The sequence below is a fragment of the Girardinichthys multiradiatus genome, chromosome 15, assembly GCF_021462225.1.
Source record: "Girardinichthys multiradiatus isolate DD_20200921_A chromosome 15, DD_fGirMul_XY1, whole genome shotgun sequence".
NCBI classification, from domain to species: domain Eukaryota; kingdom Metazoa; phylum Chordata; class Actinopteri; order Cyprinodontiformes; family Goodeidae; genus Girardinichthys; species Girardinichthys multiradiatus.
In genome coordinates this window covers 32,111,079-32,183,167 of record NC_061808.1, presented here as the reverse complement: position 1 = coordinate 32,183,167, position 72,089 = coordinate 32,111,079, and the positions used below count along the sequence as shown (strand labels likewise).

Genomic DNA, 72,089 nt, shown 5'->3' with positions numbered 1-72,089 from the left:
GAAAGACGTTTTTGGAATAGGAAGGCCAGAAATTTCACTTTACCGATCGAAGGCATGAGTTTAACACGTAACAAAAGAAAAAACCACACGGAGGTTTCAAGGAGACGGAATTGCCATCCTTGTTTTTGTTCAAGTCGACTGTTGACGGTCCGTCATATTGTTCCTTTTTGCCAAGGAGGCCAGAGGACGAAACTGACCGCTCTCCTGAGTTATCCACGGACGCTTGGAAACTTTTCCCCCTTCTTCTCTCCCTCTGCTCAGAGGAGACAGCTTTATTACCCTTTGTCTCACTGAGTTCCAACAAACAAGAAGTACTAGTAACGTGCAATAAAAAAATACAATAAATAAAGCAATAAATAAGTAAAATAAATAAGCAAATAAAGTGTCAAAAATTTGGCTTAGGGCAGCACACAACTTCCTCAGCCTTCTCTGGAAGTAGAATCGGGCTTTCTTGACTACAGTGTCTACATGTAATGTCCAAGATAAGTCCTCAGTGATACAAACACAGAGGAACTTGAAGCTGCTGACCAGCTCCACCTCAGTGTGATCATTTTGATCTTCCATTTTTCATAACAACCAGTTTTTCTGTTTTGAGACGACGCCACTGAGTGACCCAAAGATTCCTTTTCAGGAACCAAAACCAATCTGTTTTTACTTCTGTTTACAGTTTAGGTTATGACATGTTTGACCTTGACATTGTGTTTGTGCTACAGAACAAAATGATGACTTCATCAAAAATGTGAACTTCACATTTACTCATTTAAAACGGATTATAGCCTGAATCTTAAAGAGGGATCAATCTGTCTAGCTCACATGTAGATTTATACCTCAGCTAAAATAATTCCAAATGTGGTGTTTATCCATCCTATGTTATCCCAACATTATGAGTTTACCTTTCACTATAAATCAGATATTTGGTGCACTTCCATGCTTGGTGTGAGTGAGAAATATATCTCAACTTTGGCAACAGCTCTTGAAAATATTTTGACAAAGATTTGACTCCTTTTTCTTCAACAGCCCACAAATAATGAAAGTACAAGCATATTGTTTTGGCACATCCTCATTTCATAACAATTGCTCTGTAGGCCCCTGATAGGTAAAAGATTATAAACAAGATACTATCAGGAAGAAGAGTGTTTACCTAACTGGAGAGCAGGCCAAGTATGTTCAACACTAAACGTCTACATTTTACTGAAGCTGTCAGCTGTAAACACCTATTGTTAGCATGGGACGCTTTAAAGCTGCTGCTGCTGACTAAGATGAGACTGACTTGAATAGATCAAGTGATTCTGGCCTGGTTCACAATAACATGGATATTTTCCCAAACTTTCTGCGGTGTTTGCATCTTTTCTCCACATGAAACTGGACTTTAAGGTGAGAAAAACAGATATTTTGACATATTCAACAATCAAGTAAAATTTTAGAAACTGATTGAAATGTAACCGTGTGGACCAGATATCCTGGGATGATCGGAAGTGATGACTGGAGAGCCACTTCGCTTTTCCAAAAGTGTCACCTTCTGAATGCAGCTGTTTTCAATGTTTTTTCTTCATCTTTTTCACTTGTTGTCCTGATTATTCTTGATTTAAAAAAATAATTAAATGAAGAAGTTCATGGGTAAAAACAAAAGGTAAATACGAGCTGAGATTGTTCTGGAGGAATCTTTATTCTTACACTGCTTTAGCCATGTATCAAGTGTCAGCACACAATGTCAGGCCTCGGTACCAGTGTGTTTTGGATCGGGATCCGAGACCCTGTGCAGATTCAGTTTTCAGATTCAATTAAACATTTAGTTTGCAAGCTAACTATTGAGCACATTTTAAAGCAACATGATTGACAGCAAGAATGTCCTGGATCTAAATTCCTTACAGAGTGGGTTCATCTAGTTTCCTCCCATTGTCCAAAAGTCCTCCATGTTAGGATAACTAGGTACTTCAAACTGGCCTTCAGTGTGTGTGTGTGTGTGTGTGTGTGTGTGTGTGTGTGTGTGTGTGTGTGTGTGTGTGTGTGTGTGAGTGAGTGTGTGTGTGTGTGTGGTGGCATGTCCGGCTAGCATCTCTCACTGTCCACTGCAACTCTGCAAGGGCAAGATTAGTAAAAGAAAATGGATGAATATCTATGAAAAACGATATCACTTGCCCTGTAATGGTTGCTAAAAGTCTTTAGATTTTAGACTCGTATTTACAGTCACAGAGTTACTCCCTCCGATTCCGATGTAGGTTAACTGTTAATTCAATCTGAAAAGACTCACAAGGAAAAGGGATGGCAATTAGAAAAGTTTTAATGATGTGTTATTACATGGTTATTTCTTTGGCGCTCGGACCTGGTAGGAAGACATGAATGCTGGGAATGACATGAGATTAAAATGAACATTTGTAAGGTTTAGATTTAGAGATGTCTTCCCCACAAAATAAGGGCAGAGGCCGAGACGAGGCCTAATTGAGTACTAAAGGGGGCATCTATTAGTAAAGTGGAATGAAATAAGTAAGGAAGAGAGAAGCGAAAGGCGTGGGAAGGATTAAAGCAGAGAAATGAAGTTTGTAAATAGGCTATAAAGCAAGGAAAATGCCTGAAAGGCAATGCACGATCATGGATATGCTGTGAGGGCAATGCATGATGATGTGAATATTCCGCAAAGGTTATACAGATAAAGATATGAAATAAAGCTATCAACAGATCAGCTGAGCATAAGAAATAGATAGATCGGGTATTGAAGGAATAAAGGCAGGAAATGAGAGGGGTAATTAAGGGAAGAAGAAGTTTAAATGAAACGGGAAATAGGATTGCATAAAGAAGGGGGAAATAAAGTGAGATGAAGATATTTCGGAAGAGCTATGGAGTGCTGAAAATGCCGTGAAGGAAATGCAGATGAAGATATGAAATAAAGTTATAATATAGATCTATTAATAAAGGGTTGGAAGATAAATTGAACATGAAGGCAGAAAGGAGGAGGGAGAATAGACATGATCAAATGAGAAGCTTAAGACAACAAGGAAAAATCAGCCTCCGATTAAAGAAGGGCGAAACAAATAGAAAAGTACCTGCAACAGGTGATCTAGAGCAAGGAATAAAGATTAGATACAACTGGTAGGTGCTGAAGGGAAGAGTCCTACAAATAAAATGAAGATTTGAGCAAAATCAATGATGGATAAAGCCAATCACCAGCAGGAATTGAAGGGAGCTTTCATCTGAGAACTGAGAAAACGTTGAGCAGATAGAACAATGTGGAAATCCGGGCAAACATAGGAAGAGAAAGATGAAGAGGACCAGCGCCAATTGCTGGAGAGTGGCTGAGGAGAGACCTTGGGTTGCTGCAGTAGTGGCTGCTCCTCTTCTGAAGGAATGACATGAAAATCGGCTGTGAGGCATGATGCATTGAACTAGGACCTGTTTGAAATGTTTGAGGAACCAAGATGAGGTCATGGATTTTTTTTTTCTGGAGTGAGGAAAAGGGGCATGTTAGGAGGCCCTAGTTTCTGTCTCTTGAGAGCGAACTTGAACATGGCCAGGAATGGGCAAAAAGGACCATTGAGATGGGTGATGGAAATGAAGCAGGGACCTTTTCCTTTGGTATGTTTAGGGAAACGTTTGTAGTGGTCTGGGTAGAACTTTAGATCATAGAAGGATAAGTCCCTAGAAGGATGAAAAAAGTTAGAAGGGGAGGTGAATTCACCATAGAGACCATAGAACGCTAAAAGGAAAGCACTAGAAAGAAGCAATTTAAGATAATCGGAGAGGGGGCCTGAATGGAGAGTTGAAATGAGCACTTTTAGGATTGGAATAGTGTTGGCTGGGTGCAAGGACTTGTTATCACTCATGTAAAAACGTTGTGCTGTAATCCACCTGCAGTCTGCTCTTTGGTATGCAGCTTGTCTCTGAGTGCAGTCCTCCCTCCTGTGTGTGAAATCCCTGTTATCTATTTCCCAAGAGAACCAGCCTCCTACCAGCCACACACACACACACACATACACACATACACCCTGTCTGAACTGTCTGTTGAACTGTGCATATAAATAAAGAGATAGGGTGTCAAAAACGTTGTAGTTGCACTGCAAAGTGGGCTACCCTTGTCACAAGTAAAACTCACTTTGTATTGTTCTTACCTCTGAGTTGACTGAATAATACCTAACAAATAGTGACGGGCCTACGGAAATCGGACTGAGGAGGGCAATGTTTGCTAGTGCTTTTAAGAAAGTGCTTAATAGAATGGTTTGAAAAAAGGCTGGGAGCTGATTCAGGGAGGAACTGTTTAGAAAAGAAATTTATGCCAGCTAAAAGACTCCAAATGTAGGGGAGCTTAAAGCAGCGGTATTCGAAACAGTAGGTTAGAAAAGCTAAAACAGTGGGAATGCAGAGGGGCGTGTTATATGCTAAACAGAATTTAGCGAAGGTTCGCCAAGAGAATGAATAAGATTTGAGAGTAGAAGGGGCTAAACCGGACATACAATGGAATTAAGCAGATTGGAGAAGTGAATGGAGAGATGGATTCAATCCAGCTTCAGGTCTTGGAGAGAAGGAAGGGGCGTGGGATGCAGGTTGGCTGATGGGCAGAGCCTGTGGAAAACCTGCAATTTGGAGCGGGATAAAGCGTCAGCAGCTAGATTAGAAAGACCAGGAAAATGGCGGGCTGAGATGATGAAATTATTTAAAACAGATTGCCAAGTAATACTGCGAAGGTAGGGGATTATGGACTTTGAAGCAGAGCGGCCTTTGTTTAATGCTTCCACTGTTGCCGAATTGTCACACATAGCTGCAATGCGTTTCCGCTTCCAAAGGTGACCCCAAATGCAACATGCTGCTGCTATAGGAATAATTTCATAGAACGCCGAAGATTCATTGTGAGGAAGGGGAGGCGGGCTATGTGCCTGTGAACCATTCCCCTTGAAAAGAAAACCCTAAAACCCACGGACGGGGCTGCATTCGTGAAAAACTGAATTGAATCAGCTGACTGAATGACATCATCGTAAAAGAAGGAAATGCTGTTGCAGTCCCTGAGGAGACGGGACCAGAAACTCAGATCTGAACGGCAACCATCATCTAGAGTCACAGAATCAAGCAGGGAGGGGACAGAGTTGGTGATGTCTAGCAAACGGGAGACAAACGAACAGCCCTGGGGAATAATGCGCATAGCGAAATTGAGGTGGCCTAAGAGAGACAGAAGTTGCCGCTTGGAAGCGACAACGGAGGAAACATGAGACTAGGAGACTTCCCGAATGCGGGACAGCTTATCTTCGGACAAAGAGGCTATCATGGTATCTGAATCCAGCAGAATACCGAGGAACTCGAGCTTTTTTGCTGGGCCCAACGTCTTCTCGGTGGACAGAGAAACGGCAACCTGCTGGAATAACTTAATGAGTCAAGGGAGAGAGGGGCCTGGGGAGATTGAGGGGGGATCGATGACAAGGAAGTCGTCTAAGAGGTGAAGGACAGAGGGGATCCTAACTATATTAAGGAGGATCCAGCAGAGAGCTTTGGATAGCTTGTTGAACAGAGGGGGACTACTCCTGCAACCGACGGTAAGCTTGAGCGCGAAATGAAAACGGCGATCCCATTTAACGCCTAACAGGTATCATTGGGAGGGATGAACCGGGATGATTTTAAAGGCATCTGTAATGTCAGCTTTAGCAACCCAAGCACCAGTGGGGCAGTGGGGCACACTGCCTTAATAAGCGCGATGGCATGATCAACCGTAGCATAATAGAGGGAGAAAGGGGGCTTAGGGATGATAGAATTAATGCTAGACTGCGGGCCGGAGTGGAGGGCTGAGAGATCAATAATGAGTCGTTTCTTTCCTGAATATTTTTGGGTGGCGATTCCCAAGGGGCTAACTCGAAAAGATGAAAACGGGGGGGATTTAAACTGGCCCATCATGTAGCCTTTAGATGTTTCTTTAAGAAGCAGTTGAGCCACGATTTCGGGTTCAAACAGAGCTGATTGAAGGTTATGGCAGACAAGAGTAGGAGTGAAAGAGGGGGAATTGCCTATGAAAAAACCTTGAGAGAGGCCAGAGATGAGGAAATCAGAGAACGAATTATCTGGGTGAGAATTTAAGAGGAGGGCCAATTCTGGGACATTAACAAGTGTCAAGTGGTAACGGGAAATCAATTTTTGAAACCCTGACGGGGTCTGGGAAGAGATGAGCGGCGAAGACAGACGAACTTGGGATGAGCATCCCTGCAGAAACTGCAAATATGAAGAAAATTGCATAAAGCGAACGAGCAAACACCTTCATTACAATTATTGCATATGGGACGGTTGTTAATGAAATTACCTCAATTATTCTTCCTCGGCAGTCCAGGGGCTGGGGGCTGGATGGGAGGAGCGGTTGAGGGCGGGAGGGGACATTGGAGGAGAAGGGAAGAGAAGGGCAGAGGGAGCTCTGATGACCGAGCATGCCACAGGTGAAACAGGTGGAAGCCCGAGTGAGCATGATGAGTATCTTAGTGTCCAGGACGGACCTATCTAGGTGAATACCAGATTGAGCAAGTGTGGACGCAGCTTTAGAGGCGAAGGTTTTATAATACTGGTAGAAGAGAGTGCGGCCTAAGAGAAGTGAAGGTCTATGATGAGGGAAAGATGGTCGTCGAGCTCCTCTCGGCAGTCAGGATAAAAAGAGCAAATAGTGTCCCTGTAAATGCTGAAGGCAGCTACAAACTCGCCGAAGGAAAGATCCTTGGAAAGGCGAGGATCAGCAGATTTAAAAATAGCCGTGAAGCCTTCAGATGAAGCAATTTTATGATCAACCTCTGGGGACGGCATAATCAGGGAAACCAAGTTAATGTATTGCCCCTGAAGAATCTTAGAGCACAGCTGGGGTGACACGTTGGCGTGCTTAGGAACATAAGGTCTGCCTGTATGTGAGAAAGGAGAGAGAACTGTCGCCTAGACAGCTAAAACAAAGGGAGCAGCGAAAAGAAAAAGAAAAATACATCTCACCTATAGATGGTCCGAGCCGGGCTTCGGCCAGAGTGAACACTGGAGGGAGGGGCTGAGGAACACCCTGGGCACCCAGAAGAACAGCAGGGGCAGACGGCGCTGACGTGGCAGCAATGGAGGAGAAGCCTTGGAGATGCTGAATGAGTGAGGAAATTGAGCCCTGAAGAGCGTTAATGGAAGCGAGGAAACCTGGAGGTATCAATTGAGAAGAAGGGGACGTGAGGAAGGCGGAAGGACCCGCTACCGGGGAGAGGGGACCGGGAGTGGCAGCAGGAACCGACAAGGAGGTTGAGCGACCTCGGCGACGTTTGGCTGGAGGATGAGCGGACATCCTGAGATGCTTTCATGAGGAGACGGGAGGCGGTGAAGGTGGAGGTGGAAACGAAGGAGAGCCAGGGCGTGGAAGGAGTGCGGCAAGCTGAGCCAGCTGAATGGCATCCAAGTCAAAACCTGGGCAGATACCAGCCTCTTCGAGCTGTGAGGTAGGAGAAGGAGGAACATGGCAGGAGGCCAAACGAAGACTCCTGCGGGTTGGAGTGGAAGAATGGGGGCAAGGACCCGCATCGGGGAGATGAGCGAGACCAGAAAGAGCGTCGGACTCGTAGTCGGACATCATAACAGCTGATGAGCTCAGCTGACAAGCGAGGATGAACACGGCTGAAGGTTCTATAAAAGCGGGGCGTCTGAAGGTGATTGGATGGAGAGTCAGGCGGACAGGATGCTAATTGGAAGGCAGGAAGATGCACAGAAGAGTCATTGAAAGGTGGAGGCGGTGAAGGTGAGTCTTTCGTTCTGAATTTTCGTCAAAACTCCATATTAACAGGTGACATGTCCAGTGTCTACCTCACTCACCCTGTCCAGACCTAAAACTGGTGATGGAGATAATAAAGATTATTACAAAAATAGATGCTTTTTGTGGTGATCGGGCAGAGCAGTATCTAAACTCTCATCCATCTTGATACAAAGTGAAGGGTACAACTCCAATTATAAAAGCAAAATATGTCAAATTGATTTGGCTAAATAATTTAATTTCCTATTTATATAACAAAATGTAAGGAGAAAGGCTGTCGCCTTGCACTGGACAAAACTCAAAATGTTTTTTTATTTAGAAAGAATTGGGTCAGAATTTGGTCCAACTGAGGCAACATGAAAACTTTGGAGGTTGTAGAATTAAGCCTGGTCTCTATTGTTTTTGGTTAAATCTAATAAATATAGCAGTTGAAAAAGGAAGAAAATAATACTTAAACATAGAATTTAATTACAAATCTGCTAAATCCCAGAAATTCTGTTCTGGAGCCAAAATCAGCTCTGATTAGTTCTTTTTTTTGGAATTTCTCTATTATCATATTACCAGATGTTTTTTGGTAAACCATTAATTTTGCCATGTCCAACATGACTTCACAATTCCTCCCTAGTGATATCAGTCCGTTCAAGGCACAACTCTGATTCTGCTTTCCTTCATTCTCAATACAAAAAAGTCAGAGTTTCCACCTCGTTATCCCCCCCAAATGTTGTTGCTGCCACCCTTGAACCTGGCTGACTGTTTGTGTTCAAATACGCCCATTTTATCAGCGTCCAGCAGAAGCTGTTCCGGAAAGACAAAGGTAAATAGCAAGTCTCTGCTCATATTGTTTTATGTGCCTTTTTACAACCAGAAAATTTGGGGCGTCGTGTAAGAAGTACATGAAACAATCCTGAAGCCACAGTGGATGAAAATGAGCTGGACGTTGAATATACTTTAGACCCTTAGGATTAAAGCAGGTTTCTATACCAGTCTAACTCGAAGTTAGTTGTGATGTGTTAATGTTACTGTCACTTGTTCTTATAGTGAAACAGGAACAGTGATACATCATATTAAATGACATATTAGTTTGCTGTAAGTTAAACATAGAGATTTCTTATGAAAACAAATGAGTGTTAAAAAATACCCTTTTTATAAAAAGTCTTTTTAAAAAGGTTAAATTCTTCTTGTAGGTTCCCCAACAAGACATTTAATAAACCTCTTAACCTTTTGTCCCAGCAAGTCACTTCTTCTACACATAGAAGCTTCATCAATGACTTTTAAACACTTCTCTTTATATTTTCTATACACGGTTTTCAGATTTCATGTCCAAAGGTCCAAAATCTGATTTCTGGATAGGGTCAAAACCAGAACAACAACTGATTAGCATCTCCCTTTTATTAGATTTGCTTAAAACAAACAAGCAAAAGAACTCTTCATGTCAACAACAGTTTTTGATTTTTTTTATCCAAAGCCACTCTAACTGTTGACAGTAAAACATTATGAAAATTCTAACTTCATGAGAATTTTGAATTTGAACACCATCCGCCTCTAGGTTCGATGTGTTGTGCGTTCAGAGATGTTCTTCTAAATGCCTTGGTTGTAACGAGTTGTTATTTGAGTTACTGTTGCCATTCTATCAGCTCAAACCAGCCTGTCCATTCTCCGTTGACCTCTGGCATCAACAAGGCATCTGTGCCCACAGAACTGCCGCTCACTGGATATTTTCTCTTTTTCGGACCATTCTCTGTAAACCCTAGAGATGGTAGTGCGTGAAAATTGCATTAGATCAGCAGTTTCTGAAATACTCAGACCAGCTCGTCTGGCACCAGCAACTATTCCACGTTCAAAGTCACTTAAATCACCTTTTGTTCCCATGTTCTGATGCTCGGTTTGAACTGCAGCAGATCGTCTTGACCATGTCTACATGCCTAAATGCATTGAGCTGCTGCCATGTGATTGGCCAATTATAAATTTGCATTAACGAGCAGTTGGACAGGTGTACCTAATAAAGTGGCCAGTGAGTGTACGTTACTGTTCAGAAGGCAGGACCATCTTGCAGTTTTTGTGCTCTCCACTAGGGGCGTCACCGGTTTGAGAGTAATGTTAAAGATGGAAGCCAATGGGCCTGTATTCACAAAGTATCCTAAAACTAAAACTAGCTCCTAGTGACGTCAATTTGGCCTCAATAGGAAAAAAGTGATTCACAACACCTTAGGCCTTAAGTACGACAGAGTATTAAGGAAAGTGGTAATATTTCCAGAGTTAAATCATAACTTCACGAGAATAAAGTTAAAACAGTCAGTCAGTCATTTCCTACCGCTTATTCCATAGTGGGTTGCGGGGGAGCTGGTGCCTATCTCCAGCAGTCTATGGGCGAGAGGCGGGGTACACCCTGGACAGGTCGCCAGTCCATCGCAGGGCAACACACAAACAACCATGCACACACTCATTCATACACCTAAGGTCAATTTAGAGTGACCAATTAACCTAACAGGCATGTCTTTGGACTGTGGGAGGAAACCGGAGTACCCGGTGAGAACCCACGCATGCACGGGGAGAACATGCAAACTCCATGCAGAAAGACCCCCGGACGGGAATCGAACCCAGGACCTTCTTGCTGCAAGGCAACAGTGTTACCATCTGCGCCACCATGCAGAAAATAATGTTTTAATGTCCAAATGTTCATTAATGCTGCACAGTGGCGCAGTTGGTAGCACTGTTGCCTTGCAGCAAGGAGGTCCTGGGTCTGTATTCATTTAAAGTTAAAACATTACGAGAAAAAAATTTATGAAAGCAATTTCTTGTGTTTCTTTTTTTAAAACCGACAGTCGTTTACACAATCATGTAGATGTTCAACATTCCTCATTGTAACGCATGGAAGACTGTGCTTTTTATTTTTCATAAAAATAACAACTTTATTCTTGTAATATTTCCACTTTATTCTCGTATTCCAAAAATAAAAACATTTCTCTTAGCTTAGCCCTAATACTTTGTTGTACTTAAGAGAGCTCCTAACGTGAGGAAATGTTAAGAGTAGTAGGGAGAGAAACTCTACTGGGGTCAGCCAAGTAGCTGGCTTCCTTGGAGAGTATTTTACCCCCCAGTCACAATTTCAGATTATTCTTAGCTCGACAACATTAATGAGCTTAAAATCTCACTATACCAACTCAGGAAAAGGAGTTACGCTTTTACTATACAAGGGGTGGGGGGTTCACCTTACACAATCATAAGCTATCTAGACATTTACTGTAGTTTCTCTGTGCTTGTTCCTATGTCATCTCAGAGTCTCTAATAACAAAATTAGAAACAAAATTGTAGGGAGCCACTTCACTGAAAACAGTTGCTTGAAGGGTCTGAATACTCACTGCCACTACATAAGGCAAGCGTTTCTGAGATGGCAACACTGATTATCCTGAGTTTAATGTTATAGACTCGGGGAAGAAACCGAACAACTTGGGAAAGCCACGGTGTGGCTCAACTCTATCATGTGAGAATGAGGATTTGCTAGAAACTCATTTCAACCAGGACAAGAACATATGTTTGGATGTGCTGCTTATTGCACTGTGAGGGTCAACCTTTCAAAGGAGTACATGTTCCCACAGAATTATATTCTATAACTATTACTTTAGGGAGTTCCCCTGCGACAGTTCCATACAGAAGGGACATTTTCCATTCAGGAACATCAATTAAGATGTCCTCCCTTACCAAGCTCCTCATTTGTCTCTCTCTATATATAGAGCAAAGCCCCAGAGAGAAAAGTACAGGATATGTGGGAATCTTTCCCTTGACCTCTTGCATTGAACATCTTTAGATTCCTGGCAGTATGGACTTGACATAGATCATATGTAGGCCTTCAGCCCTTAGCTGCACCCCTGTGATTTCCAGTCCTTCCATCCATACATGTAGATGTTTCAGTATGGGAGGAAAGAGTGTAGTCTCCTAAATATAGCTATTGGATAGGGAAGGATGGAAACACTTTCAACAATGTCAAAAGTAAAGAGTTTTGGAAGTGGATCCACAGCCCCAAGAATTACTAAGCGCTCCTGCAAAAACAAGATACACATTGTTTTAAAAAAAGGGTTATTTTTGTTTAAGTCTTTGGATTTATTGTCTTCCTGAATTGCAGACTTCTGCACAAATATTGTCATTCTAATGATATCTATAAAAGAGATAATAATAATTACCTGACATAATGTAGTCAGAGGTGTATAGACTATTGCTCTCCTGGTGTGCAAAACAAATCCAAACTCTAAATGTGTGCAAGACTGTAAAGGGCAAGGAAACCTGGAAAGGAAAAATAAATTAATTAATGTGAGGAAAAGAACTGAGAGCCATTTTTCAAATGTCCAGGAAGCTTATTGTTGTTCCTAAGGTCAGGGGACGTTCAGAAAAGTTGGTTATGCATGCCAAGACGGCCTCCTCTGCGGCAGAGGTTTTTATTACAGCAAGAATAAAAACACAAGTGGTGTTTCTGTCCATTCCATAATGCATTAATATGTCAGTTATCAGCGGCTGTCCAGGTAGAACTGCGAGAACAGAGAGGAAACCTGAGAGGGAAACAGTGTGAATGGGCTTCGTAACAATGAACAGGGGATGCTGAGTTTGTGGTTTTTCAAACACAATTATATTTTCTTTCCTGTAATGGAGCCAAGATGACATCTTTTGGGAGGTCAAGAAAAAGAATCATTGGTACTGTTTTTGTAGCGACAACAATATTAATAAAATAACCTTCTAATGCATTTACAATCATATAATAAAAACCACAGATTTTTACACTTTTAGATCACAATCACATGGGCATCTGAAAGAAAATGTAATGGGTGCAGGCTGTATACCTCTATTAGTGTGTCTATTAGTGTGTCTATTAGTGCATCCATCCATCCATCCATTCTTTCTAGCTTTCAGTGGTGAACCCTGGACATTGTTTTTTTAGTTTTCTTTTTTATGATTTTTTTTTTTAATTTTTTGCTTTAGTTGCCTTAAATTTGGTTTCAGTTTTTTACACATTGGTCCTCATAGGTGCCTACAACAACAAGACGGTTGGATTAGCAAATGAACACGATTCATTTGCCGTCTGGATGAGGAGGATTGACCCCTTTACAGAACTTCATTCTGATATGAACTTGTGGCCACCAATCCTCCTCTTCATGGATTATCCTGTCATTTATAGTTCAGGTAGATCCAGTTAAATTAAATGCTGTGTGTGATTTCAGAGCATGCAACTAGGATTATGGAACCAAAGAGAGGCAGCATTCACCTAAACAATATGCATAAAGTATGTGTGGGGTTATTTTTTTCTTAATTTTCCCTATTTCTATCACACAAGAGTCGCAAAAAGTCATTATTTTGGGCTGAATGCTAAATATTTTTCCTAAAATGAATTTGTTGTTTGAAGGCTCTGGAACATTGGATCATGGTAATAACCTAAAATGTTCATTCAAGTCTATGAATATTTCTTGGGCAGGTTACTTCATAACTTTGATCTTGTTGGTCTGGAACAGGGATGTTGTTTTCATGGTGTTTCTGTGGTCACTGTCTTGTTAACATACCCATTTGAAAGGCATTTCCTCTTCGGCATAAGCTAACATGGCTTCTTTTTTTTTTTACGTGTCCTGTCCGGTTTACACTCAGAATTGTTCACTGAGTGCCAAGAAGAAACCCAGCAGATTTACTTTCACAAGTGGAGCATTACAGCTATCTTTATAATGCTCTGCTTGATATACACACGTGGACAAAATTGTTGGTACCCCTGAAAATAATGTGACCAAAGGGACATGTTAAATCAAGGTGTGTCCATTAATTAGCATCACAGGTGTCTACATTCTTGTAATCAGTCAGTGAGCCTATAAATAGGGCTACAGGTAGCCACTGTGCTGTTTGGTATCACACTCAACATGGACCAGAGGAAGCAAAGGAAAGAGTGTTCTTAGGAGATTAGAAAGAAAATCATAGACAAGCATGTTAAAGGTAAAGGTTATAAGACCATCTCCAAGCAGCTTCATGTTCCTGTGACTACAGTTGCACATATTATTCAGAAAGTTAAGATCCATGGGACTGTAGCCAACCTCCCTGGACGTGGCCGCAGGAGAAAAATTGATGACAAAACAAAGAGACGGATAATACGAACGGTAACAAAAGAGCCCAGAAAAACTTCTAAAGACATTAAAAGTGATCTTCAAGCTCAAGGAATATCAGTGTCAAATCGCACCATCCGACGTTGTTTGAGGAAAACTGGACTTACTGAGAGACGACCAAGGAGAACACCATTGTTGAAAACAAATCATAAAAAGCCAGACTGGAATTTGCCAAACTACATGTTGACAAGCCACAAAGCTTCTGGGAGAATGTCCTATGGACAGATGAGACAAAAATTTAACATTTTGGCAAGGCACATCAGCTCTATGTTTGCAGATAGAAAAATGAAGCATATGAAGAAAAGAACACTGTCCCTACGGTGAAACATGGAGGAGGCTCTGTTATGTTCTGGAGCTGCTTTGCTGCATCTGGCACAGGGTGTCTTGAATCTGTGCAGGGTATAATGAAATCTCAAGACTATCAAGGGATTCTAGAGAGAAATGTGCTGCCCAGTGTCAGAACGCTTGGTCTCAGTCACAGGTCATGGGTCTTGCAACAGGATAATGACCCTAAACACACAGCTACAAACACACAAGAATGACTAAGAGAAAAACATTGGCCTATTCTGAAGTGGCCTTCTATGAGCCCTGACCTAAATCCTATTGAGCATCTGTGGAAGGAGCTGAAACATGCCGTCTGGAAAAGGCATCCTTCAAACCTGAGACAACTGGAGCAGTTTGCTCATGAGGGGTGGGACAAAATACCTGCTGAGAGGAGCAGAAGTCTCATTGACAGTAATAGGAATCGCTTGACTGCAGTGATTGCCTCAAAAGGTTGTGCAACAAAATATTAAGTTAAGGGTACCATCGTTTTTGTCCAGGCCTGTTTCATGAGTTTATTTTTTTTAATAATTCCATTGTGGGTTTTTCATTCATTAACCGAGGGTACCAACAATTTTGTTCACATGTGTATATAACACTATTAAAAATTGCTTTGGGATTATTTAAAATGCAATAGACAAGGAGATGGAAATGAAAAGGAAAAAACAGAAGAATGAAAGTGAGAGAAGTCAGAAAAAGTAAAAAAGGAGAGGAGATAAGAATAAAGGATAGAAAGAAGGATAACCGGAGATAACAGCCTAGAATACTGCTTCTACACCTGCAGAAAGAGAGAAAGAGATATATCTGTGTATCTGTTAACACCTGAATCCAAACACCTGTAGGTGCATCTGTGAGTGAGCTTGTGTATACAAGGTATATAAGGCCTGAATTTCAATGTGTGAATGTCATCTCAAAGACACTTTCTGCAGCCTCCAGGTACGAAAAAAACTTATCATCTGTTTTATCAGGTCAGAAAATGTTACACAATTTCTTTTTTGGCTTGTGAATGTGTTCCTTGGCAAATCATAACACATTCAGCCCATGTGGTTTTTAACAAAAGGAAATTGCAAGGGTTTCTTGATGATAACTTGGCTTGAAATAGGCATCTTCAAATTGTTACAGTACTCAAAAGTTAACTGTAGACAATCTTTGATCACACTGGAGCTGTTCATAGGTGGATTATTTCCTATTTTTACTATTGTTTAATACACTGAAATGGTAGTTTTCCATGTCTTTTCTACATCTTTCTGGTTTTGATTTCCATTTTAAAGCATTTGAGATCAACTGAACATTTTTAGCACTTCTTTGTATGTTTTCCCTTCTCCAAACAACTTTTTACTCAAAGTAGGCTGTTCTCCAGAACAATATCTTAATAATGGCAGTTTTTACTTTGATTTCCAAAGAGTAATGCTCTATAAGCAGCATGTACACGTTTTGCTGCATTTTTGCACCTGTTTGATACCTCTTTTTTCACTGAATTGATGACCAGATTGACCAAACTCCACACCGCTAAAGGTTTGAACACCCCTGCCCCACTCAATTTCAATTAGTGATTTAGTTACACAGAATCACGTGTACCATGACTGTTGGATCTTTTAGCTTTCTAGTACACTGCTACATCTATTAATTAACTATGTGATGCAAAGGACTATGATTTCACCAAAACCAGTGATTGATGTCAGTGATGGTTGATTGCTATTTTTTCTTTAAAGGGCCATGAAAAGCAAGGTCACGTCAGGCCACGAGTGCAGGTTTGTTGTGTTGTGTGGGTGTTGTGTGGGTGCACCAGGATGCGACAGGCAGGTGCAGCCACACAGATGTTCTTCATCTGGAGCAATCAAACAGGAGCTACAAATATTGCTGAGACCTTAGAGGAGCATCAGATTGTTAACTCAATTTGAGTGGTAATTAGACCAGCTAACCCTGCCCTGTTTTTGTTTCTGTCAGCTGAGCCCTGCTCTGGATTACCTTCAAGGTTCTGACCACAAGCCCTCGTCCAGGATAACCCACCGTGGTTCCGCCTCCTTACAAGTTGGTGAATACTTCAATTAATTTACCACAGCCCACGGATCTCCCTGGATCCACTGGACCCAATCATAGATTCATTCCTTGTTCTACGTGCTCTGCCTGTCCATCCTCCAACACCAACTAGAGAAACCTGCTCACACCAACTGGAGAAACCTGCTCACACCACATGCCGACCTGCCAACCTCAGCTTCCATGGTTTGCTCACTCATCCCCAGCCTCAATATAATCACCAAAAAGTAAACATTACTGCATCTTCACCATTCAAGATAATTTACCAGACGTTAATCCTCCTCTCTCTCTCTCATAGTGAGCTGATTCCAGAAGCCTGAAGGCTACGGAGTCCTATTCCTGCCAGAAAACTCAGTCTCAATAAACCTTTTAAAACTAATTCTGTTTCTCAGTTGTGCTGCACTGTAGTCTCCTGGTCCTGGGTTAAATATGACCGGTCAAGGTAAACTTTGTCCCTGAGGTGACAATTTGGAAAATTTTCCCAATTAAGGAAAGCCACGGTCAGCCAAGATGGTCTTAGCCATCTTTAGAAATCTGGTGTTGTAGAGGTCAGATGGTTCATTCAGGGTTATGCTGCCAATTTTGCTGCATATGTCTACAATAAGCTTTTTAACTGTATGTAACCTGTGCAAGAGATAAAGGTAAGAACAGATGCAATAATAATAATACATCCTCATAAAACCAAAACTTTTAAAAGTATGAAGCTTTTCAATTTAAAAACACATTATGGTGGGACTTTTCCACCACTGACTCCACCACCAGGTATTTAGACTGTGGCACCAGCTCAACAGTTTGATTATTGTTACTGAAGAGATCACAGTAGGCATTTTTTTTCTAAGTCTATGCACATTACTTTTGTTTTGTCCATATCGATGCATAAAAAGGAATACATTTAAAATGTCACATAAAACCAGGCCATTTTCAGAATTCTCACTGCCTAGAATCAACACAACGACAGCCATCTGCAAGTTTGATAATACAGGTCCTTCTCAAAAGATTAGCATATTGTGATAAAGTTCATTATTTTCCATAATGTCATGATGAAAATTTAACATTCATATATTTTAGATTCATTGCACACTAACTGAAATATTTCAGGTCTTTTATTGTCTTAATACGGATGATTTTGGCATACAGCTCATGAAAACCCAAAATTCCTATCTCACAAAATTAGCATATTTCATCCGACCAATAAAAGAAAAGTGTTTTTAATACAAAAAACATTAACCTTCAAATAATCATGTACAGTTATGCACTCAATACTTGGTCAGGAATCCTTTTGCAGAAATGACTGCTTCAATGCGGCGTGGCATGGAGGCAATCAGCCTGTGGCACTGCTGAGGTCTTATGGAGGCCCAGGATGCTTCGATAGCGGCCTTTAGCTCATCCAGAATGTTGGGTCTTGAGTCTCTCAACGTTCTCTTCACAATATCCCACAGATTCTCTATGGGGTTCTTCTAATATTGTCCTTCCTACAGGCTGCAGTAGAGGTTACTACCATCTGTAACAGAATATATTTGGTTACTGTGTGTGGCACCATAGGTATCCTGAAGTTTTTATTAGTGGCAGTAAACAGCTATGCATGCCGGATGCAGAATATGTAAGTATATTATAATCCTAAATGTCAAGAACATCTTAAAACTTTACTTTTTTAAGCAAATCTCATGCAAAGTCAACTGCTTCAGCACTGGCATCCACCTCTCATCGCATCAGACAGGTGAGAGTGTGAAGTGTGTGTTGAGTGTTTAATTACAGAATTCAGCCTCCTTACTTTACTTCCCTCTCATATAAAGGACAATAGCAGGAAATGTAGCAAACGCTGACATATGCCAATAAATTTACTCCACTATTGGCCAAGCAAGAACTGAAAACACAAAATGACATGCAGGATCTCCCTGCAATTTCCTGTTAACCGATGTGATGATTGGACCACGACACAAGCTGAGGTTCTTCTGTTTGGCATGACCCGTCTGTGTGTCCAAAACAGGACTAGAAGAATTTGGCTCTGTTTGTGAGAGAAGCCCTATTCGGATAAACAGATTCTAGCAAATCAACTTTGGAATGAAGCAAACATGAAGCAATGTTTCAGAAAACAGAGAGGATCATGCACTGACATGGGGTTTTCCACAGTAAGTATCCACCAGAGCCACCATGTGTGTTATCTGTTTTTCAATAAATATAACAGGACCTATGTTTATAGCACAAGCCTGCTTTTATATTTCAGACTTTTTCTGTGAAAGTATTCACACCCTTAAACTTTTTGACACATTATAACCATAAACCCCAATGTGATTTTCTGTTATAGACCAGCTCTTCAAACCTTTTTACTAATAAAAATCTATAAAGTGTGGCGTAGAATATTTAATCAGCTTCTTTGAGTCAATACTTTGTTGAACCACCTTTTCCTGCAATTACACATGGGAATCTATGTCTTTTGGGGTTTGTCTGTATTAGCTTTATTCATTAGAGACTTTGTCTAGAGACTAGAGAGGTTTTTGCCGATTCTTTTCAAAATAGTTTAATCTCAGTCAGACTGGATGGAGAGTGTGTGTGAACATTAACGTTTAAGTCTTTCCAAAGATTCCAAAGATTCTCAGTTGGATTTAAGTCTGGACTTTGGTGAAAGTGTAGCAGCTTCCTTTTTAGACAGTGCACAAAAACAGATGGGGGATGGGCATGTTGGGATTATGATTATTGATCAATTAATATTTATCAATAATTATAATTAAAAATCATAATTTTAGAAAATTAATTTCTTAACCAAAAATCCTCATTTATGAATCGAAACCAGAGATGTCTTCTGGTGTTGTAATTGTGGCTCAGCGCCTTTGATAATTACAACCGTTAAATACTCAGTAATAATTGATAACTATTACCAGAGATGTCACTGTTTAATCAACCATTTCTGCTGAAACGTGTAGAACTTTAACCATATTTTGACTGACAAATCACAGTTGCACAAAATAAACACAAACGACTTCCCTTTATCTACGTGAATATTTATTAAATCAACAGCCTGATCCAATACGCTATCCGATTCAATAATCCTCACCTAATCAAACATGCAAAGTTCTACACAAAAGGGTAAAATATCCACCTAAACCAAATAAACAAAACAGCAGTGGGTGTGTATGAGATCAAACCAGCAGTTATGGCAGTTATGGCAAAATAAAAAGGGAATATGGTTGAACGAAGCTTTGGGAGCGTAGCCCGCCAGAAAGTGTAGCTCAGTGAGATACAGGCTGTCATAAAACATCCCCCAGCTGCTGGGGATGTTCGAGAACACAAAGGGGTATAAAACTTTTGGCGGCAACTCATAAAACATGAAGTTGAAGACAAAGAAAATGGTTGATTTTCCCAATAAGGTTATTATAGCTGTCCAGTTTCACAGTGCACATGCTCTCAAGTGTTCGCACGGTGAAAGCACAATCTTGCGAGACTCGGCAGCCTCAGAAAACAACAGTAATCACGTTTCAAAAGAACAATGGCATGCACATACAATTCAGAACACATTAGACTCTAAGTGGCAATTCTACATCACACTAAAACCTCCTCTACCCTGCCCAAGCTATTTCTAATGAAGAAATAAAAATAAAAGGTGGATTTTACTTGTCTTTGTCTCCTCTGAGCAGAGGGAGAGTGAGGGGGGTGAAGAGTTGCACGCGTCCGCGGATACTCAGCGAAGCAGTCCATTTTCTTCCTTGGTGGCCTCCGTGGCAGAAATATAGACAAATTATGATGGACCGTCAGCAGTCGACAGGTACAAAACAAGGAGGGAAAGTTGCGTCTCCTTGAAACTCCGTGGTTTTTTGGTTACGTGTTAAACTCACATCTTCGATCAGCAAAGTGAAATTTCTGGCCTTCTTATTCCAGAAACCTCTTTCATGAATTTTTCGTTGGCCAACGAAGGAGAATAAGTGAAGAATCCACGTGGGACCTCTTCTTCTCCAGAGGGATGCTTCAGTTGCGTGGTAACTGTGTCGAGGTCCCCAGCTGAAGGCAATGGATTAAAGCGTTCACCTTCTTATATTACCTCCTGTGACGTCAGTCTTGGGACGGCCCCATCATATCAGCCGCAGTGGCCGCTGGGATTTGTAGTGACGGACTGTCCTGGGATACAAAATGGCCGAAAACGCCGGAAGGCCTAGTAGCGTCCAGGAACGTGCAAATGGTCCAATATTCAGCAAACAAGTGGTCCAACAGGCAGCATTGTGTTACTCAGTTCCATGCAGCAGGTAACAACACCGGTCATGCAAAACATTTATCTGACTTTTTATTTAAAGGAGGGCCATCCATTTTAACCCAATAATAAGTTGATGGGAAACTTGGGCATTTTTAGCAGTTATGAAACTATACATTTTTACAAACCTTGATATGTCTGGTTTATATTACTGGTGACCAGTCAAAGGTAAAGTAAAAAATAAAATTAAAAAGAAGATATAATAGGTTTTGTTGAAGCTTCTAGCTTCTATGTTTTGAGTTTTGTGTTGTTTTGAAAAGTGGAAACTTGATCTTGAAAGGAGACCAATCTGATTAACAGAAAGCTTGACCCTACAAGACTTGCTCTTTGACTAGACCAGAACTCCACCAAGGAGCTGGAGGAAAACGGGCTGCTATTAACTAGCTCAGCTATCTATTTGGCAGCCTGCTAGCTCATTCCTCCCCCTATTTTTCTGGGGCATTTTCTGCACCACAACAGTTAATTGTATTGTTCTCAAGGCTAATTTAAGCAATCCTATGTCTTTTAGATAGGACAGGTTGCCCCTTTATTCCAGTTCGAATACGATAGTTATGGATTACATAAATCTTACAGATATCCTAACCAAAATATCTTTATTCATTAATTACCTTTGTGTAGTTGCACATTTTCTAAAATCTCTCAGGGGCTTCATCAATGTCAGTTTAAGGAGATTTTCTAATATTTTCCATTTAATATCTTCCAGACCAAGTAAAGGTGTAATGCCTAAACTTTACTGTAACATAATTCAGTTCAGTTTAGTTTATTTATATGCGCCAATTCACAACACATGTTGTCTCAAGGCACTTCACAAAGTCAGGTACATACATACCAATTAATCCTAATCATTGAACAGTGCAGTCAGATTCAGGTATTTATTCAAATTGGATAAAAGGTTTTTCTATCTAAGGAAACCCAGCAGATTGCATCCAGTCAGTGACTTGCAGCATTCCCTCCTCCAGATGAACATGTAGAGACAGTGGACAGTCACTGGCGTTGACTTTGCAGCAATCCCTCATACTGAGCATGCATGTAGCGACAGTGGAGAGGGAAAACTCCCTTTTAATAGGAAGAAACCTCCAGCAGAACCAGGCTCAGTGTGAGCGGCCATCTGCCACAACCGACTGGGGGTTTGAGAGAACAGAGCAGAGACACAAAGAGAACAAAGAACCACTGATCCAGAAGTACTTTCTATGAGAAGGAAAAGTAAATGTTAATGGATGTAGCTCCTTTAGTCATTTCACCTAGAAATAAAGAACAGATAAACTCTGAGCCAGTTTTCAAGGTTAGAGTCTGAAAGAGAGCACATAGAGTTAGTCACAATAAAAGCTCAGTCAATCGCCATGTCTAGGAGAGAGAAAGGGTTAAACACTGAAAGACAGGTTCATGTGGATCATCGGTAGAAGGTGAGCATTAAGTTGTTGCCAGCAGAAGCTTGGACGATGCCCCTCTCCAGAAAGGTGTCACAGGTTGACACAGAGTCAGGCCAGGTGTAGCTTCTAGGAAGAGAAAAGAGAGAGAACAAAGTTAAAAGCTGAAATAACAGCAAATAATGCAAAATTAGAGAGTAGTGTGAGAATGTAGCGAAGAGGGTGAAAGTGGTCATTATGTCCTCCAGCAGCCTAAGCCTATAGCAGCATAACTACAGAGATAGCTCAGGATAACCTAAGCTACTCTAACTATAAGCTTAAGTGTAAATGAAGTTTGAGTTTTAATTTTCCATTGTGATTCATCTTCGTTGATTGTGTTTCTGCACAAGCAGACTGGAGCAGTAATGAAAACATAGAATCTCCTTGTTTATATGGATAAGATTTTAAGATTTCTTTGCTTGTTTAATCTGAAAGCTTCACACAAAAGTCCTGTGGGGAGGGTGTTTCCTGCCATTGAAGGTTTGGCACTAATTTTTCCCCCCATGTACCTCAGCTCAGGACACGAGCAAAGCTGTGGAACCTGAGCTTCACAAGTCAACAAGGCTTAGAGAAGAAAGGCAGGGTACATCCCTGCCAGAGTGAGATGGGCCCGTTTCACCGTGGCCAAAATATTTCATAGGGGAATCTCCAATCACTTATTTTAACAACATGATGTTGGTCTGCTTAAAAGTGTTGTAGTCGGAACATTTACCTTAAGAACATATTTGGATTTCTAGACCTTCATGTTTTAAAGCATTCACTAAGCAATCCTCCCTGACCAATCCATCCTCTTCAGTACATATGCTTCACAGTTGACTGTTTTTCTTTGCACTACAGTCTGAGTTATTATCTGCGAGGTTCCAACACATCTGGAAAATCTGGAAAAAAAATCTTTATTTTTGTATTCAAAGTTAGTATAAAAAAACTGTATTTGTTTTGTCTTAGCTTTCTTGCACTGGAAGGTGTGCCTGAGAGTGCCTTTGTGTTTAGCTGTGTCTCCCTCCTGGAAAGGGCCATTGATGGAACTGTTGCTATCATTTGTTTACTATTTGTTTTTCTTTCACATAGAAAGTACCCCTGGCTCAATGCTTTCGTATGTATCTGTCTTTTTTCCTGGAAGGAAGCATGATTGATATCACTGCCATTACCTCTCCATACTGATCTTTTTCTTCCTAAAGAAAGTCTTTGCAGCTCTTTAAATCGAGAACATAAAACTATCAATTGGTTGTATTGTAATTAAGATGAAAGTAGATTACCAACTGGATCTGAATCAAACTGGGCTGTACTGAAATTGATTAGATTGCTTTGTAATTGGACCAAAGTTCATGCATCCTATGATCTGAATCAGTTTGTTTTGTAAAGTGGTTTTAGTTAGCATTGTTGTAAATTGGTCTTGTATAATTGGAACTGAATCGAATAGAATTAATTCAAGGGTGTTGCCTTTGAATACAGTACAGAGCTTTAAAAAATTATTTTAATTGGGATTTTCTAATGTATTTTGTTCTGACTGAGTTGAATTCAAGGAAAATACCGAAGAGAACATGGCTCAACAAACATTAAGTAGCAACAGGGTGATTTACAAAGAGATTTTAGCTAATAACCTGGTAGGTAAGGCATAATATGCTTCTCATTGTTTTCCCTTTATTTTCTTTCCTTGCAGCATCCCTTTGCAAAAACAGTTTTGATATAGAAAACTCCTAAACCTTCCACTTTTTTCTGTTCTTCTCCACTTGTTCAGTTTTCCGACTTCGCACCGTACACCAAGTTATCCATAGACATGACATGGAACACGGACAGGCCATGCATACAGACATGGAGTTGGTCGTTAACAGGCTGGGCATGACAAACAGTAGGATCCCCTGCTGAGCAATGAAAACCAAATAGTTTAAATACAGAGACAGGGTGGAGAATGGACCAATGAACATGAAAGGCTAATCAGAAGAAATGTGAAGCAACTAGTGACAGGGAGAACGCAGCCCTACTGAAGGAGGGAGGCTAATTAACACAGATGAGCAGGAACTTCAACAGGGAAGTAACAGAAACATCTAGACACAGGAATGAATCATGAACCTAAACTACTATGAATTAAACTAAAATAACAGCAACTGAAGAACATAAACAACACGGAGGAACTAGGTCACTCAATGCAAACACCAAACACCGGAGAATCATAACATTCAGATGCTTTTGGTATTTTCTGTAAAGTGGCCCAAGTGTATCTTCCTTTGGGTGTTTACACAGAGAATAATCACTTCCTTAGGGATAAATGTGTGTTGTGTTAAATTCCTAGCTGTATCAGTGCTTTCTCAGTTCCTCTGGGTGCGGTTGGCTCTGGCTGGTAGATAAACCTGATGGTTCAACATGGGTGTAGGTGCATGAGGTCACGTGTGAGGTCACATATGAGCTCTCCCTCCTTTCATCCATCTCCAAAGCATGGAAACGCCTCACTTTTCCTGCTCAGCTTATGAAAGCTGTCTCATACAGTGCAAAACATGCGTAGGCCTCCCTGTCATGGAAGACTACCATCAAACTGATAAACTGTGAAAAATTACTTCAGTTTGGCAAAAGAAAAGGTAAAATGGAACATGAGCAAGCCCTCCTGTGAGTTTACACAGATTCCCAATGTTTGGCTCTATAGTCTGCCCCATTTCAGAACAGCAAAATGAGAAAAGAACAGTAAAAGGAAAAATGTAAACTATACTTTCCCCTTTCATTCCACTTGAATAGGACTCAATTGGAGGATCCACAAATGGATCTGGTACAGGGAGACCAACCTTTATAGGTCCATCTCAGTAAACTAGAATATTGTTAAAAGTCGATTTATTTCAGTATTCAACTTAAGTACTGAAACATTTGTATCAAAAAGACTCATTCATTCTACACATACTGGATTATTTTATGTGTTCACCTTTTTAAATTTTGATGATTCTGGCTTAGAGCGCAGGACAGAGCAAAATTCAGTTTCTCAGAATATAAGAATAGTACATCAGACCAATAAGAAAAAGGTTTTTAATCCAGAAATGTGGGTCTAGGGAAAAGTACACTATGTTGCCAAATGTGTTTGGTCACACCACCAAACCAGTGAATTCTGGTGTTCCAATCACATCCATTGCTGCAGGTGTATAACGTGGCTGCAATTCTGGTTTTCTCATCTAACTATGAACACACTCGCAAACTTTGTGGAGGACGTTTATTTATACAGAACAGTATAAATGGTTTAGTCTTAATGAACGTCAGTCATTTCTACCGCTTATTCCATAGTGGGTCACAAGAAAGCTGGTGCCTATCTCCAGCAGTCTATGGGCGAGAGGCAGGGTACACCTGCTGGTGCCTATCTCCAGCAGTCTACGGGCGAGAGGCAGGGTACACCCTGGACAGGTTGCCAGTCCATCGTAGGGCAACACACAAACAACCCATTCATTCATTCATACACCTAAGGGCAATTTAGAGAGACCAATTTACCTAACAGTCATGTTTTTGGACTGTGGGAGGAAGCCGGAGTACCCGGTGAGAACCCATGCATGCACAGGGAGAACATGCAAACTCCATGCAGAAAGACCCTGGCTGGGAATCAAACCCAGGACCTTCTTGCTGCAAGGCAACAGTGCTACCAACTGCGCCACTGTGCAGCATTAATGAACGTTTGGACATTAAAACATTATTTTCTGCATGGTGGCGCAGATGGTAACACTGTTGCCTTGCAGCAAGAAGGTCCTGGGTTCGATTCCCAGCCGGGGGTCTTTCTGCATGGAGTTTGCATGTTCTCCCCGTGCATGCGTGGGTTCTCACCGGGTACTCCAGCTTCCTCCCACAGTCCAAAGACATGCCTGTTAGGTTAATTGGTCTCTCTAAATTGCCCTTAGGTGTATGAATGAGTGTGTGCATGGTTGTTTGTGTGTTGCCCTGCGATGGACTGGCGACCTGTCCAGGGTGTACCCCGCCTCTCGCCCATAGACTGCTGGAGATAGGCACCAGCTTTCCCGCGACCCACTATGGAATAAGCAGTAGAAAATGACTGACTGACTGACATTATTTTCTGTTGATGAAACTGTTTAAATGTATAAATAATGGCCGCTGTTTTGGGAACACTTGTAAAACACTGTTTATTTGAGCAAAGACAACAGGAGAGAATAAAATGGATGATAGGCAATGACATAATGTTTCTTAGTAAATGGTGTTGTGACCAAGATATACAGGGGTTGGACAATGAAACTGAAACACCTGGTTTTAGACCACAATAATTTGTTAGTATGGTGTAGGGCCTCCTTTTGCAGCCAATACAGCGTCAATTCGTCTTGGGAATGACGAATACAAGTCCTGTACAGTGGTCAGAGGGATTTTAAGCCATTCTTCTTGCAGGATAGTGGTCGGGTCACTACGTGATACTGGTGGAGGAAAACGTTTCCTGACTCGCTCCTCCAAAACACCCCAAAGTGGCTCAATAATATTTAGATCTGGTGACTGTGCAGGCCATGGGAGATGTTAGACTTCACTTTCATGTTCATCAAACCAATCTTTCACCAGTCTTGCTGTGTGTATTGGTGCATTGTCATCCTGATACACGACACCGCTTTCAGGATACAATGTTTGAACCATTGGATGCACAGGGTCCTCAAGAATGGTTCGGTAGTCCTTGGCAGTGACACGCCCATCTAGCACAAGTATTGGGCCAAGGGAATGCCATGATATGGCAGCCCAAACCATCACTGATCCACCCCCATGCTTCACTCTGGGCATGCAACAGTCTGGGTGGTACGCTTCTTTGGGGCTTCTCCACACCGTAACTGTCCCAGATGTGGGGGAAACAGTAAAGGTGGACTCATCAGAGAACAATACATGTTTCTGTTGTAATTATGAATCTGAGAATATTATTTAATATTTAATATTAATATTTTAATATTTTATCAAATAATATTTCGGTCTGTTAAGGGTTGTCCTGTGAATATGAGCCCAGTAAGGCGATGGTATTAGGACAAAATAGAAAGGTGTGAGACAAGCTCTGACATTATTGAACAGCATAAACTTTGCACATATATGGAATGAATTAACACAATTTCTTAAAATACAAGAATTTATTAACAAAAATAAGTTAACTCAAAGTCAAACATATTTCAATCAACAAACTCTTTACTATGCTAAAACAATCCAACTAAACTACCAACCAGAATTAAAGAATAACAAAAACTAATGGACTATGTACAATATAAACAAGTTGATTAAAGATAATTGGAAATCATGACCAAAAAGAGTGATGCAACATTACCATGCAATGTTTATGTTTGAGAACCAAGGATTATCTTGAAGAATCTGGAAATGAAGTTAAGTTAGTTTTGGAACATACTTAGAAAATAATCAGCAACCTTTAGACAACCCTTCACAATGCAAGATCAGATAAAATATTGTTTTAATAAAATAATGTTTTAAATAATGATCTGCTGAATAAAACCAACCTCCTGGATGACTAATTCTCAACGGTGTCTCATTAGCTGCCTTTATTTATTAAAATAATATTTGAAGAAATATTATTAAGGGAGTATTTTGGAAAAGAGTCAAATCTTTCTGGAGAAATGGGGCTTAATGGTGTTTACTTAGTTATCAAATCTAGTAAATGATGTTCAGGGACTATTATTCACTAGCTTGAAAACCAACAACCTTTCTGTTGAATAGTCTTTAGTAGCACATGTTCTCTACCGGTTAGCCGTTAATGGAGTTGTTCCCCAGAACTCTTGCGTGTTCGTTTGTTTTGGAAAAACTAAGTCATATGCTATACTGTTTTAGTAAAACTAAATAATAAAAGAAACACAGAGACTGCGCAGTTTCTTTGCTCGGCCAGGGAGAGGTTCCAGCTGCGTCACCACGAAGACTTCTGAACTTTTTCTCCCCAGAACAGGGTTTTTATTCAACAGCAAGGAGTATCCATTTGCAAAGAAAAAACACATTTTTTATCGAGTCTCATTTGAACTCTTACACCTGGCATTCAGCTGGCTGTTCGTCCTTCACACTGTTCGACCTTCACAACGTTTCCTGTTATTCTACTTTTGGCTGTTATCTGCAGACTTGTACAGAAATCTGCAGACACATACAGAAATATCTTCACTGTTGCAAGGCAGCTTATAGCTAAGTCAAACACACACACACACAGGCCTGTTTTGAGCAAGCCACTAAGTTACACAATACATTTTATTTCACACATTATTAAACATAACTTGAGCATAGCAATGCAGACCCTATTAAGTATTTTAAATGTTTTCCAACATCACCCCTTTTGAAGTCTCAATAAGACTTCACCCTAAAATGTCCGCAGATTATATTTTAAGCAACTTTAAATCTTCAGCATGCCTTCCTGCTCCTCATCATCACTGTCTACCTCTAGCAATGGCATCATGCTGGGATGCTGAGAAGCCTTCCCTTCAATAGTGGAGGTGATAAATCTTACAACCAGAGATCGGATACATGGCACGCAGCAACACCCACACGTCACCATAAGCTACAAACACAGCAATAGAAATGAACAAAGACATTATCAAATCCTTCCAGTGTCCAAACATGCCCGTCATCCACTCCTCAAGGGGTTTATCAATTCCAGAATGTTCATGCATGGTTGCGGAGAGGGTCTTAAGTCCCTCTAAAGCCTTTGACACTGAACCATCTGGTGCAGTATTGTTGGGAATAAAAGTGCAACACATATCTCCAAACATCGCACAGACGCCCCCTTTTTCTGCTAACAACATATCTAATGCCATTCGGTTTTGCACAGCCATGAGGGAGGTTGGTGCCAATTGTTCAGACAGGCCTTCTACTGCATCCCTTGTTAGGTTAGCTAGACGTAAAACATTGTAATGGATGTAGTTGATGCGGTCAACATTCTTATTTGGGATCACCGGGAAAAAGGCTTCAATTATTGGGATATTTTCAAAACCTGCTGAGACTTGATCTGCGATTTTATATTCATTTGGCACTCCCCGAGGTACTCCTATGGCATCAATGTAAGTGGGGGAGCCCTGACTCAGGTCAAAGGTTCCTGCGCTCCTTTTCATGACGTGCCTTCTTCTTCTACGTTTTAACACCCTGGTCTTCTCATGAGTGGTCGTAGCAGATGTTAGATCAGGTCCTATCAGGACCAGTGGTGCCTGTAGCCTAACCATGGCACACAATCCTACGGTCTTTTGTGGGATATTAGTGAGCAGTCTATGGTCTCCGCAATAATAGTAGAGTCCTGACCTTGCCCAACGTCCAATGCCCCCGCCTGAAGTGGTCCTATTACACCAATCTAAAGGGATCTGTCCCACATTGATTTTAGGGTTTTGAGCAGTAAAATTAAAACACGTATAAGTGCCATTCCCTTTTTGAGGGGTAAATGGTCATGTTTTGGTGTTATTGAGGATGGGAGGAAAAATGCTGGCTAGTGTGGTGCAGTTAGCTGGTGTGGCCTCCTTAGTTAGTTGTATCATACAATTGTAACCCCACGTGTCCTCTGGATACAGAGGGGCGGGATCGGTGGTAAGATGTGGTCGGGCCGAGGCACAAGCCACACACTCAGCTTTGCTTTGTTCTTTTGCTGTTTGTGCTATCCACTGAAGCCAAAGGTTATCTTCAGTATATCCTGTGGCCATTTGGATTACCTCTATAGGTTTCAATGTGGAATAATCAAGTTCCATCACCTGGGGTTTATTTTTTGGCCTAACTGTCGGTGGGACGGTAATTGTGTTGTCCTGTTGCACAGACGGTGTTTGAAAATTAATTTTTATTGGTCCCCATGTGTCTGTTCTTGACTGCCATACTGCAAGAGTAAAATACTCTACAGAGGGTTGAGTGCAGTTAACGTACATGGAGAGCATAAGGGGGTTATGTCCGTTGCTAATGGCTCCACCTAGCGTGCCGCGCTGGATGCTGATATTTGTCAAATTACCGGGTACTGCTTTTTTATCAGGAGTCCATCCAGACCCCGTCCAAGTAGTCACTCCGCTCCAAGAGCCACATTGTGGGGGCCTGGGCAAGGAGTACCTCCGTTGTTTACAGTACTTAGACCATCTTTCGTCCATGCATAAATAAATGGCATAACCTTCCCACCCGGTTCTGCCATTCCCGCAATTCACCACCAGACAGAGGTCAAAAGAAAAGGTGGTGGTGGCCCCACAAACATAATTGAGCTCTACCCCCTCGATTTTAGCCATACACCAGTCCGCTTTTCCCTTATTGGTTGAGCGTTTGAACATTTGCTCAGTTTGGCGGCTGTCAGAGCATGTCTGGAATGGAAGTTCACAAAACAAACCCAAAATCACTGTAATAATGCAAAAAGATATGACACACAAACATCCCATGACCCAACCCTTAGAGGGTTTTGGTCCTACCCTTTGGCTCCCCATGATTATTCCTGGTAATACTTGTGAGTAATATAATCTTTGATACCTGTAAAAAAGAAATTAATAGAGATACAAAAGTTTTAGTTCAGTTTTTTTTTAATTCAGTATTTTACAAGTGGGAGGGAAAACTCTACCACTTTCAGTGAGAGGGAAACTCAATCACTGCCGCCTCTTCTCCTGATTGTGCTTTCTCCTCTTCAGCTCCCAGGTGTAGACTGACCTGGAGCCTTGCGTTCTCACATCTGGGGATTATTCTGCCCCTTCAGTGGTGTGAGAAATTTGATCTTCCTTCCCAGTGTTTTCTCTTAGGTTTTCCTGGACCTCAGCGAGGGATCTCTTCGGAGCGTCTGTTGCTGTACACTGAGACATAGACTGTTCACATTCATTTAGAAAAGGTAGCCTGGTTTGGGGACCTGGAAATCATCTCCCTGTCTGCAGTTCATGTGGAGTCAGACCATGCCTCTGATTCACGGAGCTTCTTATAGACATCAAGGCTAACGGCAAGGCTGTGACCCAATTCATTTTGGTCTGTGCACAGATCTTAGCCAATTTGGTTTTGAGGGTCTGATTCATTCTTTCCACCTTTCCCTGGGACTGTGGATGGTACACTGTCCCAAAGGAATGTTTAAGTCCCAAACATTTCTCCACTTCTCTGAGCTCCTCGTTTTTAAAGTGGGTGCCATTGTCTGATCTTATTTTGGCTGGAAAACCATGTCTGGGAATGTAATGATTTATTAAACACTTTACCACAGACTTGCTGTCTTCTTTCTTTGTGGCCCATGCTTCGGGCCAGCCTGTAAATGCATCCACACACACCTACAGATATCTGAACCCATTCACTCTTTCAGTCATATCTGTATAGTCAATGATGATTTCTTTCCCTGCAATAGGATCCACTGGGAATTTCCCTGGCGCTGGCTTCAAGGTAGGTTTGGCATTGAACTGTCTGCAAATTACACATGAGTTTATCCAATGCACTGCCATTGGTTTTAAATAAGGATGCCACCAGTGTTCAAGATTTTTTATCATTTGTGTGGTCCCTACATGCCCCATGCCATGGGCTTCTTCCAGGGCTGCTGTAGTGAGCCCTGGTGGCAGGATTGGACGTCCGTCTGGACTTCTCCAAAGTCCATTTTGGTCCTCACTGCCTCCTCTCGCCTTCCACATCGACTTTTCTTCTGGTGAGGCCCCCTTTCGTAGTTTCACTACTTCCTCCAGAGTGGGCTCTGGTGTCCACCCTACCTCTGAACACAGCAATATATTTTTTGGTTGATACCCTTCGCTGCTTGATCTGCCACCTGGTTACCCTGTGCTACTCTGGTATTGCTGCTGTCATGTCCTTTGCACTTGATAACTGCCACCACCTGTGGTAATAGCAATGCTTCAGCCAGCCTTTTCATTCCTGTTCATGCTTAATGGGTTTCTGTCCTGCTGTCCTGAACCCTGTTCTCAACCATTGCTTTAGTTCAACATGCACTGCACTTGTGGCATATGCTGAGTCTGTGTAAATGTTTACTTTCTGTCCTTCTCCTAATTCTAGGGCCGCTATCACTGCCAAAACTTCTGCTCTCTATGCTGATTGTGTGTCTGTCAACCTTTCCGCTTTAACTGTTACAAAGTGCGACCCTGAGTCCTCCACCACTGCATACGCTGCTTTAAGTCCTTCTGTGTCATGTCTGAAACAGCCACCGTCTGTATACAGATTTCTAGCATCTGTCAGAGATGTGCTTTGTAGGTCTGGTCTGATTTTTTCATTAAACTTCACTTTTTCTGCACAGACATGTGGTTCTCCTGATGTCCTTCTGTCTGCCATGTTTATGCCTTCATGTGTGTATGTGATGTTAGAAGCTTCCAGCACCCTGCTCAGTCTCTGTTGTCTCAGTGGTGATAGTGTGAATGTTTTTGAGTTCACAAAAGCCACCACTCCATGTGATGTGAGAATATGAAGAGAGTGTCCCATAACTACATGGGCTGTTTTCTGGATTATTTTAGCGATCCCTGCTGCATGTCTGGTGCATTCGTGATGTCTTTGTTCCATGTTGTCCAGCATAACACTTATGTACATAAGGACAGTTCTAGTACTCCCTTTTTTCTGGAACAGCACCCCATTTGCTGTGTGTGCTGTTACAGAAACATCCAAATAAAATGGCAGCGTGTAGTCAGGATGTGCCAAGTGCGCAGCTTGAGATAAGCTTGTTTTGAGAGTCATAAAAGCTTCTTCAGCGTCTGTGGTCCATTCCAAGTAGGCAGTGAGATTTCTCATGCCCTGTTTTTTCACTAGGTCTCTAAGGGGAGCTGTGAGATCAGTGTAGCCGGGGACAAATTATCTACTGTATCCTGTAAGGCCCAGAAAAGACAACATGTCTTTTACAAAGAGTGGTTTTGGATGAGAAAGTACTGCAGATTGATGCGCAGGGGACATACCGGTCCCTGGTTGGGAGATCACCCTGCCCAAGAAGTCCACCTGTCTTCTGCAGATTTGAAGTTTAGCTTTACTGACTTTATAGCCTGTCTTGGCCAAATGTGAAAGAACAACAGCAGTAGCCTCCTCCAAACATTCAGTTACAGTGGGTGTGGCCAAAAGAATGTCATCAACATACTGGATGAGTGTAGTATGTGGTGGGAGTGGGCAGTCCTGTAAGGAGTCTTTAAGAACTTGGTTAAAGATTCCTGGGGAGGTGAGCAAAACCCTGTGGCAAATGAGTGTATCGGTACCTATGTGATCCATAGGTGAAAGCAAAAATGTCCCTGCATTCTTCAGCTAAAGGCAGGCAAAAGAAAGCATTGGCCAGGTCAATGCATGTAAACCATGCATGTTCAGGATTAAGATTAGTGAGAGCAACATAAGGATTTGGAACAGGGACAGTAGAAGTGGACAGTGCTGCATTAACGGCCCTCAAATCGTGTGCCATTCTCCATTTCCCTGTTCCTTTTTTCTCAACTGGTAAAATAGGTGTATTCCACGGGGAGGAGTCAGCCAACTCTAATACACCGGCATTCCACAGACACTCAATTGTGTCCTTAATGCCCAGTTCAGCGGCGGGTTTATGAGGGTATTGGGACCTCCAGATTGGTTGACCAGAAGTAAGCTGAAAAGTAATGGGAGTACAGTGTATGAGGCCCACGTCCGTGGGACCTTCTGCCCAGAGTGTGGAGGGCATGTTTTGTACAACTGCAGCTGCCAGTGGGTGATCAGATTTTTCTCTACCATGATGTCTGTCTAACTGTACATGTTCCAGGGTGCCTACATCTGTGGAATGATTAAGAATGCGATAAGTGTTCCCTGAAGGTGAATAGGAGAGGTTAGGAGTAGAAGAGAGGTGCCAATCCTGTAGGGAGAGGGAGCGTTTTAACACACCCCCTAACTCACGTGCTTCATGTCCTGGATGAAGGGCTAAAGAAACGTGTGGAACGCCATCAGACCACATTTTAAACCATCCTTCCTGTTCTTTGGATAACTGTACAGAGGCGACAACGCCTTCTGGAGCTACATAAATGTCAGTGGTGACAATGTCCCACGTCTTACCCTCCAGCTCATCAGCAAAGCTTTCCTGGTAGCATTCACAGTTATTTCTGTCATAAAACAGGGTGACATGCGGCGGGTCAGGGAAAGGGATATAGGGTGCCAGAGTGGAGATCCAGGATTTCCACCGAAGGAAAGAAGAGAGAACACCTCTGCATGCTGTGGTTTCTGGGTGTAGCAGGACCCAGTAAATATCAGCCATGGGATCAGGCAAGGGCTGGATTAAATACTGGCCATGTGAAGTGTGTGTTGCTGTCACAGGAAAGTTGGGTGCCATTAGAAAGGTGCACCTGCAGTCCATCTGAACCACATAGAATGGTTGCGCCCATTTTGATCAACATGTCTCTGCCCAGTAAGTTTACTGGGGTGTCTGTAAACACTAGGTAGCTGTGGTTCAGGGTTTGTCCCCCTATTTCGGTTCTTAGGGGTTTGGTGTATGGCAGGACCTGTTTAGCCCCAGAAAACCCCATGACAGTGGTAGTCCTTGTGGAGAGAGCGTTGGGAGGGGCTAGTTTGATGGTTGAGCATGTAGCCCCCGTGTCCACTAGAAAAGGAAGACTTTGTCCATACACCGTCACGGACAGTAAGGGGTCCTCAGTCCCTCTGTCCGGGGGGTTCTGTGGGGACCCTCAGTGGTGGTCTGGCCAGAGACTGGGCTCATCCCAGGCTGGCAGTTGGAGTGAAGGCTGCTGCTGTTGGCCTCCACGGGGTGGACCACCTTTCCCTCTGCAGGGACGGGCTGGACCCTGCCATCCATATCCACCTTGGGCGTTTTGGTAGGGACCTAACGCGGCTCCAGTGGCCTGGCTCTTCACAATAATAGCACACATCAGCATTTCCCCACCGCCTTGGCGGTCCTCGCTGGAATCCCCTTCCCCTGGGCCCACCCCGTCCCCTGAAACTACCAGCATGTCCCTGATGAGGACCAGAGGTCATAGGCCCCTGTACAAATGTGTCCTGGTGGCCAGGAAATGGAGGAGCTCGTGGTGGTTGGGACACAGCAACCTCATACATTATTTTAGGGGTTTTATTTTCTTTTTTCTTGTCCCCTGCTTTTTGTTTTGCTTCAGCTAACTGCATTTTTAGCAATTGTGTTTGTAATGTTTTAAGTTCTTCCTCATCTTTCTTGTTTTCCTCTCTTATTTTAGATAAATGGTGAATTAAATGGCGATCCCACGTTCCAGTATCAGCCCCTGGCAAATCAGGATTGTCTTCCATGTTGGTTTTAACCTGTGTGGGTAAGCATCTTAGCACAGCGTCTCTGAACCAATCCCTCTGTGAGCCCTCATTGGCTGGATTAGTTCCTGTTTGTGTTTGCCATATGGATTTGCATTGATCCAAATATTCTCTTGGATTGGTGTTTGGATTCCATTCAAATTTAGGGATAGTGCGCCCCCTGGTTACAGGGTATAGGTCCCTTAGCGCGTCCCCTATCCACTGGGAATACCGAGTGAAAGGGTCTGAATCTGGGGCTAGGGTGGTGTAAGCTGTAGTTTCAACCTCTCTACAGGTGTGTGGTTTCATGCAACGTGCGGCAATTGTACGGTAATCACCTAGGCCCAATGTGGTGCCTGCCGTCATGGAATCTAAGGTTTGCAAACAAATTGAAGCACCCTCGGTTATGGAAGGAAGCTTGTCACAGAGTGTAGTCAGATCCCCCAGGGAAAAAGGCTTATATTTGCGCTGACCCCCGGTTCCAGGCTGATGGAGTAGGGGCATCTGTTTTCTATAGAACCCAGGCTCCCCTCTTGATGCCACCTGACGGAGGACGCGTGGTTGCATGGTTTGAGTTTCTGGTTGGGGGACACTGCGCTCAGGTTTGTCTTCTGGTGGTTCATGTAGATTTGAGATGGCTTCATCATTTTCCTGGGCCTCACATTCTACACTAGGAGTGGGTGAAGCCCAAGGAGTAGATGTCTGTGGTGGAAGTGTGGCATCAGGCCGCCAGTCACCATACACAGCAACAGTCACTGAGCCTACTTGCTTAGATGGGGCAGGTGCTGCCATGGTCATGCTTTGAGGTGAATAATCTGTGCAGGGTGAACGGGGTGAGGGATGGTGCTGAGATGGAGTTAAAGGTGGGATGGGAGTTGTTACACCATCCAAGATTTCTCGCAATCTTCTTAGCTTAAACTCATCTGGGCTTACTTGAGTATAAGAGCCAACAGAGAGTGCTTCAGAGCAAGCTGGGTCAGTTACAGACAGAGAGTCTTGTGATTCAGATGAGAAAGAAAGTAAGTCCTTTTGTTTTTCTTGTGGAGCTGTATGGGCGGGACACTAGGTGAGAGCAGCCTGTGAGCTGGGCAAGCCACGAACAGTTACATGCCCTTCTTTCAAGTACAGGGTACAGCCCTGTGGGAGGAGATGTAGGAGGGGGAGGAGACTGGGCAGGAACGGTGGGAGGGGCGTAGGGTGGTGGTGGCTTTTCAGCTACTTCCTCATTCCTGTCAGTGTGTGGTTCTGTAAGTGTGGTGTCAGGTTTATCAAACATTGCATATTTTCCTCCCTGCCATATTAACACCATCTGAGACCAGAATGTCTCATTTTTTGCTGCCTTGTCCCTTGTGTCTTTGAACTTGCCTTTAAACCATCCACTGTCTTTGCTTTTCTCTTCTACCAACTCCTTTTCTTTTTTAGCTGTCTTCATTTTCAGCCAAAACCGTCTGCCAACACTCTTCCTGCTCTTTTCATCTGTACCATCTCTCTCCAGTTCCTCTTGTATTATCTGGTTCATTTTCTTAATCAACTTTTCAGCCTGTTTTTCCTCCTGAGTCTGCTGTACCAACTGTCTTACAACATGCACCTGTTCCTTAAACGTTTTCCAAACCGGTGCCTCTGCACCGCATCCTGAATCATCAGTCTCCCTATCAAACTGTCCGTCCATGTTTTACACTTTTATGTATTGTGGCCAGCCGGAAGATATGGCACGCTATGTCCTGAGTGTCCAGCCCCTTTGAGAATGTTCTAATCAATTCTCAAGACACCACAATGTAATTTACTATATGAAACATTCAGTCAACAGCAATCAATTATCTGTCCTTTGTTAACACCGCTAGGTTTCCCAGACAGAATAATTTCATCCACTCAACCGCTATGAGAGATCTGCCAACTGCAGCGTTTTCTCTCCGTTCGCGCTCTCACTCACTCCGCCTGACACAGCTGTGCACAGCTCATACGATTTATGTGTTTGTGTATTATGTACTTTTCTCTGGAGTCCACTAGATGTCCTCCAAGTCTGACTATTCTTGCTGAATTATCCTATTTCAGCTCATAGTTTTCGGTGAACTGGTCTTGCTACAAATGTTATTGATAACTCACACTCACCCCTTTCTGTTGGTCTTACAGGTTCACCTTCCCTGTTTACAACAACTTATAGCTTCACAGGACTTTAGACTATGTGTTTTATGAATTATCACATCTGTAATCTGGTTTTATCGAGACAGAACTTGAATAAAACACAGCATTCAAACCTTTGTGTCTTGCCCGGTCTTGGCTTCTGACTCCTTTAAACATAAAACTCTCAGGGACTCAAACCCTGCTTAAAGGGACTCAAACCCTATTTAAAGGGACTCAAACCCCATTTAAAACCGCTTTCAGGATTCGGAGCTGCCCAAACTCCAGGCCTTTAACCCAGCAAAAATGACGCTTTTTCGTCAAAAGCATGTAGAGTTGCCAAACTCAGACAAAAGTAATTTCTTTATCCCTTAACAGTATATCAATTACTCTTCATCCTTTCTTTAAACATAATTAAGTACTAAATTTAGCAGAGTTTTCCACTTACTTGGACATCAGTCACCATTTAATTTAGTCCTATCAAAAATGTCAAACGCAGAAGTTCGATTAAAACAGGTTTCTGCTTACCTTATTATGCTGTGATGGGTACCCGGTGTCAGATGTCCGTTGGTGGATCTCTGTTTTATCCGAATCTCTCTGCTTTTCCCAAAATCACGTCGGGGTCACCAAGTTAATGGAGCTGTTCCCCAGAACTCCTGCGTGTTCGTTTGTTTTGGAAAAACTAAGTCAATTGCTATACTGTTTTAGTAAAACTAAATAATAAAAGAAACACAGAGACTGCGCAGTTTCTTTGCCTGGCCTTCTTGGTGGTATGCTGACATTACCCTGGATACCGTGGCTCTTGATACATCACAAACACTTGCTGTCTTGGTCACAGATGCGCCAGCAAGACGTGCACCAACAATTTGTCCTCTTTTGAACTCTGGTATGTCACCCATAATGTTGTGTGCATTTCAATATTTTGAACAAAACTGTGCTCTTACCCTGCTAATTGAACCTTCATACTCTGCTCTTACTGGTGCAATGTGCAATCAATGAAGACTGGCTACCAGGCTGGTCCAATTTAGCCATGAAACCTCCCACACTAAAATGACAGGTGTTTCAGTTTCATTGTCCAACCCTTGTATCTTCTTCCTTTATTTTTACTAAATCATAAGAAACAAACAAGAATTAGTTCAATCTGCAGCTGTCCAATATATGAAGATGTATGAACATGGACATAAACTATTAACAGGAATATATTCATTTTAATCTGGCTGAACTGAGTTAAGAATAGGTTCTAAGGATGAACTGGCATAACACTGTAAATAGCAGTCCACCTGAGTGTAATTTCATGGTATGAATCAAGTTGTTCTGTGATGGTCAGGGAGAAAGTTGTGGAGAGGTTCAAACTAGGGTTAACCTACCAAGATATGGCAGTCCACCTAAACGGACAAGTTGGGCAAGGAAAGTGGTAATCAGAGAAGTAGCAAAGAGGTCTATGACAGTACTGGAAGACTACAGAACTCCACAACTTATGTAGGAGAATCTGTTGCCAGGAAAATATTTTCTTGTCTACTCTGCACTCAAAAGAGCAGGCTTTAATGCCAATAAGAAAGCCGTTATTAAATGAGAGTCATAAATCCCAGTTGCAGCTTCCCTCAAGTGATGTTTGGGACAAAAGAAATGTGTAGAGTATGTTCTGGTTAGATTAGACCAACAACAATTTTTTGGCCTACATGTAAAATGCTATGTGTGTCGGAAAACCAACACTGCACATCACCCTGAAAACACGATGGTGGCGGCATCATGCTGTGGGGATTATTTTCTCCAACAAGGACAATGAATCTGGTCAGAGTTGATAGGAAGATGGATGGAGCTAAATATGGGACAATCATGGAAGAAAACCTGTAAAAGGCTACGAATGACTGAAGGTGTTGTAAACACCTGCAAGTTTATTAAGATTTAAATATGAAAAGGATCTGCTGGAGAGACAAAAAAAGGATTAGAGTGTGGCCATAAAATGAATCTCCAGGAACATGACATAAAGGGAAAACAGAAGTGTATGAAGGTGGTTGCATAATGCTTAGCTTGCTCAGTAGTATTCCACTTTATTGTGCTCTTTTCCTGTTCACTACCAACAAGAATAGGTGGTTTCTCTGAGCCTGTAGCTGATTGTTCGGCTCTAAATCCCTCAGTGGGAGCAGGAAAGCAGAGAAGTCCCTCAGCAGAAAGGTAGCTGGAACAAGTCTGAATCATAGCAGCAGGGTGTAGGAGAAGGTACAGAGCTTTAATGAAAATCCTACAACTTTTCATTTCCAGTTAAAAAAAACTGAATGAAGGAGCAGACAATGATTAAAAGGAAAAATCAGTTATTGTGCTGCTGACTCACAGAGTCACCAATGCTCTACCAAGGGAAACATTAAAGGCACCATGCATTCTTTGGTTTTATTCGGAATCTGACTAATGCGATCATCTCTATGTTAAACAAAATTCTCATTATAAAAACTTTGCATGAACAAAGAATGTCCTTTCTCACATCCTCTCCACCCCCTCCCACCTCACCACACCCTTTTTGGGCTCAGCACCTCTGTGGGGGAACCACCTCCTCTCTGTCTTTATTATGCGATATCAGAACAATATAACAACACCCAGTAATGGGGAAAGATTTTTCTTTTTCTACTGTTCTTACTCTAGGTTCCCTTAGTTAAACATAAACATGTGTGGTATCCACAGAGATTATTTAAATAGATTTGGTAATTTCTGAGAAAAACTCAATTAGATTTGGCATGTTATTTTGAGCACAAATTTCACAAAAGCCCCTTGGGGCTTAAGAGTTACAAACTTCCGCCACAACCTGCTTCGCCTTATTCTACTGTGGACTGATTAAATCCATCACCAAGTCACTCTGAGAGGAAATTGATCACATGTGATTGTATTCCCCCTGGACTTTTTGAACAATCCATCGCCTGAAAAGGAGCAATGAGAGTTCAGCTAATCAACATGTTTATGAAAGGTTGTCATGGCAGGTTTCTGCATCCTGTGGCTGTGAAGGAAATCTATTCAGACTTCTTGCTCCAGACTTCCTTGTTGCCCTGGCACTTTTCCCCTTTAGGAAAAAGGTTAATATGCTGAATGATTTACGAGTGATGACTGGTTTATAAGGACTATAAATATGTCTATTGCAGCTTTCTTGTAACCCACCTTAAGATATTTGTCCATCTGAGTCAGGGTCTCTCCTGGAAAGGGTTTTTGTTACACTTACAGTTAAAGATGCTTCTATTTTTAGATGCATATCAGTGACACCCCAAGATCCTTTTCATTTAAACCCATAAATAACTATCTTAGCAATCATTCAGTGGTATATGAAAAGTAAGAATGAAAAGTTTCAAATAGAGCACTGATATTAGAACCTCTCTGTTAATGTGTAATGACCCAGGAAACATGTTTGCATTAAAAAATTACTATCATATTTATTTGTTCTTATTTTAACTGCCTGGTTAATTTTGAATCAGTTCTCCTTTTTGCCCATTCCTACCCTGACTGCATGCCTGCAAAACACCATTTTGTCCCTTCCTACTTCCATTTTGTAACTGTTTAAGATAAATAGTCTTAAAAATGCTCATATGTCATTTCTACTGTAGTACAATTACATGCTGTTTTCATAATGTTTTTGTATTTAACTCTATTCCCATTTACTGTATTTAGGTTCTAATTCCTGTTTGGGCCAGTTGGCGCTTACAAAATTTTACAGATGCGCCAGATTAGCTGTAACTCATCTGTCTGCTCTAGCTCCACCAAAAATGGAGTAAACCTCTGCAGTTTGCATGTGGCTGTCAGCGGTGGAGCAGGTTTGACGATAATATGTTCTCTCACGTTCCAGGTGTCACAGTAGTTTCACACTGATCCTGGTGGACTCACGGTCGGCTGATCTGCCAAATCAGCTGATGAGATGGACTGATACAACCAGAAGACCCATACAAGGAAACTCCACATACTAACAGGGATGTTGTTTTGCTAAACAAAATAACTCCAAAGATAATAGTGGTCTCTTGTGAAATAGTAGACTATTAATATCTGATAACTGAGTATTGTATCCCACAGATAGGAACATTTTCAGTACAAGTTGTTTCAGTTTAGTTTAGTTTTTTAAAATAGTCAGTGTACGTCTGAATAGCTTGTTAGCTTCCACGACTCTGAAAATGTAAATTTTCATCCAGCTCTCTGTGATATGACATCTTTCTACCACAGGTTACAAAACTACTATCAATAACTCGTACTTGTACTCGTCGTCTTCCGCTTATCCGGGACTGGGTCGCAGGGGCAGCAGACTCAGACGTCCCTCTCACCAGACACCTCCTCCAGCTCCTCCAGGGGATGCCCAAGGTGTTCCCAGGGCACCCAAGAGACATAGTCCCTCCAGCGTGTCCTGGACCGTCCCCTGGGCCTCCTCGGACATGCCTGGAACACCTCACGAGGAAGGCGTCCAGGAGGCATCCGATATGTTATGCCCGAGCCACCTCAATTGGCTCCTCTCGATGTGGAGGAGCAGCGGCTCTACTCCGAGCTCCTCCCGGATGGCTGAGCTCCTCGCCCTTTCTCTAAGGGAGTGCCCGGCCACCCTACGGAGGAAGCTAATTTCAGCCGCTTTTATCTGGGATCTTGATCTTTCGGTCATGACCCAAAGTTCATGGCCATAGGTGACAGTAGGAACGTAGATTGACTGGTAAATCGAGAGCTTCGCTTTTTGGCTCAGCTCTCTCTTCACCACAACAGACGGCACAGTGCCCCCATTACTGTGGCAGCCACACCGATCCGTCTGTCATTCTTCCCTCACTCGTGAACAAGATCCCGAGATACTTGAACTCCTCCACTGGAGGCAGGAGCTCCCCTCCAACCTGAAGAGGACAACCCAAGAGCTTTTTGCACATAACATTATACCTTTTTCCTGTTTTACTCTTTGTAGAGTAGCAGAGACTAGTTTAAGCTGATTAATTAGCTAGGCTATCTGCTCTGTAGCCAGCCTGCAGTTGGCTGCCTGACATTTTGTTTGCTGCTTACCAACTATAGTTTTAAAAGAGAGATAAGAGTGATGGGTGGCACTTTCTTTTGTTTCCACATGACCCTGCCTGTATTTTCCAATCAGAAATGCCTCCAGTCATATGTGTTTTTATTGTAAGGGGAGAAATGGTGTGGCAGCCTTCTTTCAGTCATCTGACTGGCAGTGTGCAGCAACAGGTGTTGAAAAGGCAGAACACCGCACATCAAAAATCAGGGAAAAGCTCTGGTTACCTGTGAGTTTTTTCTGGCATCTCATTAAAAGGATTGTAAACTCTAGGAACAGTGTGATGGAACATTTTTACGGCTTTGAAATCACAGAAATCACCTTCTATGACAATATCAATAACATTTGCAAATATTACTCAGATGAACATTTCACTAAAACTGTAGTGACAGATGCAAATTTTTCAATTCTTCACTTCAACAGCAGGAGCCTGTTGAATGCATTAAAGAGTATGTATGTAAACTCAACCACTCACTGTTATAGCCATATCCGAGACAGATTAACCCAGGGAAAGGAGCAGATTTTGAATTAGATGGATATGAACTAAATTACGAGAACAAGAAAAATAATAATGGAAGTTGTAGAAAAAATGAGTGCTGTGATTGATAACATAATTGAATTTATAACAGTTGGAGTAAGTTTTGATGGCAATAAAATTTGATTGTAAGTTATATTGTCATCTTAACATTAATGGCTCTGACCCACATGCAGAAAAACTCAGGAGAATGAAAAACAGTTCTTAAGTTTGTTTATTTGATGAGGAACAGGTCGTCAGGATCAGGGCTCGAAAGCGGCGGGGATCAGCTGCACACAAAGAGAGAATGGTGAGTTTGGTCGTCTTCATGGAATGGTGGAGATTTAGTAAAGGAGTTGTTTGCTTACAGAGTGAAGAGTAGAAGTCCGCCAGAGGAGGGAACGGGGTAGGAGGATCTCTTCCGAGCATGTTTTCCGAATGGATGAGGTAAGTTTCAGTCACTTCTCAGAAGCCTTTAAACCAAGGAATGGTTAGCGAAATTGAATGCGGTGGTTTGTTGGACTCACGCTGGAGAGTTGGCAGGTTCGTTTGCTGATGTTTGGAAGATCCGGATCCTTAGTGGGATCCGAGGAACATGCCAGGAAGGTAACGAGGACTTGATCAGAACCGATGTCCTCCTCCAGAACCAGGAGATAAGGTGCAGAGAACCTAGGAGGATCACACAGGAGGTGAGTACAAGAAACTTTGATGTCTAGGAAATCACAACACAGAGTAATTCTCAGGGGGCCAGACTAGTTACCACTTTAAGCAAACACTGAGGCGAAGAAGTGCAGGCTGCATCTCCCTCTTAAAGCTCCAGAGAAGATTGCAGATGGGAAACACCTGTGCCCACCTCACCAAGATCTCACATCTCCATCAACTTCGTCACAGGCCTTCCCAGATCTGAAAGTATGACCACCATTCTCACTATCAATGACCGTTTCACTAAAGCATGCCGCCTTATTCCACTCAGAAAACTACCATCAGCATTCCAGACAGCCCAGCTACTTGTTAAACATGTTTTTCGACTCCACGGCATCCCTCAGGACATCCTTCCTGACCGGGTCCGCAGTTCACATTGCAAGTCTGGAAACAGTTTTGTCTAGCATTAGAGGCCAAGGTCTCTTTAACTTCCAGTTTTCATCCTCAGTCTAATGGCCAGTCAGAAAGGATGAACCAGGAGCTCGAGATGGCCCTCCGTTGCCTAACATCCACTAACCCTGCTGACTGGAATACGTTTCTGCCGTGGGTGGAATATTCTCACAATGCTCACACCTCAGTTGCTACTGGTTTATCTCCTTTTGAAGCATCTCTGGGCTATCAGCCTCCGCTTTTTCCCTCAGATGAGAAGGAGATTGCTGTTCCCACAGTACGACACCACATTCGACATTGTAGGCGCATCTGGGACACCACGGTCCAGGCACTCCGCAGGACAGCAGCTCAAAATAAGCACTTCGCAGATAGGAGACATAGACCTGCCCCCCAGTACACTCCTCGCCAAAGGGTCTGCCTTTCATCCAGGGACATTCCTCTTAAGGCTTTGTCCAGAAAACTCTCTCCCCATTTCATTGGCCCTTACTCCATTGATTCTGTTATCAGCCCTACTACTGTCCGTCTCCGTCTTCCTTCTACCATGCGCATTCATCCACCTTTCATGTGTCTCAGATAAAGCGACTGATGCCTGGGTGAACAGAGGACTTAGCAGTGTGGAACCAGTGAAGGACTTGTGACCATAGTTTTGAGGGAACGAAAGTTCGATTCTTGGGACCAGTTCTGGGGTCTGGTTCATTCTGCTAGGCTTGTTTTACTCTTTCCTCAATCTCCCAGGTGAGAGCTCCCATAATATAACTGGGAGGAAGAAGGGGCTCAGGCTGAAGGTCTAGATCGTCTGAGGCGAACTGTCTGGAGAGAGCATCTGGCTTAATGTTCTTAGACCCTGGTCTGTAAGAAATGTGCAGGCAAAAACGGGAAAAGAACAGAGACCAGCGAGACTGACGGGAATTAATGTGTTTGGCTGTCTGTAAATAAGCTAGATTCTTGTGATCAGTCCATACCAGAATTGGGTGAGCAGCCCCCTTGAGCCAGTGCCTCCATTCCTCCAAGGCAAGTTTGATGGCCAATAACTCCCAGTCCCCGACGTCATAATTGTATTCAGTCTTTGTTAGTCTGTGGGAAAAGAAAGCACAAGGGTGAAGTTTAATATCCGATTCAGCTCTTTGAGACAGTACAGCTCCTACGCCAGTGTCCGAGGCATCAACCTCTAACACAAACTGTTTAGAGGTGTAAGGATGAACTATGATCGGGAACAGTTCCTTAAGTGAATTGAAAGCTTGGTTGGCCTCGGGTGTCCAGTTGAAGGTGGTTTTGGTGGAAGTAAGTGCAGTGAGGGGGGCAGCAGTCTGACTGTAGTTCCTGATGAACCTACGGTAGAAGTTTGAAAAGCCCAGGAAACATTGAAGCTTCTTGCGTGTGTCTGGAGTGGGCCAATCCAGAATGGCTCTGATTTTCTATGGGTCCGAACAAACCTGCCCACCTTCAAGGATAAATCCCAGGAAGGTTACTGACGTCTTGTGAAATTTCTCTGCCTTAACAAAAAGGCGATTCTCCAGGAGACGTTGGAGGACAAGTCTGACGTGACGACGGCGTTCCTGTAGGTCTTTGGAATATATATATATATAAATATATATATGAGAATGTCATATATTCCCGGTGGGAGGGCGCCCAGGGGACGGCCCAGGACACACTGGAGGGACTATGTCTCTCGGCTGGCCTGGGAACGCCTTGGGCTCCCCCCGGAGGAGGTGTCTGGGGAAAGGGACGTCTGGGCATCTCTGCTGAGTCTCTGCTGCCCCCGCGACTCGGATAAAGTGGAAGACGACGAGTACGAGTACGAGAATGTCATCTAAATAGACAAAAACAAAAATGTTCAGAAAATCCCGAAGGACATTGTTAATCAGGGCCTGGAATACAGCGGGAGCATTGGTCAATCCAAAAGGCATTACTAAGTATTCAAAATGGCCTAGGGGAGTTTTGAATGCAGTTTTCCATTCATTACCGTGGCGAATTCTAACCAGGTGATAAGCGTTTCTGAGATCCAACTTAGTGAACACGAACGGGTTCAAAAACTGATGCAATGAGAGGTAGGGTATACTTGTTCTTAACAGTTATGTTATTTAGGCCACGGTAATCAATGCAGGGTCTCAGTGAACCATCCTTCTTCTTCACAAAGAAAAAAACGCCCGCTAACGGAAAAGAGGACTGGCGGATAATTCCTGCTGCAAGTGAATCAGAGATGTATTTTTCCATGGCTTGTTGCTCGGGTCTGGAAACATGATAAAGTCTGCTGGTGGGTAACGTAGCCCCAGGAAATATTTCGATGGCGCAGTCATAAGGTCTGTGAGGTGGCAGGGACAGTAACCCCGACATATATCTAGGAAACCTGGTAGAAATATGAAATATTTAATATCTGCGTGCAGAAAACCTTTATCAAATCCAGCAAAACAAATCTATTCATCTGTGGAGATTTCAATATTGACCTATTAAATCAAATGAACGCAAACTTACAGAGTTTATAATGTATGGCTTTGGGACTACATCCAAAAATAACTAGACCTGGCAGGATTACCACTCACAGTGCAATATTAATAGACGATATATTTACAAATGACACAGAAAACAGTGCAGTTAGAGGATTATTACTGAATGATATTAGTGGCATTTATTCGTGTTTGCAGTTTTTGTTTTTGTTGGGTTTTTTTTAAGAATAGATAAGCAGAATAATTCATTAATCTACAAAATAATTAAAAATGAAGAATATATAAATAAATAAAAATGTAATCGTTAAAACTAAATTGGGGAGTATAAACAATGATTTTGACATTTTAAAACAGATTTTCAAAATGTTATATAACAGAAACTGTCCAAAAATACAATTCAGTCAGAAATCTAAAAATACAAAGAACCCATGGATCTCCAAAGCATTCAAAAACACCTAACATAAATAATTAATAAAATCTAGAACTAAACAAGAAGAGAATAAATATAAAAAGTACAACAATTATATTAATTACAATGTTAAAGATGTGTAATAAAGATTATTATTAGATAAAGATAACAAATAATACAATAATGTTTGTCGTTATGTTAAAATATTTCAAACGGAGACATTTGATCTGTCATATTGTTTATTAACAATATTTTAATGTGAAATTAGAAATCCGTGACTGACAACATATTTTCATTTGTGAGTGGAAAGTAAGGCCTGTTTTAAGGGCTATAAAGTCATTGCCCTATAGTCATCCTCCCACTCCACATTAGCAATCAGGACCCCTGCATCTCAAGAGACATTGGGCCAAAGAATAAAGCTTAGGAGGAAAGAGCATCTTTATTTTTTTTTTTCCTTATTATCGGATTAAAACCCAGTCCTCTTAAGCCTCAAGGTGGACGGGGACACAGTTACTGACCTGAGTCCAACCTCTGAGGACCGGAACACATGTTTCCAAACCAACTGGATGAAAGTCGCATATTTGTGGAAAAACTGTCAATCTTGTCTGGCTGTCTTTCTGGAAGAGTTCTCCTCCCATGACATAAGAACATATGGTCACAATGACGGTTTAGTCCTGCAGGGTGGTTCTGGTTAAATGTGGTGGAGGGTGGAATTAAGATTGTTAGTCATCTCATTAAATATTCGCGTGTGCTTGTGAAAACGTGCGTGTGTTTGTGTGTTTTGATGGGAGACTTTCTTTTGTGAGAAGTCCTCTGGAAGCGATGGGGGTTGAGCAATCTGACCACGGATCCACACTCTGTCCAGAAATGAACTTCCTTCCTTGCCTGGTCCTTTACAGAACAAACACTCCGAGGCATGTATAAATGGGAGCAATGGTGAACCGCCGGACGCAGTTTCAGCTTCAGATCGTCGATCAGATTCGTCAATACAACCAGAGGTCTAAATTATAAACCCTCCTCACTTCTCCAGCATGAATCTGGCAACTCTGGCGCTATTCTTCTGCGGACTTTTCCTGCAGGAAGCTACCGCCTCTCAGAGCGCTCGGTGCTCCGGGGGTCTCTGCTGTTTCCAGCGGTCTGTAGACTTTAAAGCTGCGGAGAAAGCCTGCAAAGAGTCGAACGGAGAGTTGATCCAGTCCAGCTCTGCTGACCTGATGGCGGCGTTAAAGCGTCTGATGAACGAATTCAGAGGGAGATTCTGGCTGCACAGTGGCCCAAACTGCACCGCCGTCTCTGTGGGGAGGGGGCTCAGAGTCGATTTGCTCTCAGAGCCGTGTCGAAACACCATGGACGGCTTCTTGTGCCTGTATAACTCCTCTTCTGTTTGCAGCGCCGTTAAGAGCAGCGGAGGCACCTTAGTGACGTACAGCACACCTGCGGGCTTTGACGTACTGGAATCGGACACGTTTCCCCCGGGGACGCTGGCCTTGGTGTGGCGCCCCGGCGCACAATACCCGGACTCAAAGCAAATGTGTTCCTCCGACTGGTGGCAGGCTCCGTGGAACTGTGAGGTTCTGCAGGGCGGCTGTGACCACGGCTGCACTAAAACAGGGAACACCTGTGCGTGTCCAACCGGGCATTTGGTCCATCACAACAATTTCTCCTGCATGGAGCCCACGGCCACCAGCTCCCCGTCGGAGATCCAGTGGTGCAGCAGCGGCTACAAACTGGGGAAGGATGGCAAAAGCTGCAAGGACGTGAATGAGTGCGCGGACGAGTTGGACCATTGCACGGCTGAGGGTGAGAAGTGCATAAACCTGGATGGAGGATACATGTGCATGTGCGCGGATGACTTTGAGGAGGAGGATGGCGCCTGCGTGAACGTGTCGATCTGCAACTCATGTGAGCACATGAACTGTCAGAAGATCAGCGGGGTGTACCAATGCGTTTGCAGGGAGGGCTTCAGGGTGTCCCCCAAAGATCCCACCATGTGCGAGCATTACTGCAACCAGAGAGAGTGCCCTGCGATCTGTAACCACAATCCGGAGCTGGAGGAAAAGGACATGCAGCAGTGCTACTGTCCCGAGGGCTACATCCTGGACATCAGAGAGAGGAAGGCCTCCTGCTACGACATTAATGAATGCGAAGCCCAAGAGTTCTGCGATCACAAGTGCGAGAACCTGTTCGGTGGGTTCAGGTGTGTCTGCAGGGAAGGCTACAAGCTGCAGGGGAAAGAAAAGTGTGTCCGTCAGCAGGAGACGGAGGAGGAGGAGGAGGAGGAGGACGCATCAGGGTCACCGCCACTCGTTCCAGCCGGCACACCGATCAGCCTCCAGCCGGCCGCCCTGCCATCTTACGTCAAGACCGGCAGCGTCCTGGGCATCACTGTGTTCCTGGTGCTGTGCGCGGCGCTGCTGGTGTGCGTGGTCAAAATCTCGATGAAACGCTGCCGCAGTATGAAACTGTATTCCTTAAAACACCCGGACATAGATATCTTCTACCTGCAGCAAATCACAACAGAGACTTACAAAAGGTTATCGTCCGATAAGCAACTTAAAAACGAATCGCAAACAGTGTGAGGGCACACCTGCAGAGATAGAGCAGAGATGCACCGATCAGGCTTTTTCTGGCCGATACCAATTTAACGTTTTCTTTGTTTAAAAGACTGATTTTGATTTTTTACCATTCCTCATTTTGCTCTGAAAAGCAAACCAAATTCTACCACAGGTTCTATGATAAAGACAGTTTTGTATTTAACAGAAAAGGAAGAAATTACAGAAGTATACTCATTAGCATAAAATCTGATTTTTATGAAACCCTAAAAAAAAGTATCAGAGAACCTATTGTTTGTTGGTGTATTTATAGACCAGAAATGATGAGTTTGTAGCTATAATAAGGATTACAGGCCATTTCATTTCATTCATTCTTTTGGTCTGATGCACTGATGTCTATCGTCTGAGACAGAAAATACTCCAAAGCTACATTATATATCGCACTGTAAAGCCATACTGTACATGAGTGAAGTGAGAAATGAAGAACAGCTTTAAGGTCTTTGTATTTTTTTTAACAATAGAATTTAAGTTATTTCTGTGCTCCATCCGAAAATAAATATCTTCACTTCACTCAGTTTTTAACTAGAAGATGCCCTAACCAGTTAAAGTAATGGTACTATTGGCATAAAGTCCAGTTTCCAACATTTCTCAACCATGCAACACTCCATGCATACAGCATTTGTAAACTTTAACTTGTTTTAGTTCTCTAAAAAGTCACATTCAGTGTGAAGCTAAAGCAAGGATGAACACTGGATGTAACAGAAAACAAACAGTATTAGCTACTGTTGCTGAACACTTTTTATGTTTGCTCTGGATTTATGGACCCGACACAATCACTGCAGATCTCTTTATCAATGGAAGAGGACCACATGAAGCGGTGCAGCATGTAAACACGCTGGACTGATGAGTTAAATATAAAGTAGTAAATATATTAACAGTGAAATGAAAGCTGAACGTCAGGTTTTTCACAGCCTGATTTGTGCAGAAATATTCACTGTGTGTGACAAACGAACTGGGAAATGAGTGTCACTGACAAGGAAATGCAACAAGCATCTCTTAGAGTTCTTTTGAATGTTCAGAGTTCGCAGCGTCTATACACCGCAACTAATAACTTTACCGTTTAACAGTTTGAACCTCACCGGTCAGCTTCATATGAATGTAAACCCTGTGCTGCTGCTGCTGCATATATTACAGCTGCAAACATCTGGTCGAACAGCCGTACGGCAAGTCTTGTTGCAATAAATCCCGGTTTTTACTGCTTCCGTTTTCTAGCTAATGATGCCAAAGCAGAAAAGGTGATATATCAGGAAGCAGAATCAGAAAGAAATGTAGCTGGACAACAGCAAAAAGTAAGCCAGTTCCTCAGTAATTCATGAAAAATGTTATACTGTGTTAAGTCTTTCAATTAATTCCTCCTTTTTAGAATAAAAGTCCTTTTATGTTCTCAAACCAAGAAGCCTTACTTTTTTCTAATCATTTAAAAGTTGTCTTTATCAGTTTCCCAGATTTTCTGAAGGTCTTTCAGAGGCTTTAAAGCTTATTTTCTTACTTATAATAAGCAGATTTGTTAAACTTAAACATTTTCAGCGCAAAGTATTTTTTTCACAAAATATTGCATACAAACCATTGGAGAAAGTGAATAAAGATGAAAAGTTGTCTATAGTTGTGTATTTTTTTCTCTCGACTAGAACACATAAGCAGGAGTGACAGGTCCAAAAAAAAAAAGACCCACAGCAGATGAAAAGTATCTGGAAAACATGTCTTTAGAAGACAGGGAAATAAAACCATCAAAGACCTGATACAGGACATGAGAGATGCCTTATCTCTCGGTCGATCATTGCTGGTTATTGTTTTATATTTTTTATAACATTTAAGGAAATAACTGTGAAAAAAACATTTTTTCTTTGTGACAGGCTGCCGGTAACAAAGTGCATTGGATCTCATTTCTAAAGCGTTCTTTGTTTGTTTTATGACAGAATGATTAAAACAGAGTTACCTGGCTGCCAAAAAAAAAATGTTATCAGGATCAGGAAGAAAATGAACCAAGAATTTGTTAAAACGTCTGAAAACATTAACTGGTCAAAATTATTCCAACAGCCTGGAAAGATGGTTTTATTTTAAATAAAGAGAAAAGGAAAATTAAATGACTCCAGAGATGGCTCGTTTGGAGCGGTTTGTATTCAATACTCAGACGGTTCAATATTTTTCAGAAATAGTGCAAAAAACTCTTTTCAGTAACACTTGGTACCAACTATTGGTCCTTTTTTCTTTGCTTGTAGAAGCAAAAGTTCTGACTAGTAAGCCAAAGTGCTCCACTAATGACACAAAAGTCCCAACTATTGGGCCTTTTGAAACACTTGTCAACTATTGGACCAAACTATTTATGTAACAATTTAGAAAATTGTTACATAGTTGTCATCAAAAATCATGTTAAGTAGTCTGCACAGATTTTTATTACCAGTGACCTTTAAATATGTGCAGCAGTAGACTGTGACCTCAAAATTCAAACAGTCGACCAGATGAATCTAAAATTTGCACATTTTTACTAGTTAAAGCTTTTATGATTTTACTAGTGAACCAGTGCAGGTTTACTAATTAACTAGCATCACTAGTCAAATAGAGTTTTTAATGGTACTAGTTAACTAGGGCTGACTATTGCAGACATTTATTGGTCACTGGTAGATTATTGGGCCAAATCTGTACTGACTGATTTATATGCAATGGTTTTTAGGCCAACCTATCCATTAGTATGGCAGTCATTGACCCATAGACATTAGTCATTAACAACTGTGTCAAAAAGTTTACTAGGATGGACTTTTCTGCTTAGAATGCAGTTCTTTTCCCTTATTAATCAGATTTTTGCTCTAATTAGTGGGAAAAAAAGCATCACAAGTCATCAAAAAAGTAGTGTTTTTTAACTTGTGCAGGAAAATATTGAACTATTGTGAGCAAATGTTTCACTTGTGTAGAGCATGTTAGAAACTTGTAGGTCAACCACTTAACTAGTAGGATATCGATTTCAACTAGTATGTCAAGAAGCTTCTGATTTGGGACTTGTGCTGCCTTAGCTTAGTAGAAGGACCTTTGCTCCTACTTTTGACAAAGGTGTTGCTAGATGGCAAGTCCTTTGTTACAGTGTTTTGTTTTTTTAAGATTAACAAATACTAAATATGAAAAAAATTAAACTAGTGTGAGAGGAAATATCGAACTAGTCAGGTGTATTCACAAACTAGTAGGCAATAATGCTGACAGAAATCAAGGATATCAAATATTTGCAGAAATGGTTTGTCATACTGCAGAGTCACGCAGGCTGAGGGTCAGTTGGGAGTGGCTACGACATAAAAGGGTCGGTGGGGGAAAGCCCCAGCTGTGCGTAAGCGCGTAAAACCCGTGCGTAACTGTAGATGTGGTGAGTGTGGAGTGAAGGGGCCCAGAGCAGCCCATTAGTCAGTTACTCAGAGCGGCTTCCTTCCTCTGCCCTAATATGAATTTAGGGGCTTATAAATGCGACATAAATAGTTCCCCGAAGAAAGTCCGCTCAAGAATTTAAACGGACCCAGCTGAGATTGAAACATGAATGTTGTAGTGGGGCTGTCTGTGTTGCTGTTGGTTTTCCTCCAGGAAAACGCCGAGGGAACAGAGCGGAATAGCGGCTACTGCATTGGGAATTCATGCTTCACCCTGTTCCGGGATCCGAGAACTTTCACATCAGCGGAGAGTCAGTGCGGAGTCCAGAACAGTCATCTGATGACAGTACGCACCTCTGTGGCCAACGATGTCCTCTCCGTCCTGCTCGGAAACTTCAGCGGGAGCTTTTGGATCGGTTTGCACCGCCTGAGCGGCTGCCCGGACTTGTCAGAGGAGCTCCGAGGCTTCCAGTGGGTAACCACAGACACGGAGAGCGACTTCACTTACTGGCTGCCGGGCTCTGACAGCAGCTGCTCCGCGGCTCGCTGCGTCTCTGTGAACAGAGAGGAGGACTTTAGATGGAGCCAGAAGCCGTGCGACCAGCCGGCAGCCGGCTTCCTCTGTGAGTACAGCTTCACTGAACCCTGCGCTATTCTGCCACCTGACCCGCGGGAGTCTGTGATCTACTGGACTCCCTATGGGTTCGAGGTGGAGGATATGCAGTCCTCCACTCTGCCGCCTGGAAGCATCGCCACCAGATTCCCATCCGAGACCAAATACATCTGCTCCGTCGAGCATTGGCTGCAAGCGCCTTGGAGCTGCAAGATAAAAGAAGGTGGGTGTGAGCACAAATGCACCATGGACCACAGCAACGACCCCATCTGCTACTGCCCGCCGGGCCAGACCGTGAACCTGGAGAACAGAGTCTCTTGTAAGGCGGGGGCAACAGATGACCCCTGCGCGGCGCTGCGCTGCCAGCAGACCTGCTACGCGGTCGGATCTGTCCATCGGTGCGGCTGCTCCAGCGGCCTGCAGCTGGACGCGGACGGTAGGTCCTGTGTGGACATCGACGAGTGCCTGGACAAGCGACAGTGTCCCGAGAAGAACTTCAGGTGCGTCAACACATTGCTCAGCTACAAGTGCGTCTGCGAGAAGGGCTACAAATTGATCCTCGGCGCGTGCGTGGACACGGACGAGTGCTCGCACGCGCCGTGCGAGCACTCGTGCACCAACACGCGTGGCAGCTACGTGTGCTCCTGTTATGAGGGATATAAGGTGGATGAAAAGGCACCAAATACATGCAAACTGCACTGCGGGAAGGAGGAGTGCCCCGCGTTGTGTGACCCCAACGACAGATTCCAGTGCTTCTGCCCGGACGGGTACGTGTTAGATGAGAGGGGAACCAGCACGTTCTGCATAGACATAGACGAGTGCCATAGCGAGTCTTTTAATTGCAATCAGCTGTGCCAAAACACATATGGCAGCTATGCGTGCTCCTGCTATACAGGATTCAAGCTAGTTGATCAGTTCAAGTGTGTAGAGGGTGACGACAAGGTCACTGACAGTTTTCCAATGACCTCCACTCCAACCAACCCCACATCACCCACCGCCCCGTACCCCGACCCGACCCGGCGGCCCTCTGGGGTGACAGCTGGGGGTCTGGTGGGGATCATAGTGTGTACGGTGTTCCTCGTCGTTCTGGCCGTCTTCGCGGCTCACTTGGGATTCAACCGCAGAGGGAAGAAGGAGAACGACGCAGGTGCGCTCAAAGGTGGAGAGGATGAGACCCACGGCTTACAGAGACTGAGCGACAGCCACACGGACCAAGTGGCGTAGAGACGTGTGAATATATGAGCCAAGGCTTCAGAACCAAATCTAAACACTCAGAGAAAATCCGTGTGGGAGAATGTAGGACAGCCATAGCCAACAGCATTAATAAGAAATAAACGGTGAAGAAACAACGGTTTACAAAATGAGTTTATGGGGATATTTACCCTTCAACCCACATACAACCTCTCTCATGTAATGAAGTGACAAAGTTTACTTTGATATTAAAATGTAATATGAATGAACAAGTACATGACATTAATGTCTTCTGTTTTTACATATGGCTCCCCTAACCAACCTGCCACTGGAGAAAGATTACCTGCGCCATCTAGTGGAAAATACATAAATTGCAAGGGTCTGTTACTCAAGCCTTCCATTCATTGTCCATATCCACTAATAGCAGAGTGGTGTTTGGGCGCCTTTTGGACAGATTTATTTTCCTCACTCTCATTAAAACCATGTATACGTTACTATTGACACAATCACACACTCTTACAAGACTAAAATTGCACATATATTCTACGGCGCCTATCTCCAGAGGTCATTGGGCCAGAGGTCGCCAGTCCCCCAGCAGCAGAGCGATAGGTAGGACAGCCACGAATTCACACTCACTGCTATTTAGAAAGACTACTTAACACAACTTATTGGACCGTGGGAGGAAGCCAGAGTACCCAGAGAGAACTTATGCACACTTTTAGTGTTAACTCTGTTCAACTGTGTAGTCCAGAACTAGTATTATTATTTTGTTATAATTGAACTTGACCACATCATTGCATAGTTATGAATAGAGAATCACAGGCTAAATCTTGTATTGTGTGATGAAAAGGTGAATTGCAAGGACCTATCGATAAAACTATCATCATAAAAATAACAAACTCAGCGAAATCATTGAAACAATTATATAATTCCTAATGCAAATAATCACAAAGCTGACAAAGTGAAAGAGAAAAAAGAGAGACAGAGCTCCGTTCCATAGAAATCCTTCTGATAATTTTTTGATTACATGTTTTGTTATATTTTTCTTTTCTTATCTAATGAGACTTTAATATGTATATATACATACAGGGGTTGGACAATGAAACTGAAACACCTGTCATTTTAGTGTGGGAGGTTTCATGGCTAAATTGGACCAGCCTGGTAGCCAGTCTTCATTGATTGCACATTGCACCAGTAAGAGCAGAGTGTGAAGGTTCAATTAGCAGGGTAAGAGCACAGTTTTGCTCAAAATATTGAAATGCACACAACATTATGGGTGACATACCAGAGTTCAAAAGAGGACAAATTGTTGGTGCACGTCTTGCTGGCGCATCTGTGACCAAGACAGCAAGTCTTTGTGATGTATCAAGAGCCACGGTATCCAGGGTAATGTCAGCATACCACCAAGAAGGACGAACCACATCCAACAGGATTAACTGTGGACGCAAGAGGAAGCTGTCTGAATGGATGTTCGGGTGCTAACCCGGATTGTATCCAAAAAACATAAAACCACGGCTGCCCAAATCACGGCAGAATTAAATGTGCACCTCAACTCTCCTGTTTCCACCAGAACTGTCCATCGGGAGCTCCACAGGGTCAATATACACGGCTGGGCTGCTATAGCCAAACCTTTGGTCACTCATGCCAATGCCAAACGTCAGTTTCAATGGTGCAAGGAGCGCAAATCTTGGGCTGTGGACAATGTGAAACATGTATTGTTCTCTGATGTGTCCACCATTACTGTTTTCCCCACATCCAGGAGAGTTACAGTGTGGAGAAGCCCCAAAGAAGCGTACCACCCAGACTGTTGCATGACCAGAGTGAAGCATGGGGGTGGATCAGTGATGGTTTGGGCTGCCATATCATGGCATTCCCTTGGCCCAATACTTGTGCTAGATGGGCGCGTCACTGCCAAGGACTACCGAACCATTCTTGAGGACCATGTGCATCCAATGGTTCAAACATTGTATCCTGAAGGCGGTGCCGTGTATCAGGATGACAATGCACCAATACACACAGCAAGAATGGTGAAAGATTGGTTTGATGAACATGAAAGTGAAGTTGAACATCTCCCATGGCCTGCACAGTCACCAGATCTAAATATTATTGAGCCACTTTGGGGTGTTTTGGAGGAGCGAGTCAAGAAACGTTTTCCTCCACCAGTATCACGTAGTGACCTGGCCACTATCCTGCAAGAAGAATGGCTTAAAATCCCTCTGACCACTGTGCAGGACTTGTATATGTCATTCCCAAGGATGTTTAAGAGGGTTGAGGTCAGGACTCAATCAAGGTTCTCTACAACAAACCTTTAACACCTCGACAGACAGACAGACAGAGAGAGAGAGAGATAGATAGATAGATAGATAGATAGATAGATAGATAGATAGATAGATAGATAGATAGATAGATAGATAGATAGATAGATAGATAGATAGATAGATAGATAGATAGATAGATAGATAGATAGATAGATAGATAGATAGATAGATAGATAGATAGATAGATAGATAGATAGATAGATAGATAGATAGATAGATAGATAGATAGATAGATAGATAGATAGATAGATAGATAAAATAAAATAATTATTGAAACGTTCATTTATTTCAGTAAGTGAATGAAATTCATCCATGTTATTTCAGTAACATACATTTTGTAATATAGAATACTATAGCTTTAGGGCTTAATGAAAAATGTGTTAAATACCTGCTTAAATGCTATTTTCAAAAGGTACTTTTATTATAACATATTATTATAATTATTTGACCTTATTGAATATGACATATATATATGACAGAGGTTAAACGATCCAGTAATAATCAGTAATGGACTGATTGCCTGATATTGTAACCCCTTTGTGTGCTCTCTGTTGTAACGGAACAGAAGACTATGCATATAGAACCATCCTTAGTGTGTTGCGGTGCCTGCATGCGGAGGAGGCTCCGGGAGCGGTGAGGAAGTGGGTTCAGACAAAAGGGAAAGCTCCAAGAACAAGACATGTCCACAAACCAAAAGGAGGAAGGAGAAACTTCTTTGGTCACGTAGGAAATTGCGAATTATGTGTTTTGAAAGAAAAGCAGAAAATATGTCTTTCTAAACACAGAGAGAGGCAGAACATGTCTGGGAAACGAGGCGTTTTATCGAAGCAGTAAGGAATGTCCATAACCGTCTCATTCAGCAGCAGAGGTAAGATATTTCTGTGTCCTATTCTGGGTTCTTATACAGACAACACCGTCACTTCTTTAACGTGTTTAAAGCCAGCGAAGTCTGTTGTTTACTGTCTGATTCAGGAAAACCCGAATTGCGCAACAAGACGTCAAATCTGCCATGAAGCTAGACCTGAACGAAACTACACGGATGGTAGAGTAGGTTGAAGGTTGGGATCCGAGCATGCGTTGGTGACTTAACATTGTCCTCAGAAACCAGGAATGAGAAACAACGAAAATAAGTTTAGTTTAACTTCCGTTTTAAAACTCGGAATATTTAACTTAAATACGGACCGTTTCTCCTTTTAATGTAACAACTGATGAAAATTAAAATTAAAAATAAATAAATAAACGGTCAACGTCCCATATTCTGACACATTTCACACGTCACCTGCTTCACCCCGTGACGTCAGGGTCCATAAATAATGGTTAGTGCTCACATACCATCAAAGAAAAAAAAAAAAAATCACATAAACATTTTATCCTCGTGTAAACTTTCTTGTTTCTGGTTCATCTTTATGTGTTTTTTGGTGGAAAAAAAAAAAAGCATAATAACACTATTGAGGCAGAAAGGAGCAACAGCACCTCCTCCAGTCACAGATTCAGAAGCCAGTCTTAAGAGTAGGAAAACAATGCAACACATTTTTGTCTCTGATTTTGATTTAATTATTGTAAACAGAAAAAAAGTCGAACCAAATCATTTTAATTCTACTCCTCCGTTACTGACCCCATGAAAGCATGTAGTTGTTTTGGTAATTAGGAGAAGAAGAAAAAACAAAAAACGAGCAACTGATTGATTTTTGGTTTGAAATGCAAAATGTTAAATTCAAATTCGATTCGTTTTCCACTTCGTGGCTGAAAAGCGGATGAGGAAAATTTGTTTTCATAAGGTTACACCTTATGTCTGTCAGCTCATTTCTTTGTTAAAAACTGGTGGATTTGTGGCAAGAGCCAAAAGTGCCAGTCTCATTTCTTGATGACTTTTTTAAAACGTTGAAAAGTAAAACTGCTGTTTGAGTATAATGTATCCTAAAATAATAATAAATCATTTATAGATTTATTTCTCTCTAATTTCTTGTGCTACAGTCCATCATGGCTCATGAAATAATTCCTAATATTTGATTAATTAAGCTATACAGTAATTCTGCCGCAGACCAATCACCTCACAGCCCACTGACTCTGAGGACTAACACTGAACGAAGTAGATGAAATTCAATTAATTAATCGTTTTCACACTGAGAACTGAAATTATGTTTTCAGAATTTATAAAAAGGGGTATAGGCTCTATACCCTCTACAGGGTGCTTGAGGGTTCATGGGAGTTTGCCCAACCGGTCCACATATGTTTTGTGGACCTGGAGAAAGCATTCAACTGTGTCCCTCGTGATGCCCTGTGGGGGTGCTCCAGGAATCGGGGGCCCTTCATTAGGGGCCATCCGGTCTCTGTACAAGCGGAGCAGGAGTTTGGTTCGCATTGCCGGCACTAAGTCGGACCTGTTCCCGGTGCATGTTGGACTCCGGCAGGGCTGCCCTTTGTCACCGGTCCTGTTCATAAATTTATGGACAGGATTTCTAGACGTAGCCAAGGGCCGGAGGGGGTCTGGTTTGGGGACCAGAGGATTTTGTCTCTTCTTTTTGCAGATGACGTGGTCCTGCTGGCCCCGGAGTAGAGCCACTGCTCCTCCACATCGAGAGGAGCCAGTTGAGGTGGCTTGGGCATCTATACCGGATGCCTCCTGGACGCCTTCCTCGGGAGGTGTTCCAGGCACGTCCCACCGGGAGGAGGCCCAGGGGACGGCCCAGGACACGCTGGAGGGACTATGTCTCTCGGCTGGCCTGGGAACGCCTTGGGCTCCCCCCGGAGGAGCTGGAGGAGGTGTCTGGGGAGAGGGACGTCTGGGCGTCTCCGCTGAGTCTGCTGCCCCCGCGAACCGGTCCCGGATAAGCGGAAGACGACGAGTACGAGACGAATTTATAAAAAGTTTAAATAATTACAATCACCGATTGATTGATTGATTGATTACATGTTTTTAAGTACTGAAATATAATGAATTGTGGCACTTTTTGCTGTCTACAGGATGCATCTCCAGGAACTGCCCTTTTATCAGACAATATGAAAACTACGCAGGTTATAATTGAAGAGCAAATGCAATTTAGGACGGCTGGACTCTTGGAGCTGTAAATCCAAACCATTTATAATTTTTCCAACACAGCTGCGGCTCCAATAATCTTTACTGTATGACACATTTCCATTCTCATATCAGCTCAGGGCAAACAAATCAAGTATTGCATAGAGGTCTTCATAAACAGTGCAGTAATACCAGGGACACAGAGGCCGCCTGGGTGAACCATGAACCTGCCAGAGTAAACACTGGGACTGTTTGTCATTCGTAGGTCGAGAACAGTATGTGGCTGCTGGTCCTTCAGCTGGTCTGCACTGGCTTCCATCTACAGGTGGGTGTCTGACATTGATCTCAACTCATACATTTCTACAGATTAAGTATACAGAGAGTACAGTTATTTTAATCAGTTTGACTTTAACCAACCTTTACCTGATTCTGGTTGCAAATATCCATCTTTCTAAGTGCACCAGGTTTCAAAAGTAGAATTCTTAGTGCTGAAAAATTACAGAAATAATCGCTAACAGTCTAAGTTTACTGAAACATCAGGAAAGGAAAACCGAAAGCTGTGCTGCTATTAACATTACTATGAGACATCTAAACAGCTGATTTTCTGTGTGATCAGCTGATAAAGGATGCAGCTGATCTACCTGCATGTCATTCAGAGCGCTCACATTGTGTCCTTTTTCTTCTCTTTCAGCCTTCAGGCATGGTTTATAATTTGTAAATAGTAAAATTATATTTCAGTTTGACCCGCTTGGCCATTGTGGTCCTTAATATTATTGTTGTTGCTCTTGAGTTTTAACTTTTCCTTGTACTACCTCAGTGAAAACCTTCTTATTTCTCCTGGTCCCATGGCCAATCAGTGAACAGCAGTCTGTTCACGTCACACGTAGTCCCTTCTCAGCCCTGGTGAGCAGGGACCAAAAACACAGTAATGGAAAAAAACCAGGAATGGAAAGGCTCACAAAGCGGACCAAGTGGAGTAGAACCGGGATAAATCAAGCCAGTGGAAATGGGGCAGTATTTGCTGCAGATTTCTAAGGACTATATAGCATCTCATACTCAATCAATGGCCAGGGAAAACTAAAGAGACTTTAAAAGACATTTAAACGATTCTACACTCTGATCTGTGCGGACATGCAGAGGTGAAATGTTCCACAGTCTTGGGACCGCCACAGCAAATGCTTGATCACCTCTACGTTTTACGTTGATCTAGGAACATCAAGGTGAAACTGGCTGGTTGACTGGAGTGCCCTCAAATCAATGTGATGACAGACAGGAAGTCAATGATGATATTTTATGACTGGAGTTATGAATTCATGCTTCTTTGTACAGTTCAAAAGATGGGTTGCTGCGTTCTGAACAATTTATAAATGCTGCAGGGATGATAGATCTAGCACAACGTATAAATAGTTACAATAGTCCAGACGGAGAGGTGATAAAAGCATGAATGAGCTTCTTGAGATTCTTTAAAAAGAGATAAGGCTTCGCTTCAGCAATGAGTCGTAAAAGATTGACTCATCTATTTCTATAACTAAAGAAAATTGTCCTGAATAAAACCCTAATTCTTCCCTGCAGAATAACTGCTGGTATTTGGGTGGGGGTGGGATTAGATTTTCCTAACCAGGAGACCTCAGTCTTTTTCCATTAAGGTTAAGAAAATTTAACCTCATTAACGCATTACTGCAGCTTAATTTAACTGGCATATCAGCCTGAATGTCATCTCCAAAATAATGATAAGGTATGCTCCTAAAGATAGACCCAAGCAGCAACATGAACAAAACAGCAATGGTCCCAAACTGGACCCCTGGGGAACACCAAAATGGACTGCTGAAGAAGACCATAGAGCCTAGACTAACAGAGAAGCTCCCAGCTGTTCTGTAAGACTTGAACCAAGTCAGAGCTGCACCATCATGTCCCAGCTGGGATAAAAGAAAGCTGTGGTCCATTTTATCAAAGGCAGCTGATAAGTCTAAAAGCATGAAAACAACAGAATTGTCTGAGTCTACAATTAAAAGAATGACATTAAACTCTTAAAAGTGCTGTCTCTGTGCTGTGGTGTGATCTAAAACTTGACTGACTCACAAATGGGTCATAGGTTTCTAAAAACATTTGTTGATTAAAAGTTGAGTTGATTAAAAATGTTGTAAACTAATAATTTCAAAAATATAAATTAATGATTGTTCATTTTTTTTATCAATTTACAATATGCAAAGTGAGCGGATAAAAGAATATTTTAAATATTGATCTCATCATGTGCCTTCAAAAAATGTTGCAGCGGTATTGAAAATGGCATCGAGTATCAAGTATTTTTCTTTCTGCCAGTCTGTCGGTATTTAGTTTGAAATGTTAGTATTGTGACAACCCTGCACATATGCAAAATATACCAAACACCCACACACACAGAAACACACATACTCAAACACATGTACGGACACTTAAACTGAAATCTTAACAAAAAGCTAACATAACAACAAACAAGCATCTTATGCTCCTTTACAGTAATGGACTTGGTAGTATGTTCACATATTATGTACATTTCCTTTTTTTCAAATGTTGTATTTCATTCATCATAATCAGACAGAAAATGAGACAAACTTACTGTAAAAATTGTTTAAGTTCTGTTAGAAAAGCTGATAATGAAGCTGGTTATCAGAATAACGTTTAATGTTTAATTATACATATCAGAGTGGCAAAGCGAAAAATATGACATATAATATGTTATTGTGTAGTTATACAGAAGATTCTTTTAACTCTTTTAAGGTCTTCTTCAGTTTTGTTAAAAAAATCAAATCTGTCTTTAACCTAATGGCCCTTTTCCATTAGTTAATACTCAGCACGTTTCGGCACAGCTCTACTCGCTTTTCAGGCTTTTCCATCAGCCTGAAAAGTTACATGGAACTATTACAATTACTATTTTTAGTACCTGGTTGGATGCAGTTCCAACCATGCTGGGTCATGCTAAAATGTGAGGTCAGGAGACTGTTGATCACTGATTGGGTAGGGGCCGGTGTCACTAGTTACAACATACATATTATCACTAACTAATAACTTTAATTGTTAAGTAGTATGCTGGGCTTATTGTGTATATGATCACTTTGGCAAGCTAGCATTAGGTAGCGATAACTTACCTTCAACTGTCCTCTAGTTTGGGCTGAAGGGCGCTCTACTATGTAAAGTAGAGGTGACCGGACCCCAGGCAAGTCGAGTTGGTACTCATGGAAAAGGACCGTTATGAGAGGTCTGAAAAACTTAAATACACAGCTACTTAGTCTTGAATTCTCTAAATGAATCCATCATTTTTCCTTGCAGCCAACAACATGTCACCCAATATGCCAGATGTCGGGACAAAAAGCCGACTGCGCTTCCCGCAACCTCCGCTGGGTCCCAATTCTGCCTCCCAACATCACTCACTTATATTTGGATAGAAACTCCATTCATGAGATCAACAGGAATTCTCTCAGAGACTTGGAGGAACTCCAGGAATTAGACCTGGGAAGCCAACACGTAGTCCTCACCATCAGGAACGACTCTTTCCTCAGGCAGAGAAAGTTGACCATACTGGTTCTCGGAAGTAATATCAACCTCAAGCTGGAGCCGCGGGCGTTTGACGGGCTGGTTGGTTTAATAGACCTCTGGCTGGATTACTGCAATTTGAATGACTCCATACTGACGGAAAACTATCTAGAGCCCCTTCTGTCGTTGGAAAGCCTCAACCTCTTCGGGAACAAGATAGTGAGAATCCAGCCTGGTCTGTTCTTTTTGAATCTCACAAGGTTGTCAGTGTTAATTCTTAAACTGAACTACCTAGAGAAAATATGTGAGGGGGACTTTGTTGGCTTCAGAGGGAAATCATTTCAGTTCCTGGACTTGGGGTCCAACAGCTTCTTCGGATCTGATGTTGACTGGGCGAGATGTGGAAACCCTTTCAAAGGGATGTCCTTCAATGGGCTTGATATCTCAGGAAGTGGAATGAATTTGGAGAATTTAAAACAGTTTTTCAGAGCAATCAGAGGGACTCCAATTGCTTATCTTAAATGTTCTGGAAGTCTTGGAAAAGGCTTTTCCCATAAAAACATAGATGATCCAGATAAAGACACATTTCAAGGCCTTGAGGACAGTTCAGTTGCTAATGTAGATCTATCAGGGAACTGGATTTTTGCCTTAAAGACTGGAGTCTTTAGGAGTCTGAAAGATGCGAAGGTTTTGGATATTTCCCGGAATAAACTAAATCAGATTGAGGAAAACGCCTTCATTGGTCTACAGAGGAATTTACTAAGACTCAACCTGTCATTCAATCTGTTGGGAGAAATACACTCCAACACATTCAACAGTCTGACAGAACTTCTTATTTTGGACTTGTCCAGCAACCACATTGGTGTACTGGGATACAAGGCCTTCAGTGGTCTTTCCCAGTTACATCACTTATATCTGACAGGAAACTCTTTGCGACAGCTTGGCTCTCCCGCTTTTCTGCCAAACTTAAATTTCCTCCTTCTTAGAGACAATAAGTTAAATTCCCTCAGCAGCATTTTTACCTTGTGGAACAACAGTGTCTTTTTAGATATTTCAGGAAACAGATTTACAAACTTGGAAGATGTTTATGTTGTTTTAACTCATTTCAAGCGTCTGCTGTACTTTCTTTATGGGGACAACCCCATTTTGTGGTGCACAATAAATACGGGTGTGTTCATGCCCCTTGATAATAGTTTGGCAGTGTTGGACCTTCATGGCTGTTCCCTGCAGATGGCTTGGGTGCAGGGGAAGTGCCTCAATATTTTTGATCATTTACAGAATCTGCTTGGTTTAAATATCAGCCTCAACTCCCTGATGGCCCTCCCTCAGGGGATCTTCAGAGGTCTCACCTCGATTCATGAAATAGATCTTTCATCCAATGCCCTGACCTATCTGGAGCGCGGTGTTTTACCAGCCAGCCTGAAACGGCTCGACCTCTCAAACAACTTCCTAGTATCTCCCGATCCGATGACTTTCCACTCGCTCAACGTCCTTGACCTGTCAGAAAATCGGTTCCACTGTGATTGCACTCTAGAGGGCTTCCTGAAGTGGCTCGACACCACCAATGTGACCTTCCTGAGCCCAGCTCAGGAGTACAGATGTGAGTTTCCACCTTCTACCCACAACCTTCCCCTGCTAGAGTTTTCCACCATCATGGAGCCATGTGAGGATGAGGAAAAAGCTGTTCAGGCTCTTCAGTTGGCTCTTTTCGTCTCCTCTGCCATCTTCGTCTTCAGCCTTGTATTCGGTGGGATTATGTACGCCCGCCTCCGAGGGCAAATATTCATCTTCTACAAAAAGATAGTCAACAGTGTTCTAGAGGGCCCCAAACCACCAGCCCACGAAAACGACTGGCAGTACGATGCCTTCCTGTGCTTCAGCAACAGTGACTACAGGTGGGTTGAGGTTGCCTTGCTGAAGAAGCTGGATAACCAGTTTTCAGAAGAGAACCTGTTCCACTGTTGCTTCGAAGCCAGAGACTTCCTGCCTGGGGAGGATCACCTGTCAAACATCAGGGATGCCATCTGGGGCAGCAGGAAGACTTTGTGCGTTGTCTCCAAGGAGTTCCTTAAAGGTGCGGTTTTATGTACACTGAGATTTGGGGCAAAGTGGGGTACCTTTCTTTCCTAATCACAACAAATATCAATCCTGTCAAACCGTTTTTAGCAGTTAGTTAGCTTTGAATAAGAAAAGAAGTCTGGTCAAGTTCTAGCTAAGATAGACTCCAGATATTCATATTGCAAACAGCAATCTCTGAAGCTCTATGTTTTGAAAGTGCCTGTGACATCGAACTTTATCATAAATCCAATTACATTTATGGAAAGAAAAGATTGATAAAATATTTTAAAAAGTAAATTCCTGCTGCTGAAATGGAACAGTTGTTGAGATATATGGTCATAAATTTCACTACAAAGGCCCTTCCAGACTACTCCTTTGCGCTCTTTTTTATGACATCACAGGGGAACCCTACAGGTAAAGTGACAGCTGCTATAATGGTAGCAACACAGACAACAGCGAAGAATCTGATGTTTCTTTAGATATATTTCAGTCACTCTCACAGAGAGACGCAGCAGTCAGGAGAAGAAAGTCAGCTGTCATCAGATGGCAGAGCGCAAGTTTTGGGCAGCTCCTTATATGTTGGAGCTGCTAGCAGAGCCAACAGCACCACCTGGCAGTGAAACAACCCCAGGCGAAGTGAGCTGCATGGAGCAGTAGCAGCAGACACAAGGGATGTTCTAAGATCTGAACACATTACCTTTATATAAAAATCTTTAGAGAAACATTTATTTAAATATATTGTATGTGGGTGTAATTTCTCTTACTTTATTAATAATTATTTCAGATTATTATTAATATTATCAAAAAATAAAATAAGAATTTTGGATTTTTAATTATTAACAATAACTATCAAACTATCACAATAAATATCAAAATATTTTCCCTGCTCTGCACTGCCTGGCTAAAGCATCAGCTTCAACATTTTCCTTAATTGTCAAGATATCCCAACCTCTGATATCATTTCTCTTGTGAATTCAGAGGTTTCTTCTTCAAAGCAGTTTGCCCAAAAGTTCTGCGATCACAACTACAGGTCCTTCTCAAAATATTAGCATATTGTGATAAAGTTCATTATTTTCCATAATGTCATGATGGAAATTTAACATTCATATATTTTAGATTCATTGCACACTAACTGAAATATTTCAGGTCTTTTATTGTCTTAATACGGATGATTTTGGCATACAGCTCATGAAAACCCAAAATTCCTATCTCACAAAATTAGCATATTTCATCCGACCAATAAAAGAAAAGTGTTTTTAATACAAAAAACGTCAACCTTCAAATAATCATGTACAGTTATGCACTCAATACTTGGTCGGGAATCCTTTTGCAGAAATGACTGCTTCAATGTGGCGTGGCATGGAGGCAATCAACCTGTGGCACTGCTGAGGTCTTATGGAGGCCCAGGATGCTTCGATAGCGGCCTTTAGCTCATCCAGAGTGTTGGGTCTTGAGTCTCTCAACGTTCTCTTCACAATATCCCACAGATTCTCTATGGGGTTCAGGTCAGGAGAGTTGGCAGGCCAATTGAGCACAGTGATACCATGGTCAGTAAACCATTTACCAGTGGTTTTGGCACTGTGAGCAGGTGCCAGGTCGTGCTGAAAAATGAAATCTTCATCTCCATAAAGCTTTTCAGCAGATGGAAGCATGAAGTGCTCCAAAATCTCCTGATAGCTAGCTGCATTGACCCTGCCCTTGATAAAACACAGTGGACCAACACCAGCAGCTGACACGGCACCCCAGACCGTCACTGACTGTGGGTACTTGACACTGGACTTCTGGCATTTTGGCATTTCCTTCTCCCCAGTCTTCCTCCAGACTCTGGCACTTTGATTTCCGAATGACATACAGAATTTGCTTTCATCCGAAAAAAGTACTTTGGACCACTGCTTCTCTGTAGCCCAGGTCAGGCGCTTCTGCCGCTGTTTCTGGTTAAAAAGTGGCTTGACCTGGGGAATGTGGCACCTGTAGCCCATTTCCTGCACACGCCTGTGCACGGTGGCTCTGGATGTTTCTACTCCAGACTCAGTCCACTGCTTCCGCAGGTCCCCCAAGGTCTGGAATCGGCCCTTCTCCACAATCTTCCTCAGGGTCCGGTCACCTCTTCTCGTTGTGCAGCGTTTTCTGCCACACTTTTTCCTTCCCACAGACTTCCCACTGAGGTGCCTTGATACAGCACTCTGGGAACAGCCTATTCGTTCAGAAATTTCTTTCTGTGTCTTACCCTCTTTCTTGAGGGTGTCAATAGTGGCCTTCTGGACAGCAGTCAGGTCGGCAGTCTTACCCATGATTGGGGTTTTGAGTGATGAACCAGGCTGGGAGTTTTAAAGGCCTCAGGAATCTTTTGCAGGTGTTTAGAGTTAACTCGTTGATTCAGATGATTAGGTTCATAGCTCGTTTAGAGACCCTTTTAATGATATGCTAATTTTGTGAGATAGGAATTTTGGGTTTTCATGAGCTGTATGCCAAAATCATCCGTATTAAGACAATAAAAGACCTGAAATATTTCAGTTAGTGTGCAATGAATCTAAAATATATGAATGTTAAATTTTCATCATGACATTATGGAAAATAATTAACTTTATCACAATATGCTAATATTTTGAGAAGGACCTGTAGCTGTGCTTGGAGGGACCAGCCTATCTGTCCCTCCTCAGTTTTCCGGCTCTGATCCAGGCCGCTCTGATCCTCTTCACTTCAGAAAAGTAGTGCAGACTAACAGCTGCTGTTGTCGTATTGCTGCCACCACCAGAAATGCACCGTTTCACCATTTTAACGCTGTTTTTAACGCAACTTGGCTTTTACCTGAACAGTTTATTTTTGACGCTCACACAATGAACGACTGGAGACTTCCCCTTTGATGTAATTTGTGGGCAACTTTGGACTTGCAAAATTTACCAACTGAATATGCTTGTTTTGTGTCACAATTGTCTTTTATCCCAACTTTAATCCTAATCAGCCTAGTTTGTTTGGGTAAAAGGTTATAGGGTTTGCCATTTCCCCACTTCAGGCCAACGAAGCAGGTTGCTCACCTAATGTAAGCTCACAGAAATCCAGTTGGCAAAATCCCAAATAAAAAAACATCTAACAGTAATTTTCTTTGTGCTAACATTAAAAGCTTGAATCCAAAGAGTCACATCTAAGAAATATTTCAGTGATTGGGACCTTTATTCTATTTCAAAAAGTGTAAAACCAAGAGATTTCTTGTTTGTCCTTTCAAGAAACAAGATCCCCTACAGCAGTCTCGTCTCTCAGACAATAGCATGTTAGCTACCTCAGTTGAGCTGTTGTTTCGCTGCTGTCTTTGTTTCTGTTACTAATGAACACTAAAGAAGAGGTTTTTGCCACTTTGCAGATGGTTGGTGCTTGGAGGCATTCACTTTAGCCCAGGGCCGCATGCTGGAGGAGCTAACCAACGTCTTGGTTATGTTGGTGGTGGGGCAGGTGTCCATATGGTTCTGACACTAGTTCTGTTGAATTAGGTTAATTCAAACTATTTGTTCACAACATACATGTATCTCCATAAATTACAATGTTGTTAAAAAGTTTAATTCATAAAGTCATATTATGTAGAAGTGATGCACACAGAGTGATACAGTATATTTCAAGCATTTATTTCTGTTAATATTGATAATTCTGGCTTATGGCTAAATACATACAACCAAAACAAAAATATTTTAATACAGAAATGTGGACTGAAACTGAAACGTATTTGTATGTATATTTACCATACAGTATGAGCATTCGTACTTGTAGTTTGTCAGGCCTCGTTTTACATGAATTACTGAATTAATGCGGTGTGGGATGGAGGTGATCAGCCTGTGGTTCAGCTGAGGTGTAATGGAAGCCCAGGTTGCTGTGATAGTGACCTACAGGTTATCTGCATTGTTGGGTCTGGTGTCACTTATCTTCTACTTGACAATCCTCCATAGATTCTCTGTAGGGTTTAGGTCAGATCAGTTTGCTCGCCAATCAAACACAGTCACATCATGGTCATTGAACCAGCTTCTGGGACCCCTGGCAGTGTTGGCAAGTGCCAAGTCCTGCTGGAAAATGAAATCAGCATTTCCATAAAGCTTGCCAGCAAAAGAAAGAGTGAAGTACTCTAAATTTTCTTGGTAGGCAGCTGCATTGACTGTGGACATCAGAAAACAACACCAACAGATGACATGGCAACCCAAATCATCAATGACTGTGAAATCTTCCAACTGGACCTCAAACAAAGTGGATTCTGAGCCTCTCCACTCTTCATCCCCACTCTGGGACTTTGATTTCTAAATAAAATACAAACTTTACTTTCATCTGAGAAAAGAGGACTTTGGATCCCTGAGCAACAGTCCAGTTCTTTTTCTCCTTCCCTCAGAGAAGATGTTTCTGACATTGTCTCTGATTAAGGAGTGACTTAACATTTTTCTACCACACACTTTCCTTCCACACAATTTTCTAACAATATGCTTGGATACAGCACTCTGAACAACCATCTTCTTTAGCGATGAAGATGGAGCCTTGTGGAGGGTGTCAGTGAGTGTCAGTTGGACAAGTGTGAAATCAGCAGTTTTCCCTATAACTGTAGGCTATAACATGGGCATTACATTGCTGTATCAGAAATCTATTTAATGGTCTTATGAAACTTAAACATTTTCAAGGAAGCTGGATTTTGTGCTTTCTTTAGCTGTGAGCCATAACCAGCTAAATTAACAGACATAAATGCTTGAAATATATCACTCTGTGTAATGACTAATTTATAAGGAAGTTTTACATTATTGAAATTGAAAAACACTTAGATGATATTCCATTTTTACTGAGCCGCACCTGTATCTCCTGTTGTGAGGTTTCTGAGTGGGAACGCTGCTATCTGACTGATCATCTGCTTATTACATACCCAAAGGTTGCTCATTACCAGCTGATGAAGTGCAATGCAGTCAGAGCTTTTGTCCAGAGGAGAGAGTACCTCACCTGGCCCGAGGACCCTCAGGACCTGCAGTGGTTCTATGAACGGCTTGTCTCGCTGATTCTTAGAGACACCAAGGTGAAGAAGTTTCCTGTGGAAAACCCTAAGCCTGTGAAGCCTGAACGTCGACCTCCTGCTGAGGAGGAGGTTCCGCTTGAGAACATCAAAGCCGTTGCTAACTGAACTGAACTCAGTCTTCACGGTGAAGAAAAGCCCAATAATGTGAACGTAGGTTGTTGGTTTGATCACATTGAGGGAGATAGCAACCTTTGCCAACTTAAACACCCTTTACTTAATTGATCATACCTTCAAATAAAGCTGAAGAACACAGCAAGGCTTGAGCTCTACATATGAAGACCTTTACGTACATTAATTTAGCTTCCTTTTGCCTTTTATCCAACAGCCTTTCTAAGCCAATGAAGCCCAACTCTACTCACTGTGCATCGGTTATAATCATTATTACATAACTGTGAACGTTTGAATGTGATACTGTGACCAGTGCGATGCACAATGCTTACTGTGTACTGTGAACACAATGTTTTAACATGGTGGTGGGTATATCATGGTAAAGGGTTGTCTGTAGTGCCAAGCAGCCCATTCCCAGTAATCAACTATAGAACCTGTTACATGTATAATTGCTGAAAGACATTTGTTCTACCCTTTAAAATCAGCACTCTGTATACCAGTGAAATGTAAATAGAATCAGAATCAGAAAAGCTTTATTGCCGAGTACGTTTTTGGACATACAAGGAATTTGTTTTGATATTTGTAGATTTCTGTGAATCAATCACGTTTTTTGTGAGTAAAGGTTAGTTTTGTTTGATTTGACAGGTTTTTTTTTTTTGGAAAACATTGAAAAATGAATGGTAAGATGATGACCAATGTGCTGAATTAAGATGACAATCTGCTGAACAGATGAAGGTGCTGCATTCAGGCTGCAGTAGAAAATGGAAATTTCTCTAAATTGGAATTTAGATAAAAGCAGGCAGAACATGGACAACTGGGGGCCTATGTGTTTTGGGAGGAAGGAAACTGTTCTTTTTCACTAGATTTGGTGCATTGCTGTTATATATAGATATATATATATAGAGAGAGAGATATTTTGTCAGATGTTTTCATTGTGTACCAAAGTTACATTATAAGCATCTTTAGTGAGAAATACATAAAGTTTTTGGAAAGCATAAATATTCACAGGATGGACCTTTCTTTTTACAAATCTCTACAATTCCCCTTGGCATCAGCTTCTGGGCCAAAATGTTGTCATAATTTGATTTTGATTAGCCACAGGTTCGCTGCCGGATTAAAATCTGGATGATTTTCTGACCATGAAGTCAGAGTTTCAACGGGTTGATCCCAGAGTCACTTAGTTATTTTGTTTCGGGTTTTTTAATCTGGTTCTCTGTTGTGATCGACAATGTATCGACAAAAAAAAATGATTTACATTTAATTAAACGTGTCTATAAATTCTTGAATTAAACCGTTACATCTGAAATTCAATGTTTAAAATAAAATTAATTTCATTTTAAAATCCAATAATTATTATAGCATTTAATGAATTTTTTGATAGCTCATGTCACTGTGTCACCAGTTTAGACCAACTCTAATGACTACAACAGCATTAGCCCCGCCCACTGACTTTGTTTGGAAAGGCTGATGTTCTGCAGCAGGTGAACATGAAATGAATATTAAAATGATAGGATATACTAAAGTATTTATGTGTTTGTTTCTAAGTAATTAAAACATGATTAAGTAAAAATAATTTGTTTTTATAAAATTGTGGCCCATTTGGACCTTAATCCACATTCTTTGGTAATACTGAGCTAACCATTAGACCACTTTGTGACAGGACAGAAACTCAGCGCAAATGAGGTTTTTCTGATTTCCTTTTTAGTAACCTACTTCTTTGTAGTGCGTTATGACGCAATGCAA

General features: G+C 42.2%; 3 protein-coding genes and 1 long non-coding RNA gene across 5 annotated transcripts; all 4 read left to right on the top strand.

Annotated features, from left to right (window-relative positions):
- Nucleotides 1–1,189: 1,189 nt before the first annotated feature.
- On the top strand, nt 1,190–16,419 carry LOC124882521. The gene is made up of 3 exons (XR_007041921.1): nt 1,190–1,374; nt 15,888–15,926; nt 16,123–16,419. It is a non-coding gene; the product is annotated as an uncharacterized LOC124882521 (long non-coding RNA).
- A 30,964-nt stretch (nt 16,420–47,383) lies between these two features.
- On the top strand, nt 47,384–50,755 carry LOC124881836 (thrombomodulin-like; the record flags this gene model as incomplete). The annotated part of the gene is given in 1 exon segment (XM_047387661.1): nt 47,384–50,755. A coding segment is annotated over 1 exon segment (1,737 nt), but the record flags the coding sequence as incomplete, so codon positions are not given.
- A 1,676-nt stretch (nt 50,756–52,431) lies between these two features.
- LOC124882230 (thrombomodulin-like) lies at nt 52,432–54,579 on the top strand. The gene has a single exon (XM_047388483.1). It carries the CDS (start codon nt 52,667–52,669, stop codon nt 54,335–54,337), a length of 1,671 nt encoding a protein of 556 aa, XP_047244439.1. The 5' UTR covers nt 52,432–52,666; the 3' UTR covers nt 54,338–54,579.
- Nucleotides 54,580–57,226: 2,647 nt separating this feature from the next.
- LOC124882491 (toll-like receptor 5) lies at nt 57,227–71,871 on the top strand. Of its 2 annotated transcripts, none has more exons than XM_047388915.1 (5): nt 57,227–57,490; nt 59,904–59,963; nt 62,945–65,222; nt 68,565–68,653; nt 70,098–71,871. In XM_047388915.1, the coding sequence occupies exons 2-5, from the start codon at nt 59,916–59,918 to the stop codon at nt 70,341–70,343; spliced, it is 2,661 nt and encodes an 886-aa protein (XP_047244871.1). In that variant the 5' UTR covers nt 57,227–57,490; nt 59,904–59,915; the 3' UTR covers nt 70,344–71,871. The 2 variants fall into 2 exon arrangements, with proteins under 2 accessions (XP_047244871.1, XP_047244872.1); XM_047388916.1 differs by lacking the exon at nt 57,227–57,490 and adding an exon at nt 57,522–57,669.
- Nucleotides 71,872–72,089: the final 218 nt, after the last annotated feature.

What these genes read in the sequence shown, in the direction of transcription:
- LOC124882230 (XM_047388483.1), top strand. Translation starts at nt 52,667, where the DNA reads ATGAATGTTGTAGTGGGGCTGTCTGTGTTGCTGTTGGTTTTCCTCCAG.
- LOC124882491 (XM_047388915.1), top strand. Translation starts at nt 59,916, where the DNA reads ATGTGGCTGCTGGTCCTTCAGCTGGTCTGCACTGGCTTCCATCTACAG. An exon ending in CTCCAAGGAGTTCCTTAAAG is followed by an intron (nt 65,223 to 68,564) that starts GTGCGGTTTTAT and finishes GCCACTTTGCAG; the next exon opens with ATGGTTGGTGCTTGGAGGCA. An exon ending in TTATGTTGGTGGTGGGGCAG is followed by an intron (nt 68,654 to 70,097) that starts GTGTCCATATGG and finishes ACATACCCAAAG; the next exon opens with GTTGCTCATTACCAGCTGAT.